At 38.2% G+C, this 72,089-nt stretch overlaps 1 protein-coding gene across 4 annotated transcripts; it reads right to left on the bottom strand.

Annotated features, from left to right (window-relative positions):
- Positions 1 to 62,636: 62,636 nt before the first annotated feature.
- Positions 62,637 to 65,015, bottom strand: LOC147627479 (uncharacterized). 4 transcript variants are annotated; one of them, XR_015268249.1, is made up of 3 exons: positions 63,704 to 64,828; positions 62,917 to 63,624; positions 62,637 to 62,806 (listed from the first exon to the last, which is right to left on the bottom strand). XR_015268249.1 is itself a non-coding variant. In XM_086814390.1 (3 exons), the coding sequence occupies exons 2-3, from the start codon at positions 64,599 to 64,601 to the stop codon at positions 63,218 to 63,220; spliced, it is 1,305 nt and encodes a 434-aa protein (XP_086670516.1). In that variant the 5' UTR covers positions 64,602 to 64,641; positions 64,860 to 65,015; the 3' UTR covers positions 62,637 to 63,217. The 4 variants fall into 4 exon arrangements, 3 of the variants coding, with proteins under 3 accessions (XP_086670516.1, XP_086670517.1, XP_086670519.1); XM_086814390.1 differs by adding an exon at positions 64,860 to 65,015 and having other exon boundaries at positions 62,637 to 63,624; positions 63,704 to 64,641; XM_086814391.1 differs by adding an exon at positions 64,852 to 65,010 and having other exon boundaries at positions 62,637 to 63,624; positions 63,704 to 64,641.
- Between the last annotated feature and the right edge of the window lie 7,074 nt (positions 65,016 to 72,089).

Genomic DNA, 72,089 nt, shown 5'->3' with positions numbered 1-72,089 from the left:
CTTTTTGCATAAAAATAAAAATACCAAAAATTCATCTTTTCTTAATTTAATTATTTATGCATAAATACTAAAAATTAGTTTCCCATGAATTTTGATGAAAATCATTCTTTTTGCATAGGATGTCCAATCCTAGAATATGGTAGGAAGTCCTCTTTTCACATTATGCATAAAAATGATTTATGTATTAATTTCTAAAAATATTACCATAGCTCCGCTACTATTACTGATAATTTTCAATAAATTGTGAAAGAATAAGACTTTGTAGTACCATTATGATAGAATAAATATCATTAGACCTAATTGCAATTTATGGAATTAAATCATAAGTTTGTCATAATTTTATTAACATATAAGCATTAAAAAGCCATTTCTTTAACCTCTAGCTTAACTAGCATAGAGTTTGATTTTTGAATCGAGAATTTATCAATGAGAAGCATCATTTGAATAGAGAATTGGTCATAGGAATGACCATTCTTTTGGGGGGAGAGAGATATACATAAAAAACATCCTAAATTAAGCATAAAGATAAACTTTTCTTAATTTGTAAGATCCCTGTCCCCACCGCGCAACAAATTCAAGGGTGCTAGCAACAGAAGTCGCACTTCTTGCACGGGGCAGGGTCCCACACTCGGGGCCTCGCCCACGGATATCCGGACAAGAGTCTAATCCATCGATTTTTCCAAAACCGAATCTGAAAAAACTTCCTTTGTCCGAAAAGCATGGGCGATTCCACCAAGATAACTTTTCCCTAACGTAGTCAAAAGCCTTAACTAACTGAGCTCATCTGACCAAACCCGTAAGTTCCATAGTCAGATCAAGGAAAAGACTGTACTTGGATCATAGAGACCAATGCTTTTTTCCTCATTGAGAGGCACAGCCATTGATTCTTTTCCATAAAATAATTTTTGTCCGGAATTTACTTCATCCATCGAACTAAACATAAATCGAGTCTCGATTTACGGATCCATCAGTCCAGCCTAACCCCATCCAGTCCCATGGGTTAGCCAACTGCCCAACCACTATAGTGATGGGATCGAATTAGGAATTTGGTTAGGTTTTGTCCTAGGTACCAGGGAAAAGAGTTCCCAGGCCCCCTAGCCGGATGTTCATGCAAACATAAAACTAGTCACACCACTTACACACCCAATATGAAATTGCCTTTTTTCTCAGCATCAGCTATCTTTTAAAAAAATCCTTTTTTCTTAGCATCAGCTATCTTTAAAAAACAATCCTTTAATGAAATCATTGTGTCACTGATCACAATCCTCAAAATCTCTGGTTGAATCCTTATTTCCAATAATTCCTTCATCGGTGTACTTATGACATCATTGGCAACCAGAACGCTCACCACCTGTTCACTCATCAGGGGCCTTTTCAATAGTTCCTAGCTCATAGTAACCGGCAATATATTCACATAACAAAATGGAATCTCCGTGGAAGATCAGCAAGATCAACCAACAGATCCATATAAAAGAGTCATGGACTCATCCGTTGAGGACCAACAAGGTCAATCAACCAAATCCACGCCCGAATTCAAAAAACAACTCTTACTCCTTGTAATATCTTCCCCGACGTACTGGTGGTGTCTTCAGCAACCCAGAGCCCGAGCACCGTATGGTCAGCACCCCTCTAGGATCCTTTGCAGGTCACCTAGCGCTTCACTCATAGGCCGCTTCCTTGGTCCCTCATCCACTGTATCGAAAGCTCACCACTTTAATCAAACCGAGGCTGGTCAAGACCTCGGCCGACCTTGCTACACGAGATGTCCTCCATTGACTCTCTGTCACAGCAGTTGCAACTTTAACAGATAGATCTCCACGACTTCATTCACAAGACGGTCAAAATGATACCCCAGCATTCTTGACATAAAACAGTCATTTACAAACAGGTCACGATTACACTTTCTATAATGAACTCTCGTCTTTCCACATTATCCCTTATCAGTCCACATTACTTATTCCACATTCAATTCATATGTGTACTCATTCTCATCCGGTTTCTCTCTCTCTCTCTGAGATTTTCACATGGCTCCTCACTCTTTGGAGCCTCACATCTTCTCTTGTCTTCAGTCTTCTTGTCGTGGCAGCTTCTCTTCATGCCTCCATGTCTTCCTCTTCTTTCAGTCTTCTTGTGGCATCTTCTCTTCTCGTGTCCATGTCTTCCTTCAATGCTTCCTTTAGATTTTCTTCTTGGTGTGGATCTTCCTCTTGGAAAGAGATGTTCTTCTTCTTTCATTGCTGGGGCCATGAGCTTGTCCGTCAGTTCTTCAAGTGCTCCATGTGAGCAACATGTTTAAATGTTTTGTTGACAGTTCTTTTGGGCTTTTGATGTTTATCTTGTATCATTATGTAATGCAAACCCAAATCTATGCGGGAGGTCTTACCTCTTGCCTTATTTTGGACAAGGGCAGTGTCTGATCCCATTTTTACACTAATAAAATATGCCCAATATACATAATACATATAGCATTCATTCTTATGCACATTCCCAAATGCAACTCTGGTTGTGAATAATCTTGAATTTGAGTGTGATTTGCAGGTATAAACCAAGGGTTAAATGCAAAATGATGATTACCACAAATTTATCAGCATAATTTTACCAAAAATTACATTAAATCAAGGGTAACCAATTTGTACGGAATGGTTGGAGTATCAAACCAACTCCGAATTACAATATGAAGTTATAAGGATCTGTATCAGATACATAATGGTTAATTTGAACCCTCAATTGCACCAAAATATAGTGATTAGTACTGATTAATCACACTGATTAGCAAATTAATCCTCTGTTTTGTGTGCAAAAAATAGAGTATGCGGGGAGCCCAGATCTGAGGCCTTAGAATTCAAATGAGCTCGAATCCTTTCAATGCCATCAATCGCAATTAGTCTAGTAGAGGATTAAGCCAAGAAACACAAGATTTGGCCAAACATCGAATGCTTAATCTTTGTTTTACCAAAGTCACCTGCTGCAGATTTGATGAAGAGCTTGGATCTCACTGTAGACTTTATCAAATCAATTTCTGACTTCACCAGCTTGTAGAGCATGCTTGAAAACCCCCGAGGCTAAGAGGAATTAGACCCATTGCAATGGATGAAGTAGAAATATCAAATTCCCTTCTGAAAAATGACGCCTGTTCATTCGCAATTTTCTTCACCTTGCATTGGTAGTTTGCGCTTCTGATTGGACTAGCTGGAGCACAAATGAGTTGGCTATCTATGGCTAGAAGGGTTTGTGCTAATTTGATGTGTGCAAGGAGAGGGAGCTCCTCCATTGGCTGGGGGGTACAGAGGGTTAGTTGAAAATAACTAAAAATTTGATTATTTCTTAATTATCTACTAATCCTAATTAACTAGATAATGGGCTCATAAATTTGATGAATTCTAGGCTAGGCTCTGATACCATGTTAAAATTACAGCAATGTGATGAGCTATGGTGGATCAAATGCTAGAATCAACATCATTAACCAAGTGATTAGATGATAATTAAGTGATACCATGTTAAAATTACAGCAATGTGATGAGCTATGGTGGATCAAATGCTAGAATCAACATCATTAACAAAGTGATTAGATGATAATTAAGTGATGTGATTAGTGAGTAATTAACTAATAGCTTAATGTAGGCATGGATAATCAAAAACCAGCAAATTCTCATTAGGCCAATGCCTCAATTTATAGAGTTTACATCCAAGCATCTAATCCCACTGATTTCTCCTTGATTCACTCTACCTCTTTTGCTTGATTCTCTCCACCTCTCCCAGAATATCTCCACACTTCCTAAATCTTCTCATGCTACCCTTTATTCTCTCCTAGTAGATTCTTCTCACCTTTTCCCAGGTTCTCTCACATTTACAGATTCTCTTTTACAGCCTCTAACCAAGGGCTTGTTCCCGCACACACCCTATTCACTTGTATATTTCAACATAGAGCAACTATAGGCTACTTCTTGCTGCTCCAAGTCACAGCAGCACTCCCCAAAGAAAACACGAAGCCACTAGTAGATCTTCTATCTGAGATACTACCAGCCCAATCAGCATCTGTGTACCCATGTACACATATCTCTGTCCCAGTTTCATAAAATAGTCCATAATGCAAAGTAGACCTCACATACCTCAGTATGCGTCTCAATGCATCCAAATGCGGCTTCCGAGGAACTTACATAAACTAACTCACCAACCCAACAGAATAGCTCAAATCCGGCCTGGTGATCATCATGTAGATCAAGCTTCCTACTATGCGCCTATACATAGTAGGATCCTCTAAAATCTCTCCTGAATCTGCACTCAACTTGCCATTCTGATCCAATGGCACTGAGATAGGCTTACAGCCTATCATACCATACTTGGACAACATGTCCAAGCCATACTGTCTCTGTAGTAATCCAATACCATGTGGTGACCTAATCACCTCAATGCCCAAGAAATATCTGAGCTCCCCCAGATCCTTCATCTCAAACTTCTGTCTAAGCAAGATCTTTACATCAAAGATCTCTGCATCATGGTCCCCCATAATGATCAAGTCATCTACATAGATGACAAAAAGCACAACCCCTCTATCACCGTGTCTCACATACAGCGAGAAATCTACATTGGCTACATGAAAGCCAATAGTGACAAGATATTCAAAAATCTTGTTAGACCATGCTCTTGGTGCTTGTTTTAAGCCATACAAGGCTTTCTTCAACTTGCAAACATTCTTGGGGTGACTCACATCCTCATAACCAGGTGGCTGCAACATATACACTTCTTCTTACAAATCCCCATGCAAGAATGCATTCTTTACATCCATTTGATGTAAAGACCATTGCTTTGACACAGCCACTGCTATCACAACTCTCACTGTTGCCATCTTGGCAACTGGGCTGAAAAATTCCTCATAATCAATGCCATATGTCTGCGCATATCCTTTGGCTACCAATCTAGCCTTGTACTTGTTTATGCTTCCATCACTGTTATGTTTTACTTTGTACACCCGCTTGCATCCAATGGTTTTCTTGCCTTCAGGCAATTGCACTAAATCCCAAGTCTCATTTCCATATAGTGCATCCGTCTCCTCATTCATAGCTTTCTCCCAACACACATTTCCAATAGTCTCATCAATGCATGTGGGCTCTACAACCTGCACAATCTTTGCCATGTATGCATAGTGATGTGCCACATAACCATCATAGGTAAACCTCTGCTGCACAGGATTCTTCACTCTCGCAGATCTTTACAGCTTTTCATTCATGGCTTCCATAGCCTTCTTTACACCAGATGTTCTCATAATAGCTGGGATCCCAAGCTCCTCATCAAGGCTCATCTCTGAGCCACTAGACTCTTCATCAACATGGGAATGCCCTGCAGAAATGTCAGGCATATTAAGGGGGGCCCAACCACTTTCTCTTTGCCTTTATGTGATGTACTAATCACATTTGTAGGACTGTTATTATGACGTAGCCTGCCACTCCATGGTCTATCAACTAAACCACTCGATGAGAACTCTCCTGGTCGTGATTGCTGCCTTGTATTTTGTGCAACCACATTTCCACTCACATCAGCCCCATCAGCATACCAGCTGCTCATCTCATAAAAAACAACATCCCTGCTTAACCTCAACTCACGTGTAGCAGGGTTATAACACCTATATCCCTTTTGCTCAAGGGAATATCCAATAAACACACATTTTTCAGCTTTTGGATCCAGCTTAGTTCTCAGCTCATCTGGCACATGCACATATGCAATGCATCCAAAGACTTTCAGATGAGACAAATCAAGTTTTTTGCCAGTAAACCTCTCCTCTAGAGTTACATCATGTATGGCTGCAGTTGGAGTCCTGTTCATGATGTAAACTGCTGTAGAAACAGCCTCAGCCCAATAGCTATGCGGCATATTCTTCTCTTCCATCAATGCTCGTGCAATCTTAGCAATGTGCTTGTTTTTCCGCTCTCAGCAACTCCATTTTGCTGCAGAGTGTATCTGCATGTAAATTGTCTCCAAATACCATTTTTCTTCAAAAATTCAGAGAACTCATTGGAGAAGTACTCTCCCCCTCCATCTGACCTTAGGCACTTTACATATTTCCCTATGTGCCTATTTTTTCGAGAACTCATTGGAGAAGTACTCTCCCCCTCCATTTGACCTTAGGCACTTTACATATTTCCCTATGTGCCTATTTTTCCACTCAGCAAGTCCATTGTGCTGCGGAGTGTATCTGCATGTAAACTGTCTCCAAATACCATTTTTCTTCAAAAATTCAGAGAACTCATTGGAGAAGTACTCTCCCCCTCCATCTGACCTTAGGCACTTTACATATTTCCATATTTGCTTTTCAACCATAACTCTAAAATTCTGAAAGTGAGTGAACACCTCACCCTTCTCCTTCATGAAGTATACCCACACTTTCCTTGTGTGGTCATCAATAAATGTCACATAATACTTGCAGCCTCCCATAGACATGGTCTTCATAGGACCCCATACATCTGAATGCACAACATCTAGTGCATTTTTGCTCACATTTCTGTTACGTGGAAATATGTGCTTTGTTTGCTTTCCAAATTGGCATGCTTCACATATTCTCTGCATACCTTCAACTTTAAATTTTGGCAGCCCTGTCACAATTCCTTTAGTCTGCATAGACTTCATTCTCTGCACATTCACATGTTCAATTCTTTTATGCCAAATGTCTATGTCTGCAACAGTTCCTGAACCATTTGCAAACATTGCAGCACTCACTTCAGGCATGTTTACATTCAATGTAAACATTCTGCCCACTCTATTGCCTTTTGCAACCAACCTGCACTTGTCTTTAAAGTCTTCAACATAACAACCATCAGGATTAAACCGAACCTGCAAACCCTGCTCAATCATCTGGCCAACTGAAACCAGATTCTTTGTTATGTTTGGAACATAAAGTACATCTGCAAGGTACTTCACTTTTCCATCCTGCATAGACAATGGCACATCTCCAACATGGGCAATTGGATGAGCAGTGTCATCCCCTGTTTCCACAAAACCTAGTCTTTCAAGGTTCTTCATCTCCTTGAACCACTCCCCATGACTTGTCATGTGGTTCGAAGCACCTGAATCAACGTACCATACATCATCTTTATGTGCTACTTCTACATTTTCAGACATGGCATTAACGACATGCTGCATGACAAACAACCTTTCATTATCCTCATTGTTTCTGCTCGAGGATGCATAGTTGTTTTGCTGCAATTTTCCATTTTGCATGTCAGCCTGTTTCTTATAATAATTTGCCTGCACATGTCCAGGCTTACCACAATAAAAGCATCCATGTGTATCGTTATACTGCCTTTGCCAATTTCCACGGCCTCTTTGACCCCCCCTGCCTCTGAATTGGCCTCTTCCACCTGCGTGTTGTTGTTGTTGTGAATTCTGGGACTGTTGTTGTTGCTGTTGTGAATTCTGGGACTGTTGTTGTTGTGAATTCTAGGACTGTTGTTGTTGTTGTGAATTCTGGGATTGTTGTTGTTGTGAATTCTAGGACTGTTGTTGTTGCTGCTGCTGGGACATAATTCTGATTACCTATTCGGCCACCTCCTTGACCGCGTCCATGGCCTCCTCTACCTCGTCCTCTTCCTGAACTTATGTAGAAGGCCTGTTGCTCTGAACCGTTTTTGTTTTGTGAAAACTGTTGGTCTTCACAAAACTGTTGGTCTTAAGCTCTTTTCTATAATCAGCATAGACACCAAATCTATAAAATTGGGAATGTTTTCCCGAGTCTGAATAGACGTCTTGAACGCCTTGTATTGTGACCCGAGACCACGTAGACAGACTTTCACCTTATCATCATCATCATGTACTGAAACACCAATAGTAGATGCAAGGGATTCCACAATACCCTTTATCTTCAATGCATAGTCATTCACAGACATACTCTTTTCCTCCACAGTATGAAGTTCATTCTTTAATTGTATCTTTCGTGCCTTGGTATTCGTTTCATAGAGTTTTACCAAGGTGTCCCATGCCTCCTTGGGGGACTTGGCATCCTGTATGTGCCAATCATGGTGTCTTGTATACTGATAGAGAGCTAATACATAACTTTTCTGGCTCCTTGGTTCCAATCCTTGAACTCTTTCACATCTGGCAGTCGGATTGATCTCCGGTATCTCCGGTGCCTCTTCATGCTCACCTTCTATGTAGTCCCAATAACCCTTTCCCATCAGGAAATTTGTCAACCTGAACCTCCAAGCATGGAAGTTGTTCTTATCAAGCTTCTCAGCAACAATCTGGTTTATGCCATCATTTGACATCTTGCCAGACACACAAATTTACCAAAAACAGCACTCTGGTTTGTCCTGCACAAACTGTTGTATTTTCTGCAGCGGTACTGTAGTACACTCAAATGTCACAACCAGTGACCTCAATGTGCATACATACATCCAACAGAAACTGTTGACCTCCTTGTTGCAGCACACATAGTGCACAACCAATCTGTCTTCCTGCAGTTCTTAAAACAAAGTTCTGCACAGAATCGATGACTTACCCGCAGTGCTCGAAATCGTCTGCTTTCTGAAAAACGGAGGTCGTAACGTGCTCGAAACGCATTTTTGGCTCGAAAAATAAAGTCCTGTAGGATAGTATAGTTGCCCTATAGCTTTACTCCCGTGAAGAAAGCTCCTCAATCAGAGATCGTTTGCCGGTGCCTCCCATAGAGCTCCCGACAAGGGTGTAGTCACCAACACAAATAGGGAAGAGTAGTTGAAGCTCTTACCCTCGTAACGCTTCCTGTACTTCTCTTGCTTGCAGCTCAGCCCTAGCATGAACCAGGCTCTGATACCATGAAAAGATGCAAGGGAGAAGAGAGCTTGAGCTCTTGCAGGCACACAGACACTCACAAAACCCTAATAGAGAACCCACAAGGTGAGAGGCTGAAAATCTTCTTCTTCTTCACTCAACACTCAACACACCATATACAAAGATAAGAGTACACACATACATACTAGGGTTCTGTGAACCCAAGTAAATGAGATGGCGCTATAACTATGCCAGTCTCTAAAATGGCTGTCACACAGCCTGTCATCCCACTGGCCGCATATCACCCATGATCTCACCAACCATGCCAGTGGTGTAAGTGTGGGGCCTATCCCCCAGCAGTGTCCACCGCCTCACTAGATGAGCTCGATATCTCAACAATCCGTACCATGGAGGAATATCACCAGGCATTTGCTCTTCTCCTCAAATACTCGCCACCGCTGGATGAAGAACAACTGATGGCTAGGTTCATTCAGGGAATGAACGAACCTTTAGATACCCTGGTAAAGAATGCTAAACCAGTTTCAATGGCCGAAGCAGTACAAACGGCAAAGGATTTTGCCAAGGCCTTTGTTGTCAAGGTGCCGCCAAAGCCAGCTCCCTCGTCCTTCAAAAGATTCCAAGCTCCAGGGAGCACTTCCAAATTTCCACCTCCTAAAAGATATCAAGGTCCCAATCAGAACTAGGAGACGGAAAGTTTCAAAATGGAAGAAAGGCCTTTTCCTCGGAGCACATTTTTTGGAACTCTGGCTTTTTCCAGGATGCAGAAGGATGAGCTTCAAAGTGAGAACAGGGGTTTTGGATGTCAAGGTTTTGGACACCAGCTCAAGGATTGCCCAACTTCTTCTATGACAATGGGCTAGGGAAACCAAGGTCTTAGGATGCCCAGACCAACTCCTTCGTATCAACCTAGTCAGGGTCCCTCTCGCCAAAATCAGGGCAACCCCAGAAGAGTGCTAGCTCACCCTCCAGCCTCAATGCAAAGTAGTCTTAGAACTCCCTCCTAGAATTGGGGAAGCCAGAGAGAGAGAGTCACGCCCCCCTAGATAGCAGCAGCCAGAACAGTCATAATAGCTGATGCAGTGGAGGAAGAAAGAGGACAGATTTATGCTGCCATTGAACATCAAGGGCAGAATCTTGAATTCTAAGTCCTTCAAACTCTAGCAGAATACAAGGGTAAGCACTTTAAGCTTTTGGTTTCCCCCTGGTGGATGCTTGTGTAAGTTAGTCCTAGCCTCAAAAAATAGGAAAACCTATGCAAGTAGAATTGGCTAGTGGGAAGATTCGTTTCACACACCATGAGACAGACTGCATTCAGTTTAATCTAGATGGGAATGCGACAAACTGAAGTTCAGAGTCTTATCCTTGGGAATCTATGACGAAATCCTTGGAATGGATTGGCTCCACAAAAATCAGGCTGACATTCACTGTCACAATGGAACCATCTCTTTCCTCAACCTTCATGAGAATCAAGCTCAAGGAACTGGAATTTCTGGATCCCCAGTTTTGCACTTAGTCAAAGCTTCTAAATTGCTAAAGGGACTCAGAAAGAAGCAAGTTGTCTATGTTGTTAAAAAATTAATCCAATAGACAGAAAATGCAAGGCTAAGGAACCAGAATGGCTAAGTGAGTATGCTGATGTATTCCCAGAAGAGCTGACCGAGATGCCTCCAACTCGTGAAGTACATCATGATATATAGCTAACTCCCGGAGCTTAGCCAATAGCCTAGCGTGCATACAAGATGCCAATTCTAGAAGCCATAGAACTAAAGGAGCAGTTAAGACAGCTCTGCTAGAGCAAGGATTCATAAGACCCAGTGTTTCACCTTGGGGTGTACTCGTTCTCTTTCAGAAAAAGAAAGATGGAACGTTAAGACTCTCTATTGATTACAGAGGATTAAATTAGTTAACAGTCAAAGATGGAACATTAAGACTCTGTATTGAGATTACAGAGGATTAAATTAGTTAACAGTCAAAAATAAATATCATATTCCTAGGATTGAGAACTTTTGTATCAGCTAAGTGGAACCCAAATGTTCACAAAGATAGATCTCAAATCTGGATATTACCATATCAAAATTAAGATCAAGATATTACCATATCAGAACTAAGATCAAGATATCCCCAAGATAGCCATCAATATTTGATATGGGCAGTATGAATTTACAGTCATGCCATTCAGACTGACAAATGCCCCCCCCCCCAAATGCCCCCCCAGCAACATTTAATCGCCTCATGCAAGTCATCCTCAAAGAATACTTGGATGAATTTGTTCTTGTCTTCTTTGATAACATCCTGGTATACTCCAAGAATGCAGCTAATCATGAAGATCATGTGCGCAAAGTCCTGGAGATCCTAAGGAAACACCAACTCTTTGCAAAAAAGAGCAAGTGCACTTTCTCTATGCTGACCATGTCGACGAATACTTGGGATTTATAGTATCTAAGAATGGGATTTCTCCTAACCCCGCTAAAATCCAAGCAGTCGTGTTGGCCACAGCCTAAGACAGTAAAAGAAGTCAGAGGATTCTTAGGATTAACCGGGTGGTATAGAATCTTTATACCTAGGTATGCTCAAATAGCATCCCATTTGACTAACCTTCTTAAGAAGAGCACCCTATTTCATTGGACCGCTATGTTTCAAGAGTGCTTTTGATAAGCTGAAGACAACTTTAGTAACCAACCCTGTCCTAAAATTGCCAGATTTTTTCTTACCCTTTAAGGTAGTGGTTTTGCCCTAGGAGGTGCACTTCTGCAGAAAGGTCATGCAGTAGCCTATGAATCCAAAAAACTCAGAAGGCATGAGAGGAATTATGTTATCCATGACTTGGAGTTACTCTCAATAGTTTATGCTCTCAAGTTGTGGAGACATTATCTCTTGGGACAGAGATTCACCTTGATGACATATCATCAAAGTCTGAAGTGGACCTTCACCCAAAGGGATTTCAACATGCATCAAAGAAGGTGGATGCAGACCCTGTAGGAATTTGACTTTGAGATAAAGTACCAACTAGGGAAAGAAAATGTGGTAGCCGATGCACTTAGTAGGAAAGCCTCCTTGCTTGCAATAACATTAGTGTCAAATCCATTAATCAATCAAACAAGAGAGAAGATCATGCAGGATAGATTCTTTGCCCTTATTGCTACCAAGAAAGCAAGACTCCTTAGGAAATGAGTCAAGTTCTTGGGTACAAATTGGACGAAGGATGCATGTATTACAATAATCGGCTATGCATTCCTAATGATGAGAAAATAAAGGAAAAATTTCTGAGATAAGCCCATGATAGCCGATAGCTGGACATTCAGGGTTCATAAATAAAGACCTACATGTCTGTAAAGAAGAGCTTCTTCTGGCCACCACAGGACTCAAAAGGGATATGCTCAATCAGTACGTCAGTGCTTAACATGTCAAAGAGTCAAGGCAGAAAGGGTTAAGATGCCAGGAAAGCTGCATCCCTTAGACATTCCACAAATGAAGTAGGAATGTATCAATATGGATTTTGTTACTAGATTACCGTCACTGCAATCAGGTTACAACTCCATTTTTATGGTAGTTGACAGATTAACCAAGGTTTCCCATCTGATTCCAATAAAAGAAACCTACTCCACAGTGGATATGCCAGAGTTTTCCTCAAGGAGATTTTCAGATTGCATGGCTTACAAGAAGAATAGTGAGCGATAGAGACTCTAAGTTCACATCAAGGTTCTGGACTACATTCTTCAAAGCAGTGGGAACTTCCTTAGATCTCAGTACAGCTTATCATCTTGCGACAGCTGGCCAGACTGAAAGAGTAAACCAAGTAATTGAAGATATTCTTTGGTCATGCTGTGGCAGAGAACCCAAGAAGTGGCTAACCTACTTACATCTAGTGGAGTTTGCTTATAATGCCTCTTATCTCACTGAAGTATTGGGATGAGCCCATTCAAATCTCTGTACAAGATTGTCTCACATCATTAACTTGGTCCAACCCATTGATCAGGGTCGAGATATCTAGACATATGCTTGATGATATGGAGCAGCCAATGCAGGTAATCCGCATAGATATTAAGGCTGCCCATGACCGACAAAAGCAGTATGCAGACAAGACAAGAAAAGAACGGAGAGAGTGTTTGAAGAATCAGATATGGTCTTCATTCGTGTACATCCCAAAAAGAGAAGTTCTTTATCTCTAGGGAAGTATAAAAAGCTATCTCCAAGATACTCCGGGCCTTACACCATTACTAAGAAAGTAGGAGATCTAGCTTATGAACTTCTTCTGCCTCCCCATATCAAAGTACATAATGTATTCCATGTCATTTTTGAAAGACCCCTGCCCCCTCCGCGCAACAAATTCGGGGGTGCTAGCAACGGAAGTAGCATTTCTTGCACAGGGCACAGCCTCTCACTCGGGGCCTCGCCCACGGATATCCGGACAAGAGAGTAATCCCTCAGTTCTTCCAAAACCAAACCCGAAAAAACTTCCCTCACCCAGAAAGCACGGGTGATTCCTCCAGGATATTTTTATTCTAACGTAGTTGAGAGCCTTAACTAACCGAACTAATCTGAGGAACCCGTAAGTCACATGGTCAGATCAAGGAAAAGACTTGCACTTGGATCATAGAGACCAATGCTTTTTTCCTCATCGAGAGGCAAAGCTGTTGATTCTTTTCCATATAACAAGGATTGTCCGGGATTTACTTCATCTATCGTACCATAGAAGAATTGAGTCTCGTTTTAGGGATCCATCAGTCCAGCCTAACCCCAGTCCCATGGATTAGCCAACCGCCCAACCATTGTAGTGATAGGATGCATTTAGGAATTTGGTTATGTTTTGTCCCGGGTACTAGGGAAAAGAGCTCCCAGGCCCCCTAGCCGATGCTTTATGCAAACTTCAAGATAGTCACACCACTTACACACCCAATATGAAATTGCCTTTTTCACAGATTCAGTTGTCTTTAAAATTACCTTTTTCACAGATTCAATTGTCTTTAAAATAATCTTTTAATGAAACCATAGTGTCACTGATCATAATTCTCCAAAATATCCGGTTGAATTCTAATTTCCAATCATTCCTTCATCGGTGTACCTATGGCATCATTGGTAACTAGAATGCTTACCACTTGTTCACTTAGGGGCCTTTTCAATAGTTCCTAGCTCATAGTACCCGGCAATATAATCACATAGGAAAATCTAGATGGACTCTCCGTTGAGGATCAGCAAGACCAACAGATCCATATAAAAGAGCCATGGACTCATCCGTTGAGGACTAGCAAGGTCAATCAACTAGATCCATGCCCGAGTTCAGAAAACAACTCTAACACCTTGTTCCATTTTCTTCCTCGACGCACGTGTGGGTATCTTCGGCAACCCAGAGAGCCCGAGCACCATATGGTCAGCACCCTCTAGGATCCTTCGCAGGTCACCTAGCGCTTCACTCATAGGCTGCTTCCTTGGTCCCTCATCCACCGTACCGGAATCTCACCATTTAAATCGCATTTATTCACATCCATCACATTCATTGCATTCCCATCCCATTACATACATTCTATCCACATTACATCACATCCATATCCATCCATATCTCATCACATCCATACACATTCTATCTCATTCATCCACATGCATGTGTATCCACATCCATCCAGTCATCCACATGCATCCAGTCATCCACATCCATCCACATCCATCCAGTCATCCACATCTATCTCATTCATCCACATCCATCCAGTCATCCACATGCATGTGTATCCACATCCATCCATACATTCACATTCACATCCACATATATTCACATCACATTTCATCCACATATATTCACATCACATCACATTTCATCCATATCTCATCACATTCACATCTACATCCCTTTACATCACATCACATCCTTTCACATCCACATCCACATTAATTTACACCACATCGCATCCTTTCACATCCACATCCATTTATATCACATCACATCCTATCACATCCACATCCACATTCATTTACATCAAATCCTATCACATCCACATCCACATTCATTTACATCACAGCCTTTCACATATTCTCACATCTCATTCTCATCTCTTCATTCATATCTACATCCATCTATATCACATCCTTTCACATATCCTCACATCTCATTCTCATCTCTTCATTCACATCCATATTCATTTATATCACATCCTTTCACTCATCCTCATATCTCATGCTCATCTCTTTTTTCACATCCACATCCATTTCACATTTAGTAACATTTTCTATTTTTGATACCGATGGGATTTTTCTAATATTTCTGCCAATTGCTTGGCCTAGGTAAAGGTTCTTTTTCTCAACGGATATTTTCATATTATTTCTTAATTTTCTCAAGTAAAATATATTCAATATTATTTTTTTGAGTAAAAGATTCATGGGATTTACAAAAATCAATTGTACCCATATTTTCCAATAATGCTCAAAATTCTACTTTTGATAAATACTCATAATTTGAATTATGCTAAAAATTCTTCTTTTTCCTATTTAATTTCTTGGATCTCAAATATCATGGGAATTCCTCTTTTTACATTTAATTAATTGAATTCTAAATGTCATGGGAATTTCTCTTTATCATCAAATAAATTTATCTAAAATTTCTCTTTTCTTTAATAAAAATATCCATTAATTAAATATGCCTAGAATACCACTTTTTCCATTTAAATGATTGAATTCCAAATGCCATGGAAATTCCTCTTTTATCATTTAAATATTTCTCATGCATTAAAAAAATATCTAAAATTTCTCTTTGAATTTTAATAAAAATATCCATTAATTCAATATGCTAAGAATTCCAATTTTCCCATTTAAATGATTGAATTCCAAATGTCATGGGAATTCCTCTTTTATTATTTAAATATTTCTCATGCATAAAATAAATTTATCTAAAATTCCTCTTTGAATTTTAATAAAAATATCTATTAATTCAATATGCCTAGAATTCCACTTTTCCCATTTGAATGATTGAATTCCAAATGTCATGGGAAGTCCTTTTTTATTATTTAAATATTTCTCATGCATAAAATAAATTTATCTAAAATTTCTCTTTGAATTTTAATAAAAATATCTATTAATTAAATATGCCTAGAATTCCACTTTTTCCATTTAAATGATTGAATTACAAATGTCATGGGAATTCCTCTTTTATCATTTAAATATTTCTCATGCATAAAATAAATTTATCTAAAATTCCTCTTTGAATTTTAATAAAAATATCCATTAATTCAATATGCTAAGAATTCCACTTTTCCCACTTAAATGATTGAATTCAAAATGTCATGGAAATTCCTCTTTTATCATTTAAATATTTCTCATGCATAAAATAAATTTATCTAAAATTTCTCTTTGAATTTTAATAAAAATATCCATTAATTCAATAATTCCACTTTTCCCATTTAAATGATTGAATTCAAAATGTCATGGGAATTCCTCTTTTATCATTTAAATAGTTCTCATGCATAAAATAAATTTATCTAAAATTCCTCTTTGAATTTTAATAAAAATATCCATTAATTCAATATATTAAGAATTTCACTTTTCCAATTTAAATGACTGAATTCCAAATGTCATGGGATTCCTCTTTTATCATTTAAATATAATTACCATAATTTTCTCTTTTCTTAATTATTACCCTAGAATATAGTAGGAAGTCCTCTTTTCACGTTATGCATAAGAATGAATTATGTATCAATTTCTTAAAAACTTTGCCATAGCTCCGCTGCTATTATTGATAATTTTTAATATTTTTAAAAAGAATAAACTTAGTAATACAATTATGATAGTATAACTATCTTCTAAACTTAAATCTAATTTATGGATTTAAATCATAATATTATCATAATTTTAGAAGCATAAAAGTATAAAAAACCACTTTCTTAACCTCTAGCTTCACAAGCCTAGAGTTTGACTTGTGAATTGAGAATTTCTCAATGAGAAGCATCATTTAAATAGAGAATTGGTCACATATAGGAATGACCATTCTTTTAGGGAGAGAGAGATAAACATAAAAAGCATCATTTAAATAGAGAATTGGTCACATATAGGAATGACCATTCTTTTAGGGAGAGAGAGATAAACATAAAAAGCATCATTTAAATAGAGAATTGGTCACATATAGGAATGACCATTCTTTTAGGGAGAGAGAGATAAACATAAAAAGCATCCTAATTAAGCATAAATGTAAGAAAAGCTTGATTTGCATTATAAACTCTTAATTAGAAACTTCTCAAGCTTGAGAGGGGTTGAGAAATGAAAACATTGAGAATAGTAGAGAAAAACCATGAAATTACATCTTACCCCTTGATTTTACTTGCTTCTCTATCTTAGAAGAAGCCCCTAACCAATCAATCGGTTAGTTTGTTGAGAGGAAAGCTCCAAGGATGGTTGAAGAGAGAAAGAAGCTCCAATCTCTCCAAAATGTAGAGGATTTTTAAGGGATAACAGCAAATATCATTATTTTAATGTAATACTGGCATGGTATAGTTCACATATTTTTTTACAAAAGACTAAGGATCTATTTATAGGTGAGGGAGGCCTCTAACCAAGTCTAGCTGGGTTCTAGAATTTTCCAGGTTTAGTTTGGCTGAATTTGGACAAGACTTGGACCTAGTTTGGCTCCCTTTTGATTTGGTTTGATACAGGAGAGAGGAGGGATAAAAATATCACAATTTTTTTAAATTAAAAACTCATCCACATGTGTGAAATAGGCACCTACCTCAAAGTCTCCCCCCTCCTTACCAAGGTGTCAAAAATGTATCATTATTCCAAAATATCTCATTTTTTTTAGTAATATCTCATAGTTTTTAACTAATAAACCTTGTACTCAGCCAACCCTTCTTCCATTCTAGAACTTTCCATATCCTAAGCTTGACTTTGTTGTCTCTTAGGCGGTGGAAGGTTGGAATCACCTTCAAGAGTTAGAAATCTTTTGAAAGATGATGGTGCTGGCTTCAGCGGGGTGGCAAAATCCTTCGCCATCCGCACTGCTTTGGCCATGGAAGGCCATGGAAACTGGCTTGGCATTCTTCACTAGGATATTCAAAGGTTCGTTCACTCTCCGAATGAACCTGGCCATCAGCTGTTCTTTGTCCAGCGGTGGCGAGTATTTGAGGAGGAGAGTGAACACTTGGTGATACACTTCAATAGTTTTGCTCCATTGGGTTAACTCTAAGAATTCGTTCATCTTGGTTTCCAAAAAGTCGAGAGGATAGAATCTCTTCCTTAGGTAAATTTTGAGATCATTCCATGTCTGGGTGTTCTGATCCAGACGGTTTGTCTCGTAGTGGTTTCTCCATGCCACTCTAGCTGTTTCTACTATCTTTAGCCTTGCAAGAGCCATTTTACTTTTCTTGTTGTACCTAGTGACATCGAAGTATTCTTCCATTGCTTCGATCCACTTCTCCACAGCCTCGCCCAAGTTCCCCCTTCACCCTTGAAAGGTCCAAGCTGCGATCTATGAAGAGTTTTATGAACATCCAAGTCAAGTTCTTCCTCACATCGAGTTGGGGATTATCATTCTAACCACGAGACGACCTCGATCCATGATCCTATCAATACAAAAATTCTTGTTAAGTCCCTTTATTTATAATTCAAATCCAACTTTAGATCTAACTGATTCTAGGGTTCTTTAGATTGGTCAGTCCCCCACAGAATCATGGGATAAAGATCCCTTCTAACAGAAGAACATACAGAACTCACTATCAGAGAATAATTCATTTATATTTTTAACACAGTAATGGTCCATCAGACCAAAAATTCCATCTCATCATTCCTCCACGAGAGTTTCAGTTATACAGGTTTTCAATTTGTCATCCCTTAATTAGATCCACTGAGTCAAGGGCCAAACAGGTTTTCAATTTGTCATCCCTTAATTAGATCCACTGGGTCAAACAGCCAGCAATCTGTCAGCACAATCCACTAATCTCATAGTGATTTGCTGAAGTCACAATTGTCATTCCAGTTACTATCATTCATCACTGGGATGCGTCCCATTCATCCTCATTGTGGCTTTGTTCATCTTATCTTCTTTTAACTAGAATTCAGGACTCATTTTCTTTCAATTAGAATCCAAATTAACTCATCAATTCTCAACACGAATTCTAAAATCATATCAACCAGCATTCGAATTCATCATCTGGATAGCATTTTTGCTTATAATTTCAAGGTCTTAGATTTACTCGTATATATTGTCACACTAAAGAGCTGCAGTTATACCCACAGTATATACGAATAGTCACAGTCCTTGGAATTATAAGGTAAATACCATCATATCTAGGCCTCAAGCAAGTCAAGGATTCCATACAATTGTGGTACTTCCATCTGAAGACCCAATTACCAATTTATGAATTTTTATTTTGAATATCAATTTGTATGAATTTCATCACACAATTACAATCTTTTACTCGTACTTCCTAAATTTTTGACTAGCCAATTCGCTCTGATACCAGCTGAAAGATCCCTGCCCTCTCCGTGCAACGAATTCAGGGGTGCTAGCAGTGGAAGTAGCACTTCTTGCGCAGGGCAAAGCCTCTCACTTAGGGCCTCGTTCCCTCGCCCAGAAAGCACGAGTGATTCCTCCAGGATATTTTTATTCTAACGTAGTCAAGAGCCTTAACTAACCGAACTGATCCGACCAAACCCGTAAGTCACATGGTCAGATCAAGGAAAAAAAAGACTTGCACTTGGATCATAGAGACCAACGCTTTTTCCTCATCGAGAGGCACAGCCGTTGATTCTTTTCCATAGAACAAGGACTATTCGGGATTTACTTCATCTATCGTACCATAACAGAATTGAGTCTCATTTTAGGGATCCATTAGTCCAGCCTAACCCCATCTAGTCCCATGGGTTAGCCAACATCCCAACCACTATAGTTATCCATTTAGGAATTTGGTTATGTTTTGTCTCGGGTACCAGGGAAAAGAGTTCCCATGCCCCCTAGCCGGCGCTTCATGCAAACTTCAAGATAGTCACACCACTTACACACCCAATATGAAATTGCCTTTTTCACAGATTCAGCTATCTTTAAAACAAACTTTTAATGAAACCATAGTGTCACTGATCATAATCCTCCAAAATATCCGGTTGAATTCTAATTTCCAATCATTCCTTCATCAGTGTACCTATTACATCATTTAGTGTTATTCCACATTCTTCTAAATCAATTGACTTTGCTTAATCCACATCCAATCATATATATTCCCATCGTCCTTCATCCATTCTCATCTAATCACATTATATTACATCCCATCACATCTATCCACCTCTATCCTCATCACATCATAAATATAGTTTCTAACGAACTCTCATCTTTTCACATCGTTCCACATCATTTCTTGTTATTCCACATTCTTCTAAATCAATTGACTTTGCTTAATCCACATCCAATCATATGTATTCCCATCGTCCTTCATCCATTCTCATCTAATCACATTATATTACATCCCATCACATCTATCCACCTCTATCCTCATCACATCTCATCCATTCTCATCTACCCATATCCACATCACATCTATTCACATCACATCTCTTCCATTCACATATATCCCGATTCACATCACATCTCACCCATTCACATCTATCCTGATTCATATCACATCACATCACATCCATTCACATCTATTTACGTCACGTCGCACTCACATCCATTCACATCTCATCGCATTTATTCACATCCATCACATTCATTGCATTCCCATCCCATTACATACATTCTATTCACATTACATCACATCTATATCCATACATTCTATTCACATTATATCACATCTATATCCATCCATATCTCATCACATCCATACACATTCTATCTCATTCATCCACATGCGTGTCTATCCACATCCATCCATACATTCACATTCACATCCACATATATTCACATCTCATCACATTCACATCCACATCTCATTGCATTCCCATCCCATTACATACATTCTATTCACATCACATCACATCTATATCCATCCATATCCACATCCATTTATATCACATCCTTTCTTATATCCTCACATCTCCTTTCTTATATCCACATCCATCCATATCCACATCCATTTTCTGATTTTGATACCGATGGGTCTTTTCTAATATTTCTGCCAATTGCTTGGCCTAGGTAAAGGTTCTTTTTCTCAACGGATATTTTCATATTCTTTCTTAATTTTATCAAGTAAAATATATTCAATATTCTTCTTTTTGAGTAAAAGATTCATGGGATTTACAAAAATCAATTCTACCCATATTTCCCAATAATGCTCAAAATTCCACTTGTGATAAATACTCATAATTTGAATTATGCTAAAAATTTCTCTTTTTCCCATTTAATTGCTTGGATCTCAAATATCATGGGAATTCCTCTTTTTACATTTTATTAATTGAATTCTAAATGTCATGGGAATTCCTCTTTTATCATCAAATAAATTTATCTAAAATTTCTCTTTTATTTAATAAAAATATCCATTAATTCAATATGCCAAGAATTTCACTTTTACTATTTAAATGATTGAATTCCAAATGTCATGGAAATTTCTCTTTTATCATTTAAATATTTCTCATGCATAAAATAAATTTATCTAAAATTTCTCTTTGAATTTTAATAAAAATATCCATTAATTCAATATGCTAATAATTCTACTTTTTCCATTTAAATGATTTAATTCCAAATGTCATGGAAATTTTTCTTTTATCATTTAAATATTTCTCATTCATAAAATAAATTTATCTAAAATTCCTCTTTGAATTTTAATAAAAATATCCATAAATTCAACATGCTAAGAATTTCACTTTTCCCATTTAAATGTTTGAATTCCAAATGTCATGGGAAGTTCTCTTTTATCATTTAAATATTTCTCATGCATAAATAAATTTATCTAAAATTTCTCTTTGAATTTTAATAAAAATATCTATTAATTCAATATGCTAAGAATTCCACTTTTTCCATTTAAATAATTGAATTTCAAATGTCATGGAAATTTCTCTTTTATCATTTAAATATTTCTCATGCATAAAATAAATTTATCTAAAACTTCTCTTTGAATTTTAATAAAAATATCCATTAATTAAATATGCCTAGAATTCCACTTTTTCCATTTAAATGATTGAATTCCAAATGTCATGGAAATTTCTCTTTTATCATTTAAATATTTCTCATGCATAAAATAAATTTATCTAAAATTTCTCTTTTAATTTTAATAAAAATATCCATTAATTCAATATGCTAAGAATTTCACTTTTTCCATTTAAATGATTGAATTTCAAATGTCATGGGAATTTCTCTTTTATCATTTAAATATAATTACGATAATTTTCTCTTTTCTTAATTATTTAATTATGCATAAACCTTAAAAATTAGTTTTCCATTGAATGTGATGAAAATCATTCTTTTAGCATATGATGACCAATCCTAGAATATAGTAGGAAGTCCTCTTTTCACGTTATGCATAAGAATGAATTATGTATCAATTTCTTAAAAACTTTGCATAGCTCCGATTTGCTATTACTGATAATTTTTAATATTTTTGAAAAGAATAAACTTAGTAATACAATTATGATAGTATAACTATCTTCTAAACTTAAATCCAATTTATGGATTTAAATCATAGATTATCATAATTTTAGAAGCATAAAGGTATAAAAAGCCACTTTCTTAACCTCTAGCTTCACAAGCCTAGAGTTTGAATTGTGAATTGAGAATTTATCAATGAGAAGCATCATTTGAATAGAGAATTGGTCATAAGAATTTATCAATGAGAAGCATCATTTGAATAGAGAATTGGTCATAAGAATGACCATTCTTTTGGGGAGAGAGAGATAAACATAAAAAGGATCTTAATTAAGCATAAATGTAAGCTTTTCTTAATTTTTCATTACAACTATTAAGAAAAGCTTGATTTGCATTATAAACACTTAATTTAGAAACTTGTCAAGCTTGAGAGGGGTTGAGAAGTGAAAACATTGAGAATAGTAGAGAAAAACCATGAAATTACATCTTACCCCTTGATTTTACTTGCTTCTCTATCTTAGAAGAAGCCCCCAACCAATCAATTGGTTATTGTGTTGAGAGGAAAGCTCCAAGGATGGTTGAAGAGAGAGAGAAGCTCCAATCTCTCCAAAATGTAGAGGATTTTTAAGGGATAATAAAAAATATCATTATTTTAATGTAATTATGGCATGGTATATTTCACATATTTTTTTACAAAAGATTGAGGATCTATTTTTAGGTGAGGGAGGCCTCTCCAACTAGGTTCTAGAATTTTCCAGGTTCAGTTTGGCTGAATTTAGACAAGATTTGGACCTAGTTTGGCTCCCTTTTGATTTGGTCTGATCTAGGAGAGAGGAGAGATAAAAATATCACAATTTTCTAAGTTAAAAACTCATCCACATGTGTGAAATAGGCGCCTACCTCAAAGTCTCCCTTCTCCTTTTAGAAAAAATGTATCATTATTTCAAAATATCTCTTTTTTAGTAATATTTCATAGTTTTTAACTAATAAACCTTCTACTCAATCAATGAACCCTTCATCTTATGTGAGCATTTACTCATTTTTGGGTATTTTGTTTTATTCTTTGGATTTATCTCATCCCCAAACTTGGATTAATCCTATTGGCCCATAAGAACCTTAATTGGACCATAATCTAGAAATTTCTAAAAATCTAGACCCTTAGGCTAAGGTCCTTTATACACATTTTCAATTAATTTCAAATGCACATTGGAAAGTTATTTTTGAATTTTTGTTTCACGGAAAACCATTTTAGACACTAGGAGGATTTTTATATCCAAAATATCTCAATTTTGGATTACCTCTCTCTAGACATTTTCTCTCCTCCAGGCTAAAACAGGGTCTTTCTTCTATTTCAGAGAGGGGAATAATTACAAAAACAGAAGGAGGGAGGAATCTTACAATGTTACTTAAAAAGTATGTACCCAGCCCGAGTCATGTGCTAGATGATGAACAGTTGACTTCTCAGACACAAGGCCAGATGCAACTCCAACCCGAAGAAATCCTTGAAGTTCCGGAGAAGGCTCTCAGGAATAGAGTCCTTAGACAGTTTCTAGTCAAGTGGAAGTTCTATCCCTTAGAGGACACCACTTGGGAGAAAGACGAAGAACTGATAAAGGACTACCTCCACCTTTTGCGAGATGAGGACATCTCGCGTTTTTTTGAGTGGGAGAGGATGTAAGGTTCAACCCTAAAATATGTATAAGCTCTTCTCTCAGTCCCCTATAATCATCCTCTATTTCAAAATGCAAGAAAACATTGTTTTCCTTGTTTTTGGTCTAGAGAGAGGTAATTCAATTTTGAGATATTTTTGGATACAAAGTTTCTCCTTATATTTAAGATGAATTCCCTTAAAATAGAAGTTCAAAAAGAATTTTTTAATGTGCATTAGAAATTAATTGAATATGTGTATTAGAGACCTTAGCCTAAGGGTCCACATTTTCAGAAATTTTTGATTAAGGTTCAAAGAGTGTTCTAAAGGACCAATAGTATTGATCCAAGTGTTTCAATAAGAAAAATGCAAAGAACAAAAGAAAATCTCCCAAAAATGAGTAAATTTTCACATAAGATGAAGAGTTGACTAACTACTGGGTTTATTAGTAAAACAATGAGGTTTATTAGTTAAAAATGAAATTTTGACACCTCAGTAAGGAGGGAGGGGGCTCATCAAGGAGGTGCCTATTTCACATCATTACTCCACATTTTTAATTCAAAAAAATCAGATATTTTATCTCTCCTCTGTCCTCCTTCAAAACTGGATCAAAAAAAGTGAGCTTAACTGGTCCAAAACTTGTCCAAAATGGATCAAACTGAAGCTGGTGGCCTCCCTAACCTTTAAATATACCCTCGTTCCTTTGTATTTTCATCTTTTTGTATTTACATATGCTAATATAATCTTCAAATTAGAGTAATTTATTATCCCTCTATTTTTCCTCTTCTTGGGAAGCTTTGGAGCTTCACTAATCTTCATCCTCTCTTAGATATTACCCTCTACATCTTGGTGGCCAAGCTTTCTCTCGGGGGCTTCACTTCTCTCTAAAGAATCACGTCAAAAACCAAGGGTAAGCCTAAATCAATGGTGTTTTTCTATCTTTTCTAATGCTAATCTTCTTCCCAACATTTCTAATGCTTTGGAAGCATTTTAATCAATGGTTTTTTCTTAAAACTAAGCTTCTAGTGATTCATATTGTTTAAATGGATTAATGCTAATATTTTATGCTTAAATATAATATTTTTGATTAATAAATCTCTCTTTTTATAAGATTACTCATCTTTATAGTTGAATCCTTCTTGGAAGGATGGAGCTTACTGTAAATCTCATTTTCTTAAACAAAACTCTAGCCTTGACAAGCTAGAGAAGAAGATTAAGCATTTTATGATTTTTTATCTAGTTAAAAATGAGGATTAATTCCTTTTAGCTTGTTTATGATTAAGAAAATTCATATTAATTCATTTAAGTTGAAAGAGAGCTTTGCTAACATTTTTGTAAGTATTTTCATATATCAGTGTGATAAATGGATATTTTTTAAAAAATAAACAAGAGGTTTAAACATAATTATACTTATAATTATGCTTATGTATGCATAATAATTTTTTAGCTTAAAAAGTGGAATTCTCACTATATTTTATAATTATGTATAAATATTTAGAAGTAGAATTTTTGAGATTTCTCAGAAAATGCAACAAAGTTATGGTAAAAAAAAATTAATTGAATTTAATTCTATGCATAAAAATTTAGATGCAAAAAGAGGAATTCTCATCAGATTCTATGCAAAATAAGGATTTTGTTACATTTTTTGAAAATACTTTTATAGTATTTATGCATAAATGTTTAAATGGAGAAAAGAGAAATTTTTGTTATAATTATTTTCATATGTGCATGCATAAAAGTCTAGATGCAAAAAGAGAAATTTTCACGATATTCTATGTACAAACATTTTAAATATCAAAAGAGAAATAATTGTCATATTTCAAAATAATTATATTCATGGTATGTATATACATGGGTATTTTTATTTATTTATCAAAAAGAGGAATTTTTTTATCGTACTTCTAATTAGGAAAATGCATAAATTTAAATTGGTAACAAAAGAGAAGGTTTCACCATATTTTGTGTAGATAATTTAGGGCATGTCAATGCCGAGGTTCAAATAGAGAAAATAAAATTTTAGTATAATTCTATGTGAACATTTTAAATAAATGATGTATACATATTCACAAAAAGGATCATTGGAAAAAGAAATATACTTGTTAAATTTCATTATTTATAAATTAAATTATTTATAATTCTATTATGTCCAAGAAAGAATGAATTTTCATAATTTTGGATTTTTACCATTACGATTGGAAATCATAGTTATTTTATCAGATAAATAGGAGAAAAATCTTTAGGAAACAAATCTAGGATTAAATCCGAGTAATTCAAGGTTAGACCATGATCGCGTGAGAAAGGTGGGTCAATTAGATGCCTGCCCATCTCTTGAATCAGAATTTAAACCAAGTCTTGTGACCATTCCCATTTCTTCAGTATGAAGAATGGATAACCGACTGACTTAGAGAAGTTTTCCCTAAGACCTAAAATCGTTCGAGAAATAGGTTAGAATTTTGTTGTAATTGATGGATGGATCACGGAGATACGTGATTCGTGATTTTTATTGAGAAATCCTAGGTTGAAAATAAGGAAGTCTTGTGAAACCAAACTCAACGCGGGAAATTCTTACTTGCATAGAAATACTTGCATAGAAACTCTATTTTTTTTAAAGGACTATCTTATGCCAGAACGCTGGAGGAAGCATTCGGCTTATGGTTTAATCTAAGGAGAGTTATGTTGCAATAGCTAGCGGCGAGGAGTCATCGAAGGACGTCTCTCGCGGGGGCGGCAAAGCCTGCCAAGGTCTTGACCAGGCTTGGCATGGTTGAAAATGGTGCACTTTCGGTACGATGGGGGCGAGGGCTGACGAAGCGGTCCCTGAGTGAAGTACTAGGACACCTAAGGAGGATCCTAGAGGGTTCTGACCATGCGATGCACGGGCTTGCAGTTGCTAGGACACCTATGCATATGTCGAGGAAGATATTGATGGATTGGCAAGAAATTATCTAAGTGAACTAGAATTGAAATTGGATCTGGCTGGTCTTTAACGGAGAGTCTGAATGACATTTTGATTGTAAAATAATGGAATTGGAACATTGAGAATTATGATGGAAACACTGTGGGTTCATTCCAATTCTGTTTTGAAGATAGTTGAATCTGAGAAAAGGCAATTTCATATTGGGTGCGTAAGTGTGTGTCTATTTTGTATTTTGCATGAGTGTCGGCTAGGGGGCATGGGAACTCTTTTCCCTGGAACCCAGGACAAACACAACCTAATTTTTTTAAAAAGGGATCCCACCAATACAGTGGTTGGGTGGTTGGCTAACCCATGGGCCAGTTGGGGTTAGGTTGGATTGGTTGATTCCTATAACAAAATTCAGTTAGGTTTAAGTTACGATAGTTAAAGTAGGTCCCAAGAAGATTCTTGTTCATGGAAAAGAATCTACGGTTGTGCCTCGCTTAAGGGGAAAGGTGATTTAGTTATATATTGGTTATTAAAAAAACTTTAAAAAGTGAAAAAGTTCCTGAGCTAAGTCTAAGGTATTGTGGTCCTTATACAATACATAAAAAAGTTGGAAGTGTAGCTTGCAAAGTAGCTTTACCTTAAGGATCCAGAGTATATCCTATGTTTCATGTTAGTAGATTGAAATGCAAAATGGGAAACAATGATAACATCATTGGAAAAGAAGCAATATTTGATTTTAAAGAACCACCTATTCTTTCACATAAGCCTGAAAAGATTCTCAAATATCGAGAAAAGAAAACTAGATATTTTGTGTTTAAAGAATGTTTAGTAAAGTGGAAAGATAGACCAGAAGAAGAATCAACTTGGGAAAGAGTGGCTACACTAAAGAAAAGGTTTCCTGAGTTTGTTGTCGAGGACAAAAACTTTTATTTTAAGGGGAAGGAAATGTTATGAGATTGACAGGAAACACTACGGCGGTAAGACTAGGAAAGATTATTCATATGTAAAAGGTTGCATATAAATAAGGTTTAGGGGATTTCAAATAGGAAATACCTAAGCAATGGTTAATAGGCATTAAAGTTAAAGTAAAAAGGAAAGTAGATGGTGCACAATGAAAGGCAAAGGGACACAGAAGTAGGTGCCTCCTTCTAGGGGTAGTTGAAGAGGAGCTGGACAAGAAAAAGGTAATGTCTAGCCATTGAAAGGTCAAGGGGTTGAAGTTGGAAGGTCATGCACCACTTACTATATAACCATGAGTTTAGGGACTATTTGGGATATGGTTGAGTGGAGAATCAAAGTACTAGACTTACAAGTGCTCAAGCTTATAATGCAAGAAGCATTACAACTCCTCTGTCCATGCAAAGATTATTAAGAGTCCATAGAGGGGATGAGCAATGTTGGCGTACATGAAGATGAAATGTCGATAATACCTGACATGTCCCATGAATCACTGAACTCCTTTGAAATTGGTCGGCGGTGGAAGCTTAAGAATGAGTTGCATTTTACTATTGTCCATGGAGATTCCATGTTTTGAGACAATATGTCCCAAGATTACTCCGCACTAAACCCAAAATTGACACTTGAGAGGATTGAGAGAGATTTGGTAGAGTTGGCATCTCTCTAGCACTTTCTGTAAACACCACAAAGGTCATCCATGAAGATTTCAAGGAATTTTTGAAGATATTTCTTTTATAGGCCATGCACATTAGGCGTTGAAAGGTACTTGGGGCGCTAGTCAACCTGAATGGCATGACGTGGTACGCATACGTGCCCCATTCAGTAGAAAAAGTTGTTTGATGTTGATCCTTTGGATCAATCTCAACACTTGATTGTACCCATAAAATAAGTCAAAGAAGCTGTAGGCTTCCTTCCCAATGACTCTCAAGTATATACTCTGTGAAAGGCCATGGATAGTGATCCCTTATTGAGGTCCATGCACAATCACACTTTAACATTCTTTTTGGGCAATATCACAAATGGTCAAGCCCATTCTTTGTGATCTATCTTGTAGATGAATCTAGCATCTATAAGGAATTCTGTAAGATTCCTCCTCAGCTTGAATAATGAATAAGCTTTTACCTCAATCCCCTGTAATCATTCCCTATTTTAGAATGCAAGAAAATATTATTTTTGTCCCTAGAGAGAAGAAAAATTCTAGAGAGAGATAATTCAATATTGAGATATTTTTAGATATAAAAATTCTCCTAATATCTAAAATATATTTCCCTGAAAGAGAATTTCAAAATAATTCTCCAAGGTGCATTAGGAATCAATTAAAAATGATATAAGGGACCTTAGCCTAAGGGTCTAGATTTTAAAAAAAAATAGATTATGGTTCAATTAAGGTTCCTATGGACCAATAGGATTAATCCAAGTGTTGGGATGAGATAAATCCAATGAATAAAAGAAAATACCCAAAAATGAGTAAATGCTCACATAAGATGAAGAGTTGACTGAGTACAAGGTTTATTAGTTAAAATTTAAGAGATATTACTAAAAAAATGAGATATTTCGGAGAAATGATGAATTTTTGACACCTTGGTAAGGAATGGGGGACCTTTGAGGTAGGTGCCTCCTTTACATGTGTGGGAGGGTTTTTAATTTTAAAAAAAATGAGATATTTTTATCTCTCCTGGATCAAAATGGGAGCTAAACTGGTCCAAATCTTGTCCAAATTTAGCCAAACTGAAGCTGGAAAATTCTAGAACTTAGTTGGACTTAGTTAGTGGCCTCCCTCACCTATAAATAGACCCTTATTCTTTTGTATTCTCATCTGTGAGCTATACCATGCCAGTGTATTACATTAAAATAATCATATTTTTTATTATCCCTTAAAAATCCTCTACTTTTGGAGAGATTGGAGCTTCTTTCTCTCTTTAACAACTCTTGGAGCTTTCTTCTCAACTCACTAAACTAATTGATTAGCTGGGGGCTTCACTTCTAGATAAAGAAGCAAGCCAAACCTGGAGGTAAGAAGGAATTTCATGGTTTTTATCAATATTCTCAAATGATTTCACTCCTCAACCCCTCTCAAGCTTGAGAACTTTCTAATTAGTTGTTTTTAATGCAAATCAAGCTTTCTCTAATAACTTTAATGATTAATCACAAAAAAGTTAATCTTTATGCACTTCGTGAGTGACCAATTCCAGTTCTTAATACAAAGAATAGACTACCGTGAATTAACCTAGTTTTCCCTTGACTAAAATCACTAAGAATCTAGTTGGACATTCAACCAAATGATGGGTAGATTACCCTGATGAGAGATCAATGATTCTCATTAAGAAAATATGGATTAAGGAAAAAAAAAGGGTTTTGTGGAACCAAACTCAAATCGGAAATTTTACTTGCATAGAACCTCTGTTTTCTTTTAAAGGACTGTTTTACGCCAGAATGCGAGGAAGCATTTGGTATGTGTTTAACTAAGCTCTCGTGGCGGCAAAGCCTACCGAGGTCTTGACCAGCCTCGGTATGGTTAAAATGATGCACTTCTTGTACGATGGGCGAGGACCGACGAAGCGGTCCCTGAGTGAAGTGCTAGGACTAGAGGGTTCTGACCAGGTGATGCAGACTGGATCGGGGGATTCCTGTGATACAAATAAGTTATGATTAGTTACATTAGTTAGATTAAGTCCTAGGAAGACTCTTGTTCTGTGGGAGGGAATCAATGGTTGCGCCTCGTTAAAGGAGGAAAAAAGCGGTGATTCTATGGACCAAGTGCAAGTCTATTCTTTGATCTGACCATGTGACTTCGGGTTCGATCTGATCAGTTTGAATAGCTAAGACTTTGACTCGTTAGATCAATTCTTCCGTTAGATGTTTTTGCTGGCAAAATTGCATGTGCCTTCCGGGCAAGGGAAGTCTTTCTGGGTTTGGTTTCAGAGGAACCGCCGGGCTAGTCTCTTGTCCGAACATCCGTGGGCGAGGCCATGAGTGTGGATCCATGCCCTGCGTGCGAGAGGCTGACGCTGCTTCCACCCGCCAACAGCGCCCTCGGAGGGGGCATCGTGGAGGGGGGTAGGGGTATCACAGCTGGTATCAGAGCTTTGTTGAAAGCTAATAAGGACAAATGAATTCTTATCATAAATTTATAATAAAAACTTAGAAAGAGCATTTATGTATTGTATTTTCATTCCTTAAGCTTCATTTAATGAGATTTTTAATCAAAGAATTTGGTTTTATAGATGGAAGTTCCACACTTGTCTGGTGTTCCCGATCTCACCCAGTTACAAGATATGATTGCTTTCACCTTCGAGCATCTCATCTCTTCTGCTACAACTCAAACGAGCCAAGCCAGCAAGCCATTTCGAGGATTTATATTTCCCAGACCCAGCGGAGAGATGGCAGCACAAGTGGTTTGCAGGGCAGTATGTCCATGCCTCTTGCGACCAGCACCACGCGATGCTGAGACAGAATATCTCATTGGCCATGATTTTGATGAGGCTAAAAGTGATACATGGTGTTCTTTTATATCACCCTACGCCTCGAGATTTTAGACTTTCCTACCATATCTACAGACTTCTTAGTCACTTTATTCCTAAGGAGAAGATAGTAGCTCCCTTGGCAGTAAGGGAACATTTGTATTAGGGCATGTCTGTAGCCCAGTATCGCCATCTTATGCGTCTCCCGACGAGGAGATTTTGACTTTCTGGAGCCGAGATTCTCTATGTACATATTGTAACCTTTATTTAAATAAAGAAATGTTTTGTGGAAAAATTCCATATGTTGTATAAGTGATTGTTTATTATATGATGAATTGATGAAGAAAAATCTGTTACTCCGACATATGTCATAGATCTCCAATAAGATTGTTTATCTTGTTTAAGAATCTATTTTCTGAATCTCTTAAGTCTTAGGATCTTGTGGATGAAATCAAAATAAAAATTTAATAATGTATCATTTTTGGCAGGATCATGAGGCAAGGGAACTGTGGTCATCAAACAGACCCTCTCACTGATGAAGAAGAGCTTGACCCCGACGTTCGCAAGGCTCTTCACACAGAACTCAGTCAGGACGCTTCAAAGGTGAAGGGGAGAACTTGGGTGAGGTGTGGAGAAATGGGTTGAAGCCATGGAGGAATATTTTGATGTCACCGGCTACAACGAGAGGAGCAAAATGTCTCTTGCTAGGCTGAAAATTGTGGAAACAGCCAGGGTGGCATGGAGAAACCACTGCAACCCCAACCATCTGGATAGGAATACCCAGTCTTGGAATGATCTTAAAGCCTATCTAAGGAAGAGATTTTGTCCCCTCGGATTTTTAGAAACCAAGATGAATGAATTCTTAGAGCTAAACCAAGGGAGCAAAACCATTGAAGAATATCACCAGGCATTTGCTTTTCTCCTCAAGTTACTCACCATCGCTAGACGAAGAGCAACTTATGGCCAGGTTCATTCAGGGAATGAACGAACCTTTAGACACCCTGGTCAAGAATGCCAAGCCAGTTTCTATGGCTGAAGTTGTAAGAATTGCGAAGGACTTCGCCAAAGCCTTCATCGTTAAAGTCCCACCAAAGGCAGCTCCCTCATCCTTCAAGAGATTCTAGACACCAGGAAGTTCTTCCAACCTTTCGCCTCCAAAGAGACACCAAGGTCCCAACCAGAATCTGGAGTCAGGAAGTTTCAGGAATGAAGGAAGACCTTTCCCTTGAAGTTCTTTCTCTCAGGAACTCCGGCTGTTTCAAGAATGCAAAGGGAAGAGCTTTGAAGTGAGAACAGGTGCTTCGGATGTCAGGGGTTTGGGCACCAGCTCAAGGATTGCCCATCTCCTTTTGTGGGCCAAGGAAGCCAGGGTCCCAGCATTCAGAGACAGACTCCTATTGAAATATACAAGTGAATAGGGTGTGTGCGGGAACAAGCCCTTAGAGCAAGAGGCTATAAAAGAGAATCTGTAAATGAGAGAGGCGCTGTGAAAAGGTGAGAAGTATCTGCTGGGAGAGAATAAAGGGTAGCATGAGAAGATTTAGGATGTGTGGAGATATTCTAGGAAGAGGGAGAGAATCAAGCAAAAGAGGTGGAGTGAATCAAGGAGAGATCAGTGGGATTAGATGCTTGGATGTAAACTCTATAAATTGAGGCATTGGCCTAAATGAGAATTGGCTGGTTTTTTATTATCCATGCCTACATTAAGCTATTAGTTAATTATTCACTAATCACATCTTAATTATCATCTAATCTCTTTGCTAATGATTCCTGCATTTGATCCACCATAGTTCATCACATTGCTACAAATTTAACATGGTATCAGAGCCTAGCTTAGAATCCATCAAATTTATGAGCCCATTATCTTGCTAATCACCTAGTTAATTAGGATTAGTAGATAATCAAGTTTTTACCTCTTTTTTCAAATAGCTTCTATACCCCCAGCTGGTGGAGGAGCTCTCTCTCCCTTCACACATAAAATTGGCCCAAAACCTCTTAGCCAAACATAGCCATACTCCTTGTGCTTTAGCCCATCTAATCAAATCAGCAAACCGCCGGTGCATGCTGCAGATTTTCACGATTTCTCAGGTGCCTTTTTTCTGAAGCAAAATGGAGATCTTGTCTTCCACAGATACAATGGATCTAATTCCTCTTGGCCCTAGGGGTTTTCAAGGGTGCTCTACAAGCTAGTGAAGATAAATTTTGATTTCATCAAGTCTACAGTGAAATCCAAGCTCTGCATCAAATCTGCAGAGAGCAGCAGGTGACTTTGGTAAAACAGAGATTAAGCATTCAATGTTTGGCCAAATCTTGTGTTTCTTGGCTGAATCCTCTACTAGACTGATTGCTATTGATGGCTTTGAAAGAAGTTGAGCTCATTTGAACTCTAAGGTCCCAGATCTGGACTCCCCGCATACTCTGTTTTTTGCACACAAAATAGAGGATTATTTTGTTAATCAGTGATTAATCAACACTAATCACTATATTTTGGTACAATTGAGGGTTCAAATTAACCATTGGGTATCTAATACAAATCCCTATAACTTCAGATTACAATTCGAAGATGGTTTGATACTCCAACCATTCAGTACAGATTTTTGTTGCCCTTGGTTTTATGTAATTTCTGGTGAATTTATGCTGATAAATCTGTTGTAATCATCACCTAAACACCAGATTGAGTTGTAAAAGGGTAGACACTGCCCTTGAATCTTGAAATTAGATCAAGAGGTAAGACCCTCTTCACATCACGAACACGGCACAAGAGATAGCCAAATTTGGGGAGCAGTTTTATACATGGCAAACAATATCTCTCATGCCCTACAACTTGGTCTAGGATCTCATCTTGAGCACGGCACAAGAGATAGCCAAATTTAATTATACATGGCAAACAATATCTCTCATACCCTACAACTTGGTCTAGGATCTCATCTTGGAATGGGAGAGGATAATGATGCCTCTTGACCTACACACAATAATCAAGTAAAACAAGAGCCTTAGCCTTAGACCACTTATTCTAAGGTACCACTAAATATTTCCCACAAAGTTTTGCACTAAGGATGGATGCTAAATCACATATTTTCTAACAACCCTAGGGTAACAAAGTAATGGTGTCTGCTTTCACCAAAAGCAATTGCACTCTCGATGATCGTAGGCTCTCACTCTGCCCCTCATGTTGACTAGAACCTTCAGTGAGTCAATAAATTGATGCGTAGGTCATTGTCACATGCTGTAAAAGTTCAAATAACCACATAACCCCGCTAGAACCCATCAAGATCAAGCTCCATGGTACATACCTGATGATATAGGGCGTAATAATGTGATGCTCAACTTGCTATCACTCTCTTGCAAATGAACTCTCAAGAAGCTCTACAAAATGCAAAATTCCCAGAGGATGCCACAACGTATCAATACACACACCCTTTCTTAGATCTTGGCTTTAATGCAGTGTATTGATATGCAGTACATGTGCTAGCTTGGATCTTGGCTTTAAAGCATCATATTGATATGCAGTAGATGTGCAAGCTTGTAGCTTCTATGCTACCACATGCTATTTTTGCATATTCTCCACATCAAATTCTATCTCCTATTGACTGCTATCATGAATCTAGGAGATGTAAAATCACCCTTGTAGATTTCCACATGGGGCATGGTATGACCTCTCTCTCTCTCTCTCTCTCTCTCTCTCTCTCTCTCTCTCTCTCTCTCTCTCTCTCTCTCTCTCTCTCTCTCTCTCTCTCGGGATCACCTTTGAGCCTTCACCTTTTTTTATCTTTAATCTAGAATAAATCTCTAACGTTTATGAATTTAATGTCTAGCTATTCTCGTATACATTCCCTACTAACACTACACTAAATGTTGAGCATTTTGAGTCTGATGCAAATCTTCACACGACGGATGTCAACTTTAAGCAACATTATAACCTCAAAATTATAGCAGACATTTTATAAAATTTATATATTTCACAAGTTTAAATAACCTACCTTTTTTTGTTATACTCAAATGAATAGCTTATTAAAAATTTGTACATGCCATTCCTTGCACATAGAAAAACACACCACCTTAGCTCTTTGACATTCTCCAACGAACAAACCTCTATCCTAATCTAGAACATCATTATGCCATGCACATTGTACATCAAATACAGCCACTATAACACACTTTCTATAAGATATGACACTCCTTTGTGTGAGATTAGCCTTCAAGAGATAAAAGAGCATTTTAGAATTACAGATACTGATGCTATTGAGATGTATCAAGGCATAAATCATTTTGATGTGACTATGGCAGTGTCTTTGATACAACAACTTGGAGACAAAGTCTTGGGTTTCAAGTTGAATGGTGAGCAACATAGTTTATACCATGTTGCATTGAAGAACCTAATGATTGAAACAAATATTCCTAGCAAAAAAGTATGTTAACTCTCATTGATAGTCTCCATTATCAAGCTTAGTTCATGTTGCATATTCAATTGCCAAGGATGTGCAAGAGATAAATGAGCTATATTTGAGCTACAATGGTTATATTATCTTTGAATTGCCTCTTCCACTACTGTTAGCAGTACGGCATGGATCAAAAGAATGATAGACATGTTTGGGCTGAGTATAGTACTAGTTCACAAAGATAGCTTCTCTAGTATTGTGAAATTGAGTAGGTGTTGTGGTTATCAATGAGTGTTAGTGGAAAGGAAAGCTGAGGAGGCAACCCTTAATTGGACTTTGTATAAGGAGAATGGGACATTAAAATGTAAGCATTGTGGATTACCCAAGTGTGTGAAAGCTTGTGATGCATATATATATTACTATGTTCCATTTGAGAGGGAACACACCACTAGATGTGCCATTCATGTTGATATGCATGATCATCCGATGAGCAATTGAAGTTAGTTTATCAAGAAACATGCAAAAACAAGTAGATAGTATTGTAAAACTCCATGCTCAATGGAATCCGTATGCATCTTGCAAGAATATTGAGGTGGCAATGGGGTAGGATCTAGTAATGGGCATGTTGCTTGCTAAAGATGAGATTGATTTTATAGAGTTTGATGAGTCCAAGTTGCATGAGGTGTTGGATAATATTACACCACTATGCCATAGGTGAAGACTACAACAGTCTTTAAAAATTGCTAGAATAGGTATGGGGAAAAAAATGCGTCCAAGTTACATGAGGTGTTGGATATATAACACCAATATGCCATAGGAGAAGACTACAAAGGTCTGTAAAAATTCCTAGAAGAGGCATGGGAAATTTTTATGCAGGTTTGGATGCCATCCTTGCTTTAAAAAGAAAGTGCATGTATCTCTACTTCCATAGTGTGTTGTTTCCTAATCAGCTTGGAGATAATAGCACGCCACACATATTTGAAATGTCAAGAGAGTCGATCTAGTGAATAAGATGCAAAAGGGCGGGTCTCTAGAAGAGCAATGGATCCACTTTGACCATGTGCATCAAGTAAAGGGTTGGAATACAATGGGGGAACATGTTTATGATCCCCATAGCGGGGAGCTATTGACTATTGCAACTTGTGAGTTTAAAGTGGTGGAGGATCATCAAGCATAGGTCTCCTTTTAGAGAATGTTGAATGAGGTTATGCTAAAAATTTGGTTTTTCTTCACAATTCAGAGGCTTTATGGTGGATGCAGCTTAAGCCAATTGGTTGGCAATCATGACAGTATATAATGGAGGGCCTAATAATGTAATGGAAGGAAATGAAAGAACATATTCATTTCATTGGGAGATGAACATGGTTATGCATGCTAAAAGATGTATGAAGGCTCCATACCTAGATGAGAACAAATTTTTATGTAGGAAGTGGAAAGTTGCAAGCTTTAAAGTTGAGGCGGCAGACAATTGTAAAGAAGCACGAATGCAATTTTGGTCCACAAACCATGTGAAGGATGGTGAGCTCCCAAGGCTTATGTCTTGGTTTAATTGGTGGGATGTAAGGGTAACCCAATGGGGAGAAATGTTTCTAGAGAAACACGAATCAAATCACTGATCTTACAGTAGCCATCTTAGTCTCACTGGATTAAATGTCTCATCACAATCAAGTCCATGAGCTTGTGCATAACCCTTGGCAACCAACCTTGACTTATAACTTTCCATGGATCCATCTGACTTATATTTGACCGTATAAACCCATTTATAGCTAATCACATTCTTGCCATTTGGTAACTCAACCAAATCCCATGTGTCATTATGTACCAATGCATCCATCTCTTCATCCATAGCTTTGTCCTCCCAAGCTTCTTTACAATAATCTCATCAAAACATGTAGGCTCCACACGCTTCACCATAGATGTCATATATGCATAACATGCATAGCATATCCTCTATATGTCAACTTCTACACTGAATATCTCCCCCTTTGTGACCTCTTCAATGGTTGGGGTCACTACGAGTTTCATGAGCTCTAGCATGTGGCAGTACATACCTGTCATGCTTTACACCTAGAGTCCCAAGTCATCGTCAAGACTCTCTAAATTAGATGATTCATAAGCTACATTTCCAATGTCAATGCCTTCAACCTTCTTCTTGCCTTTGTTCAATGCGCTATTCTTGGTGCTCTTATCATCCCTATCTTTACCTTGCGTGTAGCGTCACTACAATACATTCACCATGTGATATTTAATCCATCTAGGATGGACCTCTTCACTACCTGGTGTTGGCCTAAACTCGCTCCTGATTTGATTAACGATGCGATACTTCTTTTCTTGATTGAATTTATGACATGTACTCATAAAGTTGTGGGCAAAGACTATACAACATAACTCACTAATTCGAGCCTTCATCTCATTTTCGGCATCGTTGAGGACCACATTTTCCTCCACTACTTGGTATTGGGAAACAAACCGGATTGGGGTAGAGGGGTTTGTATCAAAGCAGCAAGATGAATGTGAGCATGGTGTCCCCTTAAAACTCACAATGGGTGGGCACTTGTGATGAGGGGGTAGAAGCGTCTATGGAGGCACCACTATGACAACAACCCGATGAGTGATTCCACTTGGGCTTTGTTCTTCTAACAACAAAAATAGATAAAACACTCTAGCATGAGGGCAGCACATGGACACACCAAGTATATCACCCTTTATGAGGGAAGCACATGGACACAACAAGTATGTCACCCTTTATGAGGCATGTAGTGCAAACTTAGCTATGGCAGTGTTGCAAAGTGCCCATTATAAGGCATTCATGGCTAGCAAACATGTGGGTATTAGGCCTACATTAGAGAAGTCATGGGATAGATTCATGCCAAGTGATCACAATAGAGTTGATAGTCCTCACATATGTAGTTATATCTTAAACTGGTATGTAATCACTAGAAATGTATAAGCCACAAATAGAAGAGAGAAGTGTCAGGAGGAAGAGAAATGATTTAGATCCAAGAGTAATACTACCCATAGATAGCCAGAGGCTTGAGTACTCAATCATCATAACTGTTAAGAGGATGAAAATCTGTAAAGGAGAGTTTTGTTCATCTAGCACAATGGGCCATGTGCAGTACGGAACCTAAAAGTGAAGTGACATGTTTTGGCTCTCTTGAATCCATAGGGAGCAAATGTGGACAGGTTATAAACAAGCTTGGAAAGAGTGTAACTGTGGGTGTTCCACCACCATGATTCAAAGAGAAGGTGGTATAGTTTCACAGTACATTTGGTTTTGTAACGATGATGTCTTGCATACATGGAAGGTTGATATGTGAGTGGTGGAACCATCAAGTGATGCTCCTACAACATAGAAGATAGCTAAGGGGACAGTGGTAACTAGCTCAGAAAGAGAGAAATTAAAGAGAGCAAGTTTTGTGTTGGAGGGAGATGGAGAACTAGTTTCAAGTAAGGCATTGGATCGTGCTATGCTAACACCAAGCCATGAGAGACCAGAACGCAGGGATGGAAAGTTGGTGAAGTGGAGAAGCAAATTGAACAAGCAATTTACTGAGTTTCAATAGAGCAAAGACAATGGCTATACAAAGGTGGTGCGAGAGAGTGTTGTGGTGGCCAAGCAGATCCATGTGTTTTTTTTTAAGACAAAAGGCTCCACTTTGCAAGGATTGACTTATTCAATCACCATTTCTCATTTTTCTCAATGTTCTTATGAGGACTGTTGGAATTAGGGTTAGGATTGCACACACAAGATAGAGAAGCTTGAGAGCACACAAACTCACTAGATTAGAATAACAAATGTGTGCCAGCTACAAAAGATAAGTACACACCCCAAAATGAGTAGATAAGAGGGTGTACATATGCACGAGGGAAAAAACCTCCTATAGTGAGGGAAAAAAGTACCCCGATAGTTCTAAGTGTGTTCACACACATCACTACCATATAATGCTACAAATCCCCCCTAGAGTGATTATGTGAACATGTACAAGGTATGGCTGATCAATCTTGAAAAGGTAGTAAGTCTAAAGCTTTATGAAAATCTTCTAAATTTTCACACACGGAAGAGCCTTCATGAGTAAATCTGCCATGTTGTTATGTGTAGGCACATAGACTAAGCTAATCTGTGTTGCAGAGAGAGTCTTTCTCGGACATAGTGGTAATGCACCTCAATGTGCTTAGTACGAGCATGAAACACTGGGTTCCTCACAACTGCTAACGCACTTTGGCTGTCAGTGAAAATCGTAGTGGCTTCACAGGTGGAAGTGGCCATTGTAGGCTGCTTCTTGCTGATCCATGATATACATGAATCACCAAGGCGAAAGCAAAACCCACTACTAGTGGACACTCATGAATCACTGAAAGCATGCAGCTGTGAGTCACCCCCCTTTGGATAAAATAATCCAAAATACTGAGCGCCCTGTAAATAGCAAAAAACCCAGTTAACAGCCTGCCAATGCTTCATACCTGGGCTATGCATAAATCTTCTCAACTGTGAGATTGCATGTTGTATATCTGACCTCATGTTGCACAGATAAAGAACGGATCCAATAGCCTGCTGATACAAACTAGCATCAAAAGAGTCTCCTACATCTTGAAGACTAAGTCGAGTACCTGTTTCCATAGGTGTAGCCATAGGTTTATATTCTTCAAGATTAAACCTCTTTAATAGCTTTTGTATATATTTAAACTATAGCATAACAATGCCATCATTGCACTGCATAAACTAAATCCCCAAATAGTAATACAAGGGCCCCAAATCTGACATCTCAAACAATGATTGCAAATGAGCCTTAAAGGCTAAAATCTGATCTATATCGGGTCTCGTGAGAGCAGCATGTCATCAACATATAGAACGATGACCAAAAATGTGTCCTTACGCCTCTTCACATAGAGGGTAATCTCTATTGGCCTATTGCAAAAATCATTTGCAACCAAGTATGCATGAATCTTCTCATACTGATATTCTAGGAGCCATAAAGAGCCTTTTTCAACCTACATACTTTAGACTCTTCTCCTTTCACAGCAAAACCAGGAGGCTACGATATATCCACCTCCTCATGTAAATCACCATTCAAGAATGCAGTCTTAATGTCCAACTAATGTACATTCCACCCATGATGTACTGCCACATTGCAATGAGACACCTAATGGTAGTCATACAAGATGTGGGTGCAAAGGTCTCATCATAATCAATGCCCTTTTGTTGGGCATACCCCTTTTGTTGGGCTTACCCCTTTGCAACAAGTCTAGCCTAGTAGCGTTCAATGCTACCATCTACTTTGTGTTTTAACTTGTAAACCCACTTAGACCAATGGTCTTCTTGCCATGAGGTAGATCTGTCAAATACCAGGTGTCATTCTTGAGTATAGAGTTATACTCATCCTGCATAGCATGCATCCAATGATCATCATCCTATGCTTCCTCAAAGGAAACAGGTTCCTCCTCATTACATAAATTAGAAATGAGAACATGATCCACATGAAAATAATCTGCATGATGAGAACATGATCCAGATGAGAATAATCTGCATGATGAGAACCCACACGAGTTCTGCTAGGTAAAGGAGCTGCCAACTTGCTATCCCTCAATTCAGCACTTGGTTGAGCATTCAATCGCTCTACATATAGCTACCCTCCATTAAACAAAGGTAGGAGCGAATCAAATGTGTCCTGTGAGCATACATTCTGCTATTTTTTGCATAAAAGCATGGGTTGAACTGAGCTTTTGACAAAATCAACATCTCTACTTACAAAAATCCGCTTTGAGGCCGAATGGTAGAGTATATATCCCTTTCTTTCTGAACTGTAACCCACAAATATGCATTTAATTGCCTTACCATCAAGCTTACTACGTTGTTACTCAGGCACAAGAGCATAAGCAAGACAACCAAAAACATACAAATGAGCCATAGAAGGCTTCCTGCCATGCCAAGCTTCATAAAGAGTTTTAGACTGCAAGGCCTTGGTAGGGCATTTGTTCAACACATAGTTTGCGCACATAGTTGCCTCTAACCAAAAACCATGAGGTAAATCTTGGGCTTTCACCATACACCGTGCCATCTCCATGACAGACTTGTTCTTCCTCTCAGCCACACCATTTTGTTGAGATGTGTATGGCACTGTACATTGATGCATTATGCCTTTTTTAGCCATATATGCATGAAATTCCTTGGACATATACTCCCCCCCTTGATCTGAACGAAGGGTGTCGACTTTACATTCACATGCATTTTCAACCATGGATACAAAGCGCCTAAAGCACATAAAAACCTCTTACTTTTGCTTTAATGGATACACCCAGATATATCTGTAGTAATCATCAATAAAAGTGACGAAGTAGAGATATCCCCCAATAGATGGTGTCCTCATAGGACCACATACATCACTATGTATAAGCTGTAATTTCTTGACAGCTCTCACAGATCCATCCTTTGGAAATTATGCCCAATGCATTTTACCAAGAATACACCCCTCACATACATGTCTAATAGGGTTCTCAAGAGTTGGCAACTCAGAAACCATATCATGCCTTTGAAGGCATAACGAGCTGTCATAATTCAGATGGCCAAATCGTGCATGCCATAATTCTGCATCACTCATAGCACGAGTCGTAGAGACTGAGCAAGCATCATGCTACAACTTCTTCAATACATCCATCTTTTACAGGCCATGAAACAAGGTACCTGAGATAATGATAGAATAACCATCATTTCTATCCTAAACTGTACATCTATCATTCACAAATTTCACCATCAAGCCTGACAAGGCTAAGGCTGAAACTGACAGCGAGCTCTTCTTAATGCCTGGCATATATAAAACTTTAGAAGAAAGAGTAAATGTGCCCCCATTTGCAGCAGTGAGCACAATTCTACCAACTCCTTTGACAGGATATGAGGAACCATTTGCACATGTGACGGTTCCTACACTTGGGACAGATTCCAAAGATGAGAACAAATTTTTTTGTGAAGTAATGTGCTTACTAGCACCACTGTCAAAGTACCAAGCATCCCCGATTCTGCCACCACTGACATGCATATATCATGAGCAGAAGGGTCATAACTGCAATGTATAGTCCATACCCAATCATCTTGAGCAAAACTTGCAAATTCCTTCTTCTTCTCTGCACTTGGTGTAGATGCATGCCATAGCCATGCCCAATTCTTTCTTTTTCTCCTTCTCTAGCCTTTTTTGCAATCATTTATGTAGTGCCCTGGTTTCCTACAATACTGACACTTGCCCTTCTTTTTAGGCTTATCACCTTTTTTCTCTACATCCTCCTTAAATGAGGATTTTTATTTTGGCTTATAGCCACCATGCGAAGAAGCTTTACCTTTGCCTTTCTAATCGGCAACAAAAGCTTGGTCACCAACTCGCATAACAAATCTGTTTTGCCTAGACTGTTCTTCTTGCAAGAGTACTGAAACCAGCTCATCAAATATAAGGGCATTTGGATTTCCCCTCATCATGAGTCTAAGGGTAGAGGAAAAACTTTGATAGGAATCCAGCAATGCATTGAGAACTGTGGGCATGAATGTACTATCAAGATATATCTCATCCACACTAGTGAGCTGCTCCTTAAAATCTTTTATCTTGGTCAAGAAGATGTCCATTGAGTCTCCCTCATTCATGTTCTCAGACTCCAACTATTTGCACATATATGCAACACATGCTTCGTTGTTGTGCACCTGGTATAATGCAGCAAGTGCATCCCTTGCCTGTTTTGAAGTCTTACATGACTGAATATGAGGAATAATGCTTCGCTTCACAGAAAGTGCAAGCAATGTATGTGCATGTGCATCTCTTCCATCCCATCTCGTTTGAGCAGCAGTGGGAGGTACTGGTGGTGCATGTGGAGGAGCCACATCTGTATATCAGATTCTACTTCAGATGTACTTACAGCACCTGGTTGCAATGGTAGTTGTGAAACAGGACGCGTTTCACTACCACTGACCACATTCCAAAGGATTTTAGCAACCAGTACATGCCTCATCATATAGGACCACAATGGGTAGTTTTTGAGAATCATGGATCGAGCTCTCCTAACTACACATCCTAATAACAAGACATTTACCTAATCATAAACTAATCCTACAACTAATCATAACACTAACCTAAGGTGGATAAAAATGAACAAGACTCATTGTGATAAGTGTGTGCTAATTAAGTTTAGACTCAAGTTCAGCGAGGTTACACTATGGAAACATGTACTCATAAAAATACTTGAGATGTTGTGCTTGTATTCCAATGCTTCAAATGTCCTCTTTTTATATGAGGAGGGTACAACTTAGCCTTTCTCTTGCATATGGGATAATTCTCACAAGGTGATGTGGCTTTTCACACTCACTCCATATTTTCCTTGTGCTCTTTGGCACCACATTTCTAACACCCCCCTTGGTGCTAAATCTTTGGGCTACTCAAGGTGGTTGGATGTCGGTTACAAAGTCTTGTTTGACTTTACTTTCTACATTCCCCTATGTGCTATGAGCAACTTTGCCCCATGTGCTACTTTGGCACTTCCACCCCTTAATGGTAGATTGGGTACCATTTTTAGGCTTTCACTCTTCTTCTCTCTCCCCTTCTGCTAGGCTACTTTGGCCTTTATGCTACGTTGGCATTATATCATCAGTCTCAGAGACTAGATACAAGAACTTTTTATAGGAAGTAGGATTTTTTTACAACAAATTTTTGTTTAAGAGATTGGTAGTGAGATGATTTTTTGATTGCGTGCTCATTTGGCCGCTTACATGTTTGAGAAATTTTAATTTTTTTAATGATGGGATGGCCAATGTTCTTCGCTTGCATTGATTTTTCCGACGATTGCAATGATGAATATGTGCAATAGCTTTGTTAATTCTCACTAGGTGATGTGGCTTCTCACACTCACTCCATATTTTCCTTGTGCTCTTTGGCACCACATTTCTCAACAGTAGTTAGTCCCATCAAGTTTGTCCTCATCAGACAACATGTTAAATACATCACTACTACCAGCCATGATTGTCTACTAAATGCAAAATCTTTCAACACACTGCAAGTACTCACAGTATTCATTGAATGCAACCTCGGATGGCTGCCAACAACTGACTGAATCACCTGCAAAGTGTATGAAAAATAACACAGAGTAGAGAATAGAGTGTTACTGGTGAAAGTATGATAGTCGATACTGCTGCACACCAAATCTTTGCCGTTGCACAGCGCCCAAATGCCCAAAATTGAGCAGAAACAATCCAAAATTGAGCAGAAACAATCCAAAATGACGCCTCTCCAAAATGTCTGCAAAAACCTTGTGGTGTCCAAAACACACTCGAATCGCACCCGCAAACCCTGAAAACGTTTTATACTTTGTATACAGCACACTACATTATATACCTTCTTCTCCTAAGAGGGTATCTCAATCAAAAAGACAGAAGAACAAGGTCGTGTGAGGAGGGAGGCAGACTACTAGATCAAGTGTCACAAGGAAGCTAGCTCTAATACCAATTGTTGGAATTAGGGTTAGGGTTGCAACAATGCACACACATAAGATAGAGAAGCTTGAGAGCACACAAACTCACTAGATTAGAATAACAAATATGTGCCAGATACAAAAGATTAGTACACACCCCAAAATGAGTAGATAAGAGGGTGTACATACACACGAGGGAAAAAACCTCCTAGTGAGGGAAAAAGTTCCCCATGGTCCATATGTATTCACACACATTACTACCATATAATGCTACAAGGACTTCATGCAACGGGATGCAGGTAAATTGGCTTAAATTCCATGCAAGAACCTATACTATGTGTTCATTAAGATCCTTGGACTCGATGAAATGGTGTATCAATTCATCCACTAGCAAGCAGCTCTATCAAAGTTGGAGTTATTACAAGCATTGCTTTAAAGAAGTACATGAGATGGAGTGCCACGTATCTCACTTGCAGAATGCAACCTTGCCTAATATTCTTTAGTAGCTACATCGTATGCATCTTTTTTGTGTTTGGAAAACTAAAGTGATGCTTACTAGTGCAATTCAACTAGGTCGTTCCATCTTGGTGGATGTTTTGCTTTCTACTTTCCTATATTAAGAATGTTTTGCTTTCTACTTTCCTATATTAAGAATGTGTTTTGTATTGTCATGTTCTTGGATAATATCACTGCAGATTTTAGTTCACAATACTAATATCTAAATAAAATTAACGGTCCCCGATTAACCGATTAAGATGTGAAGTGCTCTCGTTAAAATTTCCCATCAATATTTGATGTGCACATCTAATAGCTAAATAAATTTCGAGTTCTAGATTTTCAAGTACTTTTTTGTAAGGGGATCTCGCTCATTTTTCTTCGCTCGCTTTTTGGGCCTTGCTCGATTTTTGTCGCTCACCTTTTGGTAACAATGTCTACATTATTTATGAAAAGTTTAGGAAAGTGTGTGAGTGGCCAATATTAAGGGCCATCACTCAGGTCAAATTCTTTTTGGGATTTGCAAAAAAATTTCAGACACTTATTTGGAATTATGAGAGTTTTACATTACCTCATTTGAATATCTCTAAAGGGTAGAGAAAAGTAAGTACAATAAGTAAAAGCTTGTGGAATGGACTAAATGTTTCAATGAGTTGAAGCATAAGACTACTATATAGCTCCTATGGATCCAAGCAAACCTTTTATGGTTGATATGGATGCCAATGCTGTTGGAGAAAAGCATTGTTCCAAGATGGTAGGCCAATTACTTTTAAGAGTAAAAATCTAATTGATCCATAGATCAAATGGCCAATGCTGATGCTTTATAAAAGTGGAGACATTATTTGCATGGCTCTACTTTTGTTTTATATGTGGATAACTCATCGTAGCATACTTTTGTAACTCTCAAGAATTAATGGGAAGAAAGGCTCATTGGTTTAAGCTATGTAAGAGTGTGATTTTGAGATCCGTAAAAAAGGATCTACTAAAATAATAAAGTGGCATATTCTTTAAGAAGAATCGATCATGTGAATCAGCTTTCATTTATTGAGATATAATATGACCTATTTAACTCTCTTAAGGTCTTGTAAATGAAAAATAGATTCTTTAGTAGAGTCTAGGATATTTCTCAGGCTAGGACACCCTTATTTCTATTACTTTGAGAGAGTATTATATTTGGAATGGTTTTCTCTTCCTCCAGAGGGAAACATGTATACCCCCAATGTTGATGGTGTGAGAAGTTGGTAATAAGGGATTTCTTTTAGCCAAAGCTAAAAATTGATCTTAAAAATTATGTTTAAAACTCTCAAGTCGATAAATATGGCACACTTTGAGACATGGTGGAATTTGCATTGGACATACCCTCAAAAAGAAATGGGAAAGTATTTCTATGGATTTTATGGTTGGATTACCCAATACTTTAAGGAGGAGTACCCAATATGCTACCTTTTTTAGTCAAGCTTGTTCCCAAGGGCATGGGTGTGATCGGAAGGTGATAGGAGGGTGAGATGTTCACGTCAGGAAAGTGAGCCACCTAGAATCTTGGAACAAGGTAGGAGATCTTAGAAAGCAATAAGTAGGCTGCCTCACTACTTCCAAGAAGATAATTTTGCACTGCTCACACCTCGACTACTTCCAAGAAGAGAATTTTGCACTGCTCACACCTTGACTCATCGGACTGACCACATTCAGTGATCTTATTGGGGACTACCATTGCCAATCTAGAAGTAAGGAAAATCCATCAAAGCCAAGAATAAAGGCAGCAAAACAAAGAAAAGCAACCAAGGAGGAGGAAGCAAGAGAACACACTTCATCAGTACAATTGAGTGTAGTTAAGGCCAATAAATATGTAATGGATACCTTCATCAATACAATTTAGTGTAGCTAAGGCCATTAAATATGTAATGGATGCCTCTATCAAGATCATGTTAGTAAGCTCCCCATTATATAGAGTGACCATGGTTGGTGGTTACTTGGAATACTCTAGGGTGGATCAAAGCAAATACACAAACTCATGATTGGATGATTGAAATAATTAACACATAATTAAGGTAAGCCCATCAAGATGATAACCCCTCAAATCAATGCATTCTATACATAATAATCACGTTGATACAAGAGCCACGAAGTACATTAATTTATATTCCTCGATAGAACCTTCTAGATCCACATGGATCTACTCCCATAAGAAGCATGGAACTATTGTAAAACGTATGACCACCACCCATATAATAAATGTGACTAGCAAACAGGTATCTAGCCCATGTGACTTATAAATGCATCTACATCACCTTTTTGCTTTTATATTTGACCATAATAAATCAAGCTTTATACAAATATACCATATAAAGCAATATTATTGGGAGAACCCTTGCCTCCCCTTAAAGTGCAAACCATTAAAAACAACCTACCTCCCCTCAAACTTCAAACATAGACACCTTTTTCCTCACATCCAATGCATAATGAGAATGAACCCTTTCCAAATATCTTAGATATAAACCCAAAACTTTAACACAACTTAAACACTTGGAAGCATGTGTTTATTGGCATAGAAAAAGAGAGGTGAAGTTTTTGTAGACTAGTTATTAATATGGTTTATCACACTACAAAATAGTAAGGTTGGAGGAGACTATCTCGAGGCACAATCTCCTTGGGTCACAATGCTCAAATGGGTGCCCAAAAAGTGTTGCAACCAAAGGTCATGTATGAATGTGTGAATGTGGACACAAAAGTGTCATTTTTGCATGGGTGTCCAAGAGTTGTACCGAGACCAAAGGTCATGTATGAAGGTATGAATGTGAAGTGTCATTTTTACCTACTTGAAACCTACCACAAGGACCATGGAGTACTAAACAAGAGTGTCTCATAGTCTTTAGAGACTATTGAAATATCTTGGCACTAGCCCAAAAATCAAGGAATAATGTACCATCATTGTGTAATGCACCCTATGTTTCCTATAGCAAATAATCTTGGTCTTAGTATAATGTGCATAGTTAGGCATGAGAACTTGATTCTCATTTAAGCCCCTTACTTAGCAACAAATGATTCAACCTAGAAGATAAAGGTGAATTTAACATTTCTTTCTAGTTGGAGAGCTCATAGGTGTATAGGAGTTGTAAAGGTACTCCTGCCTATCACATTCACTTGCTCTTTATTATGTGCATAGAGACTATGGTATGGATATGTCATCACATTCTCTTGCTCTCTATCATATGGAAAGGTCATAGTCACACACTTATTCGTTTATATAAAACACATGCTCTATGAAATTTTAGGCTCAAAACCCCTTCTTTGTTACAATCCTATTGCATTTATTTGGCATTATCGGGTTTCATGAATAGTTATGTGAATTGTCACATGCTATAGATAATTCCACCTTCCTTTTGTGTGTGGCTTCTTCTTTCTTGAGATGATTTCAAATCTTTAGTTTTGAATCTTTCGTTATTCATTGCCTCACTTAGTAGAAGTCTCTCATTTTTGTAATTTTGCCAAGAGAAGACTATTATAATTTTGCTCGCTCTATTTTCCTAGAAATGGAGTCACTATCTCACATAATCCAACACATCACTCCACATAGGCCTTTCTATGAAAAAATATTTATCAACCATTCATGGGTTTTATGCCCAAGTTCTTAACAATATCGATATAAGTCATAAACCAAAAACATCATGTATGTGATACAAATCTTTAGCACAAAGTCAAGAAATATGATGCTTTTACAAATCAAAACTTTATTTTCTTCTTAGTTGTATGCAAAATCGAAGTTTCATATAACTACCCAAACACAAACTCATATTTCAAAAACCTTCAATAAAGATCTAAATTCATATAGGAATATTGTATATAACCTCCAGCCAAAAAGCTCTGTATGTGTGTGTGTGTGTGCGCGCGCGCGCGTGCGCGTGCGTGTGTGTGTGCGTGCGTGCGTGTGTGTGTGTGTGTGCACACGTGTGTGTGTGTGTGTGTGCGTGTGTGCGTGTGTGCACATGAGAGAGAGAGAGAGAGAGAGAGAGAGAGTTTGTAATGGGGTTTGATGGAACGGAACAATTGTCGTAACAACTAGTTGCATTCGTTTGAACAAGGTTATTTGTTGCCATGAAGAGATCGTGTTCTTTATAATAAAGGACTCTACCAAAGATTTATAATAAAGTCCAAACATAAGCATGTTTCTTGCTAATGACTATATTGTTTATGTTTGAAAATTATTTAAAAAATGCCCTTGGAGTAAGAGGTGGATTCAAAAAATGACATGAGAGAAGTTTTATTCAAGCGATAATGATCATGTCTAATCCTAAATCTTCCTTGGTTATGTAACAACACACTAAACAAGCCGACAAAGGACAGTCCGGCAAATCAAATAGGCTTTCTTTTTATAGATACAGTGCCCTAGTCGAAAAATTACAAAGACACAATCCATGTACTTTCAAGGGCCCCATGTGGTTACTTCATTAAGTAAGCAAAGTTGAGTAGAAAGCCTTGGGGAACCATATAAACATTTGTGTTCTTGGACCTTGGTAGTTTATAAAATGGAAGGAAAAAAGCCTTGGTTGAAACGTTTGTGTCCTCGAACATTGGGATTTGGTAGTTAATGAGGAAAAGGGCGTTGGGTTAATAAAGAAACCTACGCTAAAAAAGCAAGGGGGGGGGGGGGGGGGGGGGGGGGGGGGGGGGTTTGAAACTACCCATGAGGGACGTGATGGTAGGTTGTAATTGGAAAATTTCAACCCCCCCAAAAAAAAAAAGATCGAACATAAAGGATAAACGATTTCAATTATAAAAAATATAAAGCGATCTCAATTATAAAAAAGATCTAAATTATTATAAATAAATAAAAATGTTGGGAGTTGGTGTAGACCGGGAGTGAGGGCCAGCTGCCACCGTATAATAGGCTTCCCACCGTATGCGAGTTGGAAATACGATGTGTGTATACATACATACTCGTATGGTGGTGTGGCCTGCATCATGGTGGGAAGGGATGGGCCATGGCACATGCGCATGTACGGGACCGGCGGCCGTTCTGGTAGGCGCATGCTGTGTATGCTTGTGCATGCATGTAAGCGTGGACGGCACGCCACTTGGAGAATGGCTGGCCCCCAACAAGAAGCAAAGGTCAAGTCCCCGTATTAAAAAAAGGCGACATAAGGATAAGGACCTTTCCCTAAGGTTCCCCCCTTCCAAAACAAGAAGCTAAAAATAAGCACACCTCTTATTCCATTCCTCACATGTGAATTCCAATTCGTCACCACTTAAAGGGGGTTGTTTTTCCACCCCATTCATTTATTTATTCCACACGTGTTCCATGTTCGAAGCTTGCACACCTTATCAACCCCCCACTAAACAACACGATAACACCTACCAATGGTTCTATGCCTCTCAACCTTTGTGAGGAAAAAAATCGGAGTTCATTAGTGTGTAACTGTAATCAATCGAAAAGTAATTGGACTTGAAAGCCTTCAAAAATGCAACTTTCGATCCGTAGATTCCAAAACTTTTAGTGGACAACATTTTCTTAGATTCCAATGAAGGTTTTACATTTTTTTTTCCAAAAAATGTTTTTTTAAAGGGCGATTTCATATTACATTAGGAGAGTAGGAAAATCATCCATTACATCATGCTTTTGACCGAAGAAGCATAACTTCTAAACCCAATTATCAAAAATGCTTTTTTGCACAGTGTTCTCAACAAGACCAACACACTATTCCAGGCATTGCATGCCCTAATTTATAAATTGGTGGAAAGTTCAAGGCACTTTATTGAGAGCAATAACCTAAAGATTGTGATGACTAGGCACCATGCTCACTTATTGTGTCCTACCACCACCATTGATTTCTTTAGCCTCCTTGATTCTGTAGTTACTTTACGGTTTCTTTTAACATGATATACCACCACATGCTAGTAAGTAATATCGAATAGTTCCTTGGTTTAAAAAAATTTGTGTACAATATAGGTAGGTACATATTTAGTAATGAATCAAATCAGTAATTTTTTGTTGAGAAACTGAGACAATCTTAGTAGTGAATGAAAACATAAATGCTATTACTACTATAAGTGTCTCAGTTTTGCTTAAAGGTTAATGATGAAAAGGTAAGGTGCAATGGCCACCTTTTGAAAGATACTTTAGCCCTGAGAAATAAACTTTGTGCAAGAGAATAGCTTCAATTACACTTCTTGACCCATTCTTTTCATCTTAAAATAGATACAGTGTAAGCTTTCACCTATATTTGACATTATGCTAGTTCTTTACTTTTCTTGCAAGTTTGAACTATGCTATAGATGAATCTCCTCAATAATGCAATCACAATCTCTAGTAGTAGAGCCCTCAAATAATGAATGTCATTGCATTATTTCAACAAAGTGCAATTTCTCTCTTTTTAGTAAGCACATTGAAAAATAAATGGGTTTTGGTTATAAAAATAAATACATACTCATAATTAACTTGAGGTTTAAAAGTAGCCTAAGGGAGATCGCCTTCGCTTTTAGAAGTTTATTCGATCCACGAATTTTTTACCTTTAAAAAAAGGTAACTATAATATCCCATCAATAGATTTAAGAACATGATATGGGAAGTTTTAAAAAACAGTGTTAGAGAAGTTTTCCCGAAAAAGGGTTTGAGGTATAATTAATATACATCAATATGGGTTTCAACAATTTCTTGGAAATGTCGTTGCATTTGCACGCTTGATGTGTTGGTGAAGAGATTGTTAGAAGTGTGTCCTTACCATTTTGAGTAATGTTTGTTCACTGCATTTTCATGTTTAATGTGTTAGTGAAGAGATTGTCGAAAATAGTGTGTCCTTACCATTTTGAGTAATGTTTGTTCACCTATAAAACATTAATATGTGGAGTGAAATTCGAGGAGTTGATCTTTATTCGATATTATGGGCTAATTTGCAGCACCTTGTTGAGCGTTCATTTGCTCCACATATGGCTACCCAGCATTGTACAAAAGTAGGAGTGTATCAAATATGTACTATGAGCATACAATTTGATATTTTTTGAATAAAAGCATGGGCTGAACTAAGCTCTCAAAAAAGACATCTGTACTCACCAAAATCCACTTTGTGGCTGGATGGTAGATTCTATACCCTTTTCTTTCCGAGTTGTATATCCCACAAAAATGCATTATATCACCTTATCATCCAACTTGTTATGTTGTTACTTAGGCACAAGAGTATAAATAAGACAACCAAAAATACACAAATGAGCCACAAGAGGGCTTCCTACCATTCTAAGTTTCATAAGGGATAATTGTTTGCAAGGCCTTGGTGAGGCATCTATTTAGCACATAAGTGACACATAACTACCTCCAACCAACAAACATGAGGCAATTCTTGGCCTTTAACCATGCAACATGAGAGATATGTTCTTCCTCTACCACACCATTTCCCTGAGGCATTTCCCTGAGGTGTGTAAAGCACTATGCATTGATGTTGTATCCTTTTTTTAGCCATATATACTTGAAACCCCTTTGACACCCCCCCCCCCCGCCCGCCCGCCCGCCGATCTGTACGGAGGGTGCCAACTTTACATAAAGACACATTTTCAGTCATAGAAACAAAGTGTTTAAAGCATGTAAAAACCTCTGACTTTTCTTTTAACGGATACATCCAGGTGTGATAGAGTAGTCATCAATAAAACTCACAAAGTAGAGGTATCCCTCAACCGATGGTGTCCTCAAAGGATCACATACCTCACTATGTGTATAAGCTGTAACTTGTGGTTGGGCAGCCCTAACTAATGCATGTTCAGGAATGATGCCTATTGTATCTTGCCCAAAAGATGCACCCCTCATATACATGTTTGTTAAGGGCCTCAAGATTTAGTAACTCTAACACCATCTCTTATCTTTTAAGGTCCACCAAACTGCCAAAATTCAAGTGACCAAAGCAAGCATGCCATAGCTCCATTTCACTCATAGAATGCGTGGCAGTAAATCAACAAGAATTATGTGCCAGTCTCTCATACCTGTCAAACCTTTAAATCCCATGGCTTAGATTATCGAGCACCACAATGATGTCTCCATTACTCTGGTCATGAATTGTACACCTGTCATCACTCCAGTCATCAAAACTACACCTATCATCAACAGATCTGACCACTATCGCCCTGAGAAAATATTTTGCCTTTACCTTTTTTACCTCCAACCAACAAACATGATCTCCCACACATACACACTAGTTTGGTTTTTCTAAGATTTCTCTTCTTGTTATTGCAAGAGCATTGCAACCAACTCCTCAAACATAAGAGCATTGGTTTACCCTTCATCATGAGCCGAAGTGTGGATGCAAATCCATGGTATGAATCTAGTAAAGTTGTAAGAACAGTAGACACCAATGAACTATCCGAGGAGGCCTCATCAATACATGCAGCAACCAATACATGATGCATCATATATGACCACAAGGAGTAGTTGCTCCCATCAAGCTTACCCTCAACAGAAAGCATCCTAAATACATCAGGTAGTTGGTCCCATCTCAGTGGGAAAGAATCCTAAATACATCACTGCCTCTATTATTTTAGCCTGCAAATAACTAATCTTTGACACAAAATGCAAATATTCAAACTACCTACAAGTACGCCCACTTAATGCAACCGAGATGGCTATGCCAATAAATCATTGATGATGAAGGTATGAAAAATGGCAGTGTGGAAATGATACTTAACAAGAATGCAAAAATCAATGATTACGATGTTGTTGAAGCTATTGATGGTGCACTCAAAGATGCGATGATGAAGATGACCATGGCCCTGTCTCCACATCAACTGATATTGTAGTGTAGAAAACCAAAACTCAAACAAAGAAAGTTTGAACTAACACCCCTGGGATGTTTACAAATACCTTACAGTATGTAAACGAGCCCTGCCAAATCTCCTCGAAATGTGCAAAAATGAATTTAACATAGTTAACAATATACTATAGGGTATACCTTCTCCACCTAAGATGATAGCTCAGTATAAAATAATCAAAAGAGCAGCTCAAGGAGAAGACGACAAGGGGGTGACAACCAAGGAAGCCTACTTTGATACCAATTGTTGGAGTGGAGATTAAGGTAGCAACATACACACACACATAGATGCAACAAGCAAGGAGAGATAGATAGAAGCATAACACTCAAGGTAGAGTGACGAGAATGAGTGAAATACAAGTGAAGTGACATGAAAAGGTCGTGGAGAAGGTCACTTGCGCACACTCATAAGAGGTGTACACATGCTTGGGGTGGAAAGACCTCCTAAAGAGGAAAAGAGTGCCTCATTCCATTATTAGCCTACGTCCACACATTTGATGGCCAAATTGGGATTATTAAACCGAATTTAGATCTACTACCCCAAACCTTCCTTTGTCCTACCCAAGTTAGTATTTTTTTGAATGACTTCAAAGCCTCTCCAAAAGCATTTCCAAATAGCTATGGGATCCAAATTTGGCACTTAAAATTATATTGTATAGTAGTCATCACCATACTTTACATGTTTTAGAACTAACTTACTCCAAGTTTTTGAGCTTCAACCTCATTTGTGAATTTCTCTAATCATTCATTTAATTAGCTACCCTATTTGTAATTTATTTGAAACTTATAGTTTGTAGTGCTTTCATCTACAAACTTAAGAAAAACCAAGATTTTGCATGCTTGCATTATCATGGCCTAAAGACCCCCTTTAAGGGTTCTTTTTTAGACATTTGGTCTAAGCGTTATTTTCATGGCCTAAAGACTCCCGTTAAGGGTTCTTTTCTAGACATTTGATTTACATGTTTGCGTTTTCATGGCCTAAAGACCTCGTTAAAGGGTTCTTTTTTCTATACATTTGATCTACATGCTTGCATTTTCATAGCCTACAGACCCCCTTTAAGGGTTCTTTTCTAGACATTTGATCCACATGTTTGAGGGCCTCCTAGCAACATGAAAATAAATGACACTTGCAATTAAATTTTGTAAATAAGGACCACTTTACCTCTTCTAAAATAAGAAAGGAGACAAAGCATTGGTGCATTTGTTTACCACCTTTGGTAAAACCCAACCCCAATGTAAGTTCAATAATTTGACAGCAAAGATGATACCTGGAATCTTGTAGAGTGTTTTGAACATTTTAGCCCCACATGTAGTTAATGGACGACATGAATGTTTGAAACATTCTAACTGTAGATCCTATTGCAAAGTTGTGAATTTCTAAGACTCTAATTGCGATGCAATTAGACTTTTGAATTTAATGTTGTGTATCCACCACAGGTGTGTGTCCTAGTGGTAGAGAGATTGGACCCACTAAGAAGGATATCACCTAACCCTATACATGTTAACACCTACTAGTAGTAGAGAGATTGGACCCACCAAGAAGGATATCACCTAACCCTATACATGTTAACACCTATTATAATTAAGTATATAATATAACTCTTTAAAAAATTAAATTTGTGTTCTTTGCAAACTCTTCCATAAGGTGTTGCTTTCTTGGGAATTCCCAAGGCTCCTCCGATGCGTGATTTAGCTTGAAGATCTATTCCTAATGCATAAACAACAATAACAGAAGGAATGAGAGTGGACAACCATATCTTATACTTCTTTGCAACTCATTTTAGATGGACCACACTCTTTTTATATGCTTACATGAGACTATATATGCTTAGCATATGCAAAAGGAAAATTTCAATATATGCAAGAATAATCTTTGTCAAGATCACCTTTAAGAAAATATTCGTTTGGTGAACTTTTTTAAGAAGCCACTCTTTTGCCTTCTGCACTTTTAAAGTAAATGCATCCGGAATATATTCTCTTGATAAAGTTTTTTTTGGATCCTTTCAACTCGTTACCTTAATCCAATTTCATAGTCTTCTTTTAAAATTTTCTTATTAGAGATTTAGCGATGATTTTATAAAGACATAGTTAGAAACTTGTTGCATGTCACTATTAGTCATGTCACCTCCTTTATCTAGAATTTGATAGCTCCTCTATTTAAGTTTTTTGAAAGTAGGTTAGTTAATAGGGTTTGCAAAACCATAGCCCAACCTTTAATTAAATTCTTTGCAAACGAATCCATAGTTTATATATATATATATATATATATATATATATATATATAGATTATATATATATATATATATATATATATATATATATATATATATATATATATATAGATGATACACAGCTAGCTCTGACTTCCTCCATTCTAGTGCGGCACTCGTTTTGCGTTATATCCCTAAGTGAGTCGGTTTGTATTAGTCCTAACAATCCAGAGTACTATTTTGTGAAACAATGGTTCTTATTAAAGGTTGCATATGACTAAAATTTCATTTTTGAATGAAGCTTAATGTTTTTCTAACACAAATCCACCATGTTGAGCGACACTATCACCTTCAACAAAATATATCTTTGAAAGGGTAATAAAATCCGATATAATATATACTTTTAGAATGGATTTTTAGCACCCCGGTTACCAATTAAAAAATATTACTCTAATGTACCTATATATACGTGTATAAAACTTTGAAATCCCTCTCCTATGTATTCAACTGATAACATAAAATTTTGTGCCATGTCCCTAGGACTAGTGCTTCTTTACACTTAATTCTTGATTGAAGAAACATCAAGGTTAAAAATTTGTGAGTCATGTCCCTAGGACTAGTGCTTCTTTACACATTATTCTTGATTGAAGAAACATCAAGCTTAAATAATAGTAATGATGTGTTGAAAGAACTCAAGATCTCTCCAACAAGTAGAATCATGTTTGAAGAGAGTTACATAAAAGATCCTTTTAATTTTCAAAGTAAAAATTGGCTACAATAGACTTCAAATTATCAAGCGAAAACTTAAAAATGATTTTGGAGGGAGGGATGGGTATCCAGTTTCTTTCATGGTAAGGAGTTGACATTTCTAAAGTGCTTAATAATTTGGGTTAACACATTCGGGAAACAATGTGTGAGAAAACATGAGAAAGAAGTATCTAGTCTTTTATAAATGTTTTGATTAATTAATATATTTGTAGAAAGTCAATCACTTATGTGAAAAGTGTGCATGAAAATAGGCTAAGTAGCATGTTTTTTGTAGCTTAATGTGGAAAGCATAATTCACCTTTTTGGACATGTATAAATGTACACACCTACTAGTGGAATTAGGTATGTCTTGTTTTCTTTTAACATTGAAGGAAATAATAAGGATACAGAACACCATGCAAACCTAATCTTTCAAGTTTATCAAGAATCATATTTTGAATATGGCTATTATGTTGAATATTGAGCCCATAAATATGATGGTGGTTGTCATATTTATAGAAAGCACAATTCACCTATTTGGACATGTGAAAATGTACACACATGGTGGAATGAAGTTTATGTCCTTTTAACATTGAAGGCAATAATAAGGATACAAAACACCATAAACATAAGTTCATGTAGAATCTTATTTTTAGTATGGCCATTATGTTTAATATTGAGCCTAAAAACATGATGGTGGTTGCTATATTGAAATCAATATGCCCAAATACATTTCTTTCTCTTTTATGGCAAATTACTATTTAGAAATTTAAGCCAAGAAGACGTATTAGAATATCATATGTTCAATCTTGGTCTAACTTATTATCTATTGTGGATTAAGCACTCAATTCATATATTTTACCTAGAATGACATATAGTCAATCTTGGTCGAATTTATTGTTTACTGTGGATTAAGTGCTCAATTCATATATTTTAACTAGAATGAAAGAACTATGGATAATCAATGAAAATAATGCTAAGGATGAACTCATAAGAAGTAGGTGTTATAAAGCTTCTTATGCTTGAAAGTGTGTGCTTTTGTGTGTAGGGTAAATTATTATTATGTAGTCCTATTTTGTGTAGAGTTAATGTTTCCTACCCATAAAGTATGTCCTTTTGTGCAGAGAAAATTGTTATTTTTTAGTATATTTGAACAATATACTTTTAAGTCGTGGTTATTCATGTCAAAATGCCATGGTGGTGTTAGCACATAACATCAACATGTGCTTAAGTGCAAACCCATTAAAAGTCAAGCCACATCATTGGTGGAGATCATACCTTGAATTCGTAAGTCTATGCTCATTAACAATCAGCTTAGTGAATTGAAAAGAAGAAATATCAACTATTATTTTGTAGTATCTCTAACAATATACTTTTAGGGCATGGTTATTCATATGCCAAAGTGCCATGGTGGTGTTAACACATAACATCAACATGTGTATGAGTGCAAAGCCCTAAAAAGTCAAGCCACATCATTGAGTGGAGGTCACACCTTGAATTCATGAGTCTATGCTTATTAACAATCAACTTAGTGACTTGAAAAGAAGAAATATCAACATTGTAATTTATACATGATATCATACGCACTTTTAACTCTCACATTTAGGTGATGTTAGTTAATTAGATTTATATTTACATTATTTTCTATGAGAAATTCGTATATTATTCTTATGTATGCATGTTTCATGGATTGAAAGAAACCCTTATGATTAGTATCAATCAATGTGGGGACTTGAATTGCCATAAAAACATGATGTTTATGTTATATCATCTGGTTTAAATGGTTGCTCACAAATTGAAGTATATGGATAGGCACAATTATATAATTTGGTGGTACACATGCTTTACAAGTAAAATTTGGTAAATGGAATCAATAGATAGAAACCTAGATTACATGCTTGGATAGAAACATCCAACCATCCACTCTCTAATAAGTAAGAAAAATTAACCAAGTCAACTCGATAAAAATTACTCAATTATAAATTAATACATAGAAAGCTAGATCATCCAACCATCCACTCTCCAATAAGTAAGAAAAACTAACTAAGTCAGCTAGATAAAAATTACTTAGTTATAAATTCTAAGAACACCCCTTACTCATGACTTTAAATGTGTTACACCTTTTTATGTTGATACCAATTGTTGTTCCTAGATGTGTATGTTGCCTCATTTATTTAGAGCCCTTGTGGAGTATACCCACCACAACCAAATTTTAAAAAAAAGAATGGTCTTACCTTGGCATACAATGGATCATCTCCCTCATTTCAGTATAGCTTGGATTCCACCAACCTCAACCTCTCACGACGGCATGAGATCAATCATTAGAGATTAGTAAGAAATGTAAGTTCTACAAAGAACATTCTTAAGACTCCCCCATTTTAGTATAGATTGGATTCCCCCCTCTCACAAAAGGTGATCAATCATCAGAGTTTGATAAAAAGTGTAAGTTCTACAAAGATCACTTCTTAAGACTCTTTGAGGGTTGATTCTTAGATCCCAAGATACATAGAAATACACCTCACATACTATGTGTATCACGATTGGCTAGCTCAAGGTATCCTCCCACCGCTCAGGGTAGAGATTGGCTGAGCTAAGATATCTCAAGGATATCCAGAGTATGTACATCATGAGAGGTAGAGGATGAGGCACACTATATGTTTAACTACCTGGCCTACTATGAGATACATTGCCTTTTCCAAGAGGGACTTGGTCCACTATCACGAGTGATGCACAATATGAGGATTAGAGATGCCTAGGCATGTAGTAATTGATTAAGCTCAAATGAAACAAGGTTGTAATACTAAGGCATCATATAGAGAGACAAGCCCAGCCTTGACATGACACCTCTTAAAGAGCCATCACAAATTTCTTTGTAGTAGCATCCACATCATATTTCACCAACCATACCATTGCCTCTGTTCTCCGACATCAAAACCCACCATCACTCATACCCACACTTCAGCTTCGTCCCCCATAGGAGTTCTTAGAGTGAGTGAGTCCGATCTATCCCTGAATGCCAAACAACCTCAATCCATAGCACCATGACCCTCCATCCAACAGAGGCACATCCAAGAGATTCTTCATTGTTATGACATGCTCCCATCATTGAGGCTGACGTTTAGTTTAGTCCTAGCCGAGGTGGCTAGTATCATCATTAGTAGCTGATCACAACATATCTCACTATACACAGGATCATACATTGATTACATGTACATATACTAGTGTTACATGTTTTCTCTTTACATTTTCTTACACTTTTCCATGGCTCGATACATCCATGGTACCATTGTATCACTTGACTCATAGACCCTTTGGGTCTTTTGTGAACGTGTCTCTCTCTCTCTCTCTCTCTCACTCACACACACACACACACACACACACACACACACACACAAAATAACTACCATAAAAATCTAACGGAAAAGGAGTAAACTGAAGGCATGTTATTGATTGTTAACTTTAAGAAATCCTTTAACATAGTTTCTTGAGAGAGCATAATAGCATGTTTCTTGGCCTTTTGATATGGTTTTTTGAGATAGTATATTAGTACTTTAGAATAAGTGATGTGCTCACATGCGTGAGCATTAGTAATGCAGACTACAAGCTCCTCTCGATAATGTCACTAGGGTAGAGAAGCATGTCACTAGGGTAGAGAAGCGGGTGACAGAGAGAGACTCTAATCATTTCCTTTTTTCAATATACCATACTTGCATGAATTATTGAGCATTGTGTCCAAAGTTACTCTAATAGGAACCTCCTTTTTTTTACATTTGCAAATCTTAGACATGTAAGCAGATTCCTCATTGTGTAGGTGTAATTTCCTCTAATATCAATGATGTGATTTTATAAAAATACTTAAGGAATTGTCACCCACCCTATATCACAGTGGTGGGGGGTAGTCTCATGCAATCCTTGCTCGCTGCATTTGGGTGTGACATCGCAAGTGGGTTAGAGGAGGGCCCACTTGTGGGTGAGCGAGTAATTGTGTCAGGGGAGGGCCTGTGTGAAAAAGGGCGTGTAAATCACTCTTGAAAAAAATACTTGAGGGTTGAAATTTTCTCTACAGATGTTTGTCCTCAAGGCAAAAATGTGGCATTTTCGATTCTCATAAACAATAAGGTAGCTTTCGGTGTTTCAAGTGATGTTGGTATGCATCTTGTATTTTCAACAAATTTTCTCTATTTAGTAGACCTCAAAGCCAAATGGGAAGAAAACATCATTGCACTGGAGAAAGCCAAACCACAATGGTGGGGCACTAATCAGTAAGTAGCACTACCGAATCGTTTTTAGGAGACTATGCTAGTGGCAAGGAATAGATGAGATGAGTTGCATTAGATAATGATAATAGTGAGATATAATACCTACTACCATATATAAACACAAGCATCCCTAGATATGCAACTTTTTTGTTGGATCACAGGTACCAGAGTGACCACATCCACCACCACATGTAGATCGCATAGGATTACAACAGCCACCAACACATTTATTCAAAGACCCAAAGAAAACAAACGCTCTTGCCACCCCATATATTTGTAGTGTGCATGAATGAAGTGTCACATATGCTCAACAATGACAATGGTGTGAAACAGGGATGACTTCACACTGCAATTTAGCATACAAATTATGTTACTGCACACAAATTTTAAGAAAGTCAAAAAACAGTCCAAAGATGTTCGAAATCCATGAAATCCCCATCGTGAAGAGGTCTTCAAATGAGATGAGGGGTTGAGGGGGAAGGGGGGGATTGATGTTCTCATTATGGCTCTTATGCCCTACTACTAATTTCAAGGCGTATTTAAGTTAATCAGCCATGCTTCTCTCTATCTCTCTCTCTCTCTCTCTCTCTCAAAATGACCCTGAACCTTTATGTCAAGGGTAACTACCTCAAAGATGAACGTATCTCACTGATCTCTTCCTCTCGGAGGAGGTTCGAGTAAAAATTCAAATAGCCAGGCACTTTTCTCATGAACGACATATCTTCAAGTAACATTGGTTCATTCTCATTCTCATTCTCTCTCTCTCTCTCTCTCTCTCTCTCTCTCTCTCTGTGTGTGGCATGCCTTGAGACTGATCTATCCGTAAGCCCTTGAGATGATAACTTCACACATACAGAGGAGACAGCCTACATTTGCCCACATACAGCTCAGAAAAAATAACAGACATATCCATACTGGAATTATTTGAATCGAATCAAATAAACCTGCTCTCCTTCACATTAACCTTTCTTGAATCAAATCTCAAAAACCAAGTCCTATTGAAAATGCAAATCCAAGAAAGCAAGCAATTATCCTCACACGAGACAATTTGATGCAATGGCAGATAAGAGAAAACCAGGTTACTTACCATTACTCGAGAGCTGTAAGCCAAAACAGTCCTCAAATTTAGATTCATAAAGCAGACTCAATTGGATCCAATTACATGTTAACCAAGACACTCATCATCACACCAAACCTAGCAAGTAGTGAAGTACCTTTCAAAAATGTCTCCCATCAGGGTTTTGCTAGAGTCAACTCAATGTAGAGCTTTTCCAACTGCACAATCAATAAAGAATTGCTGTAGAGAAACCCTACAAACACACAGAAAATAATCTGACTATCACCTCTCAAACATCACAAATTTATGACACTCCGGACAAAATTACCAGTTGCCTGGAAGGCTCAATAGCTTGAAAATCCAAGCAGCTAGTGGTGGAAACTCTGTGCAAAATCTCCTCTATAAGGACATTACCTTGCTTATATAGGATAAGCCTAGGAATGCTATGACCAAGACGTGACCTTAGGCTTAGAATCTTGGAGCATAGCCTATATCTAGATCAAAGATTTGAAGCAGATCCTTGGCCAGCGCAGCTTGATCCACCATTGCAGACATCAGCATAATACCATAGCAAATGCTATCAGTTGCTTGGAACATCAGACCAAGTATCACAAAACATGGGGGTGATTTCATTCCCCACAAACTTCAGGGACGTTTATCCATGACAGGGCTTCCGTATCAAGATCAAAATTCATCTCACTGAAGCCCTCTCCATTTGCAAAGAGTTCATCATCAAGAGGAACTAGTAAGTGAGGCCTGTCTGCCTCACTGTTCCCTGCGCCATCAATATCAAAAATCTGACCAAACTCCCCATAGTAGGGGGTTTCTTCGAGAAAAGGAGGAGGTCCCATGGTTGTACACTCATTGACCACTTCAAGCTTGACCCGATGTATCAAGGGCTGGAAGGACTCAGTGGGAGTGTTTACATGGCTGAAGCTATAGCTATCAACAGGAACACTCTCACCAACAGAGGTTTCCTGAGATGACACTGAAGCAGTGGGGCCTTCATCACTGAGGGCATCAGACGAAGCTTTGTCTGCAAACAGGGACGAGCTGTAAGAAAATGAATTTACCAAAATAAACTACTATTCAGAGAGCGTGTAGACAACCTTTACCTGCAGCGAAGAGGTTAGGAGACTCACAGTCATCTGAGACTGCATTCTCTAGGACAGATGATGGAGAGTTCAATAAAGAATCAAAATCAGAACAGGCCGGGAAGAGCTCTTGGTCATCTTCAAGCATGGCAACACACAATGGGTTGGAGGGAATAGGTTGGTCCCATGGGAAATCATCATCCAAGTGGCCACTGCAACTGCTCTTGCCTGCTACAACACTCACGCTGCTGGTGAAAGAGTTGTGGTCAGAAGTTGCAAGGTTAGTGCTGGCTTGAGGCCCCCTAATCTTTTTGGCAGCAGCGTCATAAGCTTTAGCAGCCGCTTCGGGACTGTCGTATGTGCCAAGCCACAGCCTGATGCCCTTGGACGGGTCACGAATCTCGGCAGCCCATTTACCTCGCCTCCTCTGCCTCACTCCTGTGTACTGGGAAGACTTTCTACCGTGAGAAAGTCTTTTGCTATTCTTCAAACTTGGAGGCTTCTTGTTGAAGCTTTTCTTACAGCAACCTGTCTTGGGCGGCTGCAGGATGGTCTTTCCTGTCCAAGAACCCTTGATGGGGGGCTGAGGGAGGACATGACTGCTGCCGAAGAAGAGGCTGGGCTTGTCGAGATCGTCCTCGCTTTCAGAAGAACAGTGGGCAGGAATGAAGATCTCTCTTACAAGCCGCTTGGGAGAGATTCTCTCGTCTTCACCGCTGGAGGAATCGGTGGCATCAGGGTCTGTGCAGATTACACGAATTTTCTTCCTCCATATAAACGGCTTTGCCTTCACATCTTCATCTGAATCTGAAGGTGACACAGCAACAGCAACAGCAGCGGCGGCAGAACCTCCCTTGCCTGCCGTTGGTTTCTTTTTCGCCTGTGAATTTGACTTGAAGCTTTTCTGAGGACCCGGCATCCTGCCGAAAGCGGCGACGTCTCCAAAGACGCTAAAAGAGCTGAAATGCAAGAAAACGCTTGTTAATGAGCAATCTTGCACAGCCGAAGCTAGGGGGGACGCGATTTTCAGTACCCCAAAGCAAAGAAAGGCGAACCAAGATTCAGATTTGTTCAGATATGAGGTGCAGAAAGAAAAGAAAAAGCTTCCAGTAGAGTGGAATGCTACTGCGCACAGGATGCCTCGCCTGTAAGGATAGGAAAAAGCTCACCGACTTACAACAAGCCAAAGCAAGCTATTGAAAGGCCGGCCGATTGTCTTGTAGTCACCACAGAGAGCAGCGACAGAAAGGGGGGAGGAGGGGGGGTAGAGCTGCAAGGGTTTTGCCTGCTGCCGTCTAAAGAGGCAAGCAAAACCCTGCAGAGAGAGCAGGTTGAAGGGCGGAAGGGGGGGGTGAGGGGGTAGAAGTAGACGGAGAGGGAAGGCAAGGTCAAAGGGGGTAGGAGGTAGGGCCAGGGCAAAGGTAGAGAGACGTGCACAGAAGAAGCTCTGTGAGTGTCACAAACAGTAGCGGGCAATGGATGGGGCGGGGCCGGCCAAGCAGGCTTTCTTTTCTGCTGTAGCAAGAGGGATGGAGGCGAAGAAGACGAGCAGAAAGGGATATGAAGGAAAGGAGTGGATGAAGTTGAGAGAGAAGAGGGTTTGGCACAGGGGGGTTTAAGGGACCAGAGGCAGCCGGCAGCACCGGCTGCTGCCAGTGCCAGGTTTTCTAAAACCGGCATATGAAGCGCCGATTGCCCGTATTCGTATCCCCCTCCCGTATACAGATACGTATACGACCAGCGTGGCACATGCTGCATCATGCAACATTTAATCATCTTACAAACTTTTTTGGCATCCGTCTGGCTTGATAAAATATATATTTATAATTTAATTATTATTTGATTAGACCATAAGACCAATGATCAATCCAAGATCCCTTTTTTTTCCCGATTTTTCTTTTCACGTTCCACGATGGGCTCAAAAAATATAAAACGGCATCGTGCCTTGGAGAGACAAAAAGAAACTTCTAACCCACGCTTGCCACGTTAGCGCAAGAAAAGATACCCTGTCCCACATTCTTATTGGCAAGTAGCCACCCATTCAAAAACATTCTAGCCAGATACTTCTGAAATAATAATTCGGATAGATTCAACTTGAAACCCGTCGTTCAGGGATATCGTGATTATGAAAGGATTTGTTCCCCCAAAAACTAAAACTCCGTTTGAAAAAAATCATTTAGGCCACTTACACAATTGGAGAGTTGGGTGGGGGCTTGGGGGGATGATGGGGTCCCCCCTCCTTGGACACATCAGGTGTGTGAAATGAACCTTAGTTTGCCCAATGCAAAAGGGCATTCACATATCCGTGTATGCCTATTATCGAGCTCATCTTAGTATTGGGCATGGCATCATTTGAAAATCTCCCACCCATCTCTCACAAGCATGACTAATGATGTGCTTTCAAGGGCCTAATTTCACGCAAAGAAAACTACGAAATCTACGCTTCAAATTCAAGGCTTGTTCAAAGAGGGAGCTCGACACACGTTAAGCACATCATCCCAATGTACTTGTCGAATCACATGTTCAAAATAGCATCTAGATATGCTTTGAATGGCTCTTTCTTCTTCCATAGCCAAGGAGAGATTCTAACTGCAGAAATAGTCTCTTTGAAAACATGTGTTTGCTCACACCTCTTCTTATGCTTATTAGGGGCAGTTGTAAATAGGATAATCATTTAAGGTGCATGCATGTTTTGGAAAAGTTTCTCTCCACTACAACAATGGGAGCGTTGTAGACTTGGACAAAGTAAGTCATAGAGTTGACGTGATCTTTTATCTCAGCATGCATCATAATTGTCCAAATTCACACGTACATCTAGGGAAAATCATAAACAATATGTTTAAGTAAGGTGCATGCATGCCTTTGAAGATACTATGCAAGAACAAAGACACACTATTCTACTTTATTGCAATATATGATGCATATTAAGCTCTCCCACATGAGGGGCATGGGGGGGGGCAAGCTACCATTTGAATAGTCGTCGATATGGAACACTCTAACTCACTTATACATTTGATAATACTAATAAATACATGCCATATCAAAGTTTAAATTTTACTAAACACTAGTATTGCACCCGCGCGTTGCTGCGGCCGACTAAGGTTCCAGAAAAGAACTATTCCCTCTCTACAACCATCTCTCTCTCTCTCTCTCTCTCTCTCTCTCTCTCACACACACACACACACACACACACACACACACACACACACACACATGCCCTCTCCCTCTCTCTGTCACGTACACACACTCTCAAATGTTGAAACTCTCTCTCTCTCTCTCTCTCTCTCTCTCTCTCTCTCTCTCTCACACACACACACACACATGCACACACTCCCTCTCTCTTCTTACACTCTCCCACACATAGAAGCGCTCTCTCTCTCTCTCTCTCTCTCTCTCTCTCTCTCTCTCTCTCTCTCTCTCTCTCTCTCACGCACACATACACATGTAAATATATAGTATATACAATATTATGTTTTAGATACATAAACCTATACATAGACACATATACTTATACATATATACATGTATTTAAAAATATAAATACAAATATCGACATAATTTAATTAATTTTGATTAAATTTTAATGTGAGGAGATGGGTGATAAGTTGTGGTCACTTTTAAATATATAGATAGATATATCATACACACATCTAAACACACACACACACACACAAACATATATATATATATATACATACATACATACATATATATATATACATATATATATATATACACATATATATATATACATATATACATATATACATATATATATATATATACATATGTATGTATGTATATAGAAATGTAAATAAACACACACACACACACACACACATGTATACACACATATACATATATGTTTTTTATTTAATTTATATTTTATTAAAAGATACTTTTTATTCTCTATCTCTCACTCTCTTTCTCTCTCTTTTCACCCTCCCTCATTACATCTCTCTCTCTCTCTCTCTCTCTCTCTCTCTCTCTCTCTCTCTCTCTCTCTCTCTAGGTTTGCCCCATCTCACTCTCTCTCTCTCGCACATTCTACACATAGATGCAGATGTACGCACATGCATGCATATACTCTCTCTCTCTCTCTCTCTCTCTCTCTCTCTCTCTCTCTCACACACACACACACACACATGTACACACCGCACATACACTAATCTAAACGCACACTCTCTCCTCCAGCAAGCTACAATTATCAAGTCTTGGGCCTACCACCAAAAGTATAAATACTAATTGGTATATGCAAAGGTTTGAGGCCTTACCCTTCTAAAAAAATCATAATGCCAAAATATGTAATGGGATCAAAGGACGATACACTTGTCATCTGGGGGATACAGATATACATCGCCATTATGGAGTGCCACATAAATTCAAGCAATAATCTAAAGTCTAAACAACCAAAGACACCTAAGATGTCACTATGTCAGGAGGCCAGGGTGTAAAGAAAAGACAAGATTTCCACCTCACAGAGAACCTTTAAAAACCAGCAGCTTTTAGGAATTACAGGTTCCCATGGGGTCTCCTTAGAATTGGCCCTTGTATACAAGGAGTCTGAGTGTTCATCTAGGTCCTTGCTAATGCTTTTGCCCAAAAATAATGTGGCGCTTTAAATATTTGAAAGTGAGCAAACACCTCACTTTTCTCCTTCATGAAGTAAAACCACACTTTCCTAGTGTGGTCATCAATGAATGTAACATAGTATCTACTGCAACCTGCAATTGTTGCAGTCTTGGTCGGTCCCCATACATCTGAATGTATGACATCTAATGGCCTTGCATTGACATGCTTTTCATGTGGGGAAGCATTTTTGGCCTGCTTACCAAGTTGGCATGCTTCACATACTTTGTGCATACCATCAACTTTGGCAAACCTGCAACAATATTTTGGGCCTGCATAGACTTCAATCGCTGTACATTCATATGACCAATGTGCTTGTGCCATATGTCAATATCTGCACAATGACACATGTTCCCATGTGCAAACATGCGTGCCTTTACTTCAAGCATGTTCACATCCAAAGTAAACATCCTACCATTTCTATTATCCTTTGCAAACAAGCGACACCGCTCTTTGAAGACTTCCACAAAACATCCTTGAGGATTAAACCTCACTTGCAGACCCTGCTCAACCATCTGTCTAATAGAAACCAGGTTCTTTGTAATATTTGGAACATGAATTACATCTTCCAATTTGCCATTATGTATAGACAGTGGCACTTTACCAACATGCGTAATGGGATGCACAGTATCATCACCTATTTTTATATAACCTAGTTTTTCCATTTTCTACATGTCTCTAAACCACTCAGCATGACTGGTCATGTGGTTAAAGGTGACAAAATCCACATACCATGTATCTTGAGATTCTAACACATCTCCTATTATGGAACTGAGCATGTGCTGCATCATAAACAGATGCTCACTTCTGTCACATCACCTCCTTGTTGATGATGCAACTTTTCACTTTTAATGTCATTCTATTTTTTATAACAATCCTTTGCCATGTGCTATGGTTTGCCACAATAATAGCACTCAATGCTATTTGCATTTTGATTTCTTTGCCAACCACATCGGCCTCTTTGGCTCCCCTGCCTCTTCCACTTGTGTATGATTACTGCCACTACGAATCATTGGACTGTTGTTGTCAATCTAGAATTTTGATTTCCTTGTCGGCCACAACCTTGGCCTCGACCACGACCTCTACCTCTACCTCTACCTGAAGTAAAGTAAAAGGCATGTTCAAATGTGTTCTTGATTTGTTAAGAGAAGAGTCCTCACCTAGTGACTTTTCTTCTATTATTAACATAGACACCAAGTCCCGAAAGTTGGGAATATTCTCCCTTACTACAATGGAGGTCTCGAATGGCTTGTACTCTTTGCCAAGCCCATTCAAACAGAAACTCACCAAATCATCATCTTCCACCAATACTTGATGGACCCAAGGGATTCAACAATGCCCTTGATATTTAAAGTATACTCATTGATAGACATGCTTTTCTTTTCCACAATATGTAGCCTTGCTTTAGCTGCAATTTCCTTGCCTTTGTGTTGGTTTAGAACATCTGCACCAGATTCTACCACACAACTACTGGAGTGTTGGTATCATCTATGTGTCCTATCATCGTGTCTGTGACACTAATTGAAAGCCAATACATGACTTTCCTTGCACCTTGGTTCCAATCCTTGAATGCCTTTATGTCTACTAGAGTGGCATTCTGTTTAGACAACTTAGGAGGGTCCTCATTGTCTCCTTCAACATAGTCCCAAAATCCTTTACCCATAAGGAAATTGTTCATTCTGAACTTCCAAGCATGGAAGTTGTTCTTTTCCAACTTCTCTCACTGATAATCTGATTGATTCCATCAGACATGTTTTTTAGTAAACAATCAAAAAACTGCAAAAGAAAATTTCTGTATGCAATCTGATTGATTCCATCAGACATGTTTTTTAGTAAACAACTGCAAAAGACAATTTCTGTATGCAACCTGTAACACATTAGTATCTTTTGTGACTACTACAGCAGTGCTTTAGCACAACTTGTAGGTCACCAGATCTAACCAAAGTGTATGGTGCACTCCCAAAATGTACTATTGCACCGTAATAACTGTCGATAATACCTTGCAGTGACATAACAGAGACCGAGACGTGCGCATAACGTGATTCTGGCCACACATGCACCTTCAAGTGTGCGAAGACATCTCCTCAATAGGAGATGTGTATCTCTTGGAGCTACTGAGGGGTGTTGTACCTAAACCAAGAAGGGAAAGAGATGGTGATGCTCTTACCCATGTACCGCTCCCTTGCTTGCTTGTTCTTGCCTCTTGCTTGCCTCCTTAGCTCTCACATGAAGCGGAGCTCTGATACCATAGAGAGAATGTGGGGGAGAGAGAGAATGTGGGGGAGAGAGAGCTTAAGTTCCTTGGAAGAAAACACACACACAAACACACACACACACACACACACACACACACAAGAGTGTAAGACACAAGAGAGAGATGGATGGCTGAATTTTCTTTTATCTTCTTCTCTTCTCTACATCCATATAACTAAAAGATAAGAGTATATACATAAAGGGAAAGTACTCTCCTACAACATACAAAGTGCTTGGTCTATAGTGTGAACCCGACTATATGAGCTGGCTCTATATACATAAAGGGAAAGTACTCTCCTACAACATACAAAGTGCTTGGTCTATAGTGTGAACCCGACTATATGAGCTGGCTCTATAACTATGCCATAACTTTAGTACTCCAAAGTGGTTGTCACATAGCCTGTCATCCGCCGCCGCCGGCTGGCGCGGCATATCAACCATAATCGCACCAATCATGCCAGTGACATAAGTGCAGAAGCTATCACCCAGGTGGGTCATCAATGTCCGCGTAGCACTAGTTGAGCTCGTTATCTCAACACACATCACCAATCATGTTGCCTTAATCACGGTTCATGATTACCACATCATCAATCATGCCTAACCAATCACAGTTGTATCTTCCCCAACACAAATAACTAATTAGAGAGTAACCACCTATTTGCTTGCCTCTACTGGTGGCTACAAGATGAATAACCACACTATATTATTACCATGATTCTACAACCTATAGAATCATGGCCCGTGATTGCCACATCGCCAATCATGCTACCACGTCATCTCTGCGCACAATCACGATGCCAACATCACAAAAATTTATTCTTCATGCATAACTCCAATTCTTAACCCTATATCCAATGTTCTATAGCTAAAAAAGGATAAAAACATAAAAGTTGTTTTCTGATTTTGTAGTTTGCTGAATCACAACCGTGACTGTAAATCCAGAGAGCTCAATTCATTCCCCAATACCCTCACAATTATGTGCTAACATAAAATTCTAATAAGTAAACTTTAACAAGGGACCATGGTGCTCCTACTAGTCAATAGACTGATAAAAATTCTCTGTTTCATTATCATGGTAGGAAAAGATGTCAACCTCGACCCACTATATGAGGACCCGGGGTCACCACCACTACCCTTGGAAGGCAATGACAGAACCCCCAAGAAGTGGTCCAAAGGAAAAGCAAATCTAGTCCACCAAAAGACCAGCTATCTAGGACCACTCATAGATTAGTACCAAGGCACCATCCTCAGCCACACCAAGACACTGGACAACAAGAAAGTTTACTTCCAGTACCATTCACCCTAATGTGTGTAGTTAGTGAATGACACGGAGGTAAAGGAGAAGCTAGATCGTCTATTCGGCATTTAGTAGAGGAAGTGCAATGCATGGTCAACACCAATCTCTGCGGCACAGAGTAGCATCATACCAACAGGGCTCTAAGAGGCGCATGGTCACATGTACTGATGGAACCGAGAAGCTCATTTATTAGGGATGCTCTCCACCTGCCCTTTGGAACCAAACCCA

This window comes from Cibotium barometz, chromosome 20 (genome assembly GCF_041138505.1).
Source record: "Cibotium barometz isolate CiBa-2024 chromosome 20, ASM4113850v1, whole genome shotgun sequence".
NCBI lineage: Eukaryota > Viridiplantae > Streptophyta > Polypodiopsida > Cyatheales > Cibotiaceae > Cibotium > Cibotium barometz.
This window is presented reverse-complemented; position numbering and strand designations above follow the sequence as displayed.

Excerpts from the sequence above, each read along its gene's own strand:
- LOC147627479 (XM_086814390.1), bottom strand. The coding sequence starts at position 64,601 with ATGCCGGGTCCTCAGAAAAGCTTCAAGTCAAATTCACAGGCGAAAAAG. Across the intron at positions 63,625-63,703 it reads TCCTAACCTCTTCGCTGCAG|ACAAAGCTTCGTCTGATGCC; the intron begins GTAAAGGTTGTC and ends CCCTGTTTGCAG.